The sequence below is a fragment of the Elaeis guineensis genome, chromosome 3 (genome assembly GCF_000442705.2).
Source record: "Elaeis guineensis isolate ETL-2024a chromosome 3, EG11, whole genome shotgun sequence".
NCBI lineage: Eukaryota > Viridiplantae > Streptophyta > Magnoliopsida > Arecales > Arecaceae > Elaeis > Elaeis guineensis.
In genome coordinates this window covers 94,452,025-94,503,132 of record NC_025995.2, presented here as the reverse complement: position 1 = coordinate 94,503,132, position 51,108 = coordinate 94,452,025, and the positions used below count along the sequence as shown (strand labels likewise).

Sequence of the window (51,108 nt, the reverse complement as noted above, 5' to 3'; positions counted from 1 at the left end):
TATAATAAAAAAAATCAAATATTTTTTTAATTATAAGATTGATGAATCGAATATTAAAAAGAAAAAAAAATTATTTTTATTTTTTTAAAATGAATATTTGAAAAGATGTGACAAAATCAGTAGTCTGTATCATGTTTGCCCGCCCGAAGCGATTTTTGGATCCATCCCCTCCTCTCCTCTCCTCTCCTCTCCTCTTATCTTGCGCATTTAATTCACATCGCCAACCCCAACCACCCTCTCGTACGACCCTCATAAATGGGGAGAAGCCCTTTACCCTCTCTTTCCTTCATCCCCCATTCATTCGCCTTCAGCGATTGTTTGAGAAGAAAACGCTTGTTTGTTTCTCCTTCGTTCCCCCTCTCCCTCGCTTGTAGAGAGGGCTTCAGCGAGTTTGTTTGAGGGAGAGATGATGGCGAAGAAAACGATGGTGGAGGAGGAGGGGAGGAAGACGGAGGGGGATCAGGGAGAGGAGGGTGGGGGGGATGGGGGAAGCGGTGTGAGGACGGCGGAGACGATGCTGAGGGTGGTGCCCATGGGGCTGTGCCTGGCGGCGCTGGTGCTCATGCTCAAGAATGCTCAGGTCAACGATTTCGGCTCCGTCTCCTATGCCGACCTCACCCCCTTCAGGCGAGTTTTAAAAATAATTGAGACTCCCTTTGGTTACTTTTGTCTTTTGCTTCTTTCGTTCTGTGGTGTCTCAACAATTGGAACTACATGTGGATGTAAAATAGGTATCTGGTTTATGCCAATGGCTTCTGTGCCGGCTACTCTCTGTTATCCGCCTCCTGCACGGCCCTGCCACGACCGAACACCTTGTCTCGCTCATGGCTCCTATTCTTCTTTGATCAGGCATCTCTCTCTCTCTCTCTCTCTCTGTGTGTGTTCGATTTTTGTTGTTTTCGGCGGTCCCTCATTTATTTATCAGTTTTTGTCCGAAATACGTATACCTGTTTTATAACATCTCTACCTTATTTTATAGCATCATTTATATGGATTAGGACTGAAAATAAAAGTAATGTATACCATGGTATAAGAAGGTTATACACAGACCTAAAAAATGAAAAAAGAAAACATTACAAAAATGAATGAAACCCACTTATTGCACAGCGGGTGCCAGTTCCAGTTCGGCACGGTTAGTCATTTACTTTCTTTACGTCAGTTTTGTGTTGCTTCATCACTTCTCAAAATAAAGTAGCCACCAAACCAGGATTTGGTCAATAATAAATTCTGAAATGGTGGTCAGCCAAAGGAGCGTCATAACATGTCCATCATTTGCATCATAATCAATCTTCTTCTCATCTCCTCCTACTAATTTTCTATTTTCTTCTTGGGTTTGGGCAGGTGTTCACGTATGTGATCCTCGCCGCCGGCACGGTGTCGGCAGAGCTGATGTACCTGGCTTACAATGGCGACGAGGCGGTGACATGGAGCAAGGAGTGCGGCGTCTTCGACAGCTTCTGCCAGAGGGCGACGGCTTCCATCGGCATCACCTTCGGTGCGGTAGCCTGCTACGCTCTGCTCTCCCTGCTCTCCTCCTATCGTCTCTTCAGCACCTACGAAGCCCCCCTCCCCTTCGTCGGCAAAACTGGCCTCGAGATCGCCGCCTTCCCCCGCTGACGTCATACACCTCCTCTCTCCTCTTGGCAACATGACATGTGAGCAGATGATGCCAGGATATTGTGTGTGTGTGTCTGTCTGTGTGTGTGTGTGTTTGGGGAAATTAAGACTCAAGTCGCAGCACAAGGATGCGGTGCTTTTGGATGATTCCAACCATGCACAACGAGGAGGGACTCTTGCTTCCTAAATAAAGTTGGATTGTCACTCTTGTAGCTATTGCTTTGTATTCCTATATATAAAGTCGTTCAGCTCAGCTGTACCAGTTCTTCGAACGCTATCAGGGGCTTTCACACTTTCTAAAGTTTAGCTGAGATATGAAAATTTAATAACTACATTAGAATGTGCTTGGACGGTCTTCTTATAATGCCGGGACATCTAAACTGCATCAGCAAAACCATTTCTTGGTCCAGAAAATGTTGAGGATTGCAAAGCTGTTAATGGGCTGATTGGAATTTTAGTTTCCAATTGGGCAATTCTGCTTGATGCACAGGCACTTCATGCCAAATTTGCCTAGCAAAGTACTTCAACCTATGATCACCCACCAATTTATTTGGCTTCCAACCATTTGGAATGTATGCTGATGCTCACTGAAGACCCTAGTCATGTGTCATTCTTTGAGGCGGTTGTGTTTGTAACCAGCTAGATGGTACTAATCCCACTAATGCCCAGTGTCTTTTTCCCCCCCCAGGATAGCGAAGTCCACTTCTTATAAAATTGCATATTTCCAACAATCACTGCTTGCTTGGAGCAACTTGGATAAAATTAACATGTCGCCCTTCTGCCTTAATTTGTTCGCAAGCATGAGTTTAAGATGGAAATCATCTGTTGCCATGAGGCAAATCATGAGTTTGGTATCCTTTTATTCATTTTTATCATGAGCATTTTCTTCATCCTATTGGAAGACCTTTTCCTCTGATATTCCAGCAAGGGTGAGTTTGCAAGCAATATTTTTCTATCTTGTTCCTTTCCCTTCGAGTTATGAATTTGCCTCCATATCACCACTTCTTGTTCCAAAATTATCATCTGAGCGTCCGAAAGAGACAGCCTTTTCCAAGGGCATATATTTTTAGTTTCCATTTATTTGAGCTATACATGTACCTTTGTCTGCCTCACCAGGTGAAGCTGCTTTTCCTATTTGCCATTTTGTGAAGATGCAACAGGAAGCCATTTTAAGGAAGTACGGTTCTTGCAACGGTGATCAAAAAAATTCTGAACTAAATACAGGAATAAGCAGAGAATTTAATGGCAGCTTTTGCCCTAAATTGGGTGGTGATTAAATTGAGTAATGTGCCATTTTTCTCCCAGAACTTGGATGTATGAGTATGTTTACTTGCATTCGGTCACTGTTAACAGAACACGGGTCGCCTGCTCCATTCTTCAATATCTTATCTTCCTAGATAACAGACACTTCTGTTGGAAAGCAGGCAAAAGATCAACTTCTAAGACAAACTATCAGGGACTATGAAATTTCCTCTAATATTGATAGAAACAACCAACATGTCAGATAACAATCATCAGAACTTGTAAGGCATTACTACCGTCAACGCCCGAATTTTCCATTCACGTTGATAGAAACAACCAGAACGTCTGATCACGGGCATCAACATGACAACAAATGGTATAATTCATGAAGTTTCAAATGCAAAGCTCCTTGAGGAAAGATCTGATCATGCCGTCAACGACTCTTTATCTTGCAGGCTTGTTTCACACAGATCCGTTCATCATCGATGCTTACAAATCTCAGGGGTTCAGAAGAATGGAGTCCGAGTCGCAGCAGACTCATTTCTGCCCATCATTCTGCTCTTCCAACTGGTTGAGACTGATGCAAGGGGAGAACCACGATGTGGTCGCATCTCCAGAAGCCTGCGAGCCGGAATCCCGCGAAGTCCGAGGCAACTGCGATAGCAGCCTAACAGCAGGTTTTCTGGCCGGCAACGCAGTCAGAGCCGCCACCCCCTTGAGCATCCTCATAGCCTTCCTCATTGTGGGCCGCCGCTTGGACTCGGGATGGGCGCAGCACAGCCCAACAACCAGCATCCTCCCCATTTCCTCCCTGCTGAACCTGCCCTCAAGCCGCGGATCCGCCGCATCCACCAGCCTCCGCCGCCCCCACAGCGACCAGACCCAGTCGACGAGCACAACACCCTTCTCCATTGGCTTTCGCCCTGTCGCCACTTCCAGCGCCAGAACTCCAAAACTGTACACATCCGACTTCTCGGTGGCCACACCGGAATGGACATACTCTGGCGCCAGATAGCCCATGGTACCTGCCGGCTTGGTCACCGGTGGAGTCCGGTTATGATCATTCAGCTCGGCGAGCCCGAAATCCCCGAGCTTCGCATTGAATTCGGCGTCGAGGAGTACATTGCAGGCCTTGACGTCCCGGTGGATGATCTTCTTCTCACACTCCTCGTGCAGGAAGACGATCGCGGATGCGACGCCCAGGACAATCTTCCAGCGCTGGTCCCAGGAGAGTGCGGGCGGCGGCCCCGCCACCATGGATTCAGAAGGAGCAGCGGCGTGGAGGATCTTGTCCAGGCTGCCATTGGGCATGTACTCATACACCAAGACCAGCTCGTCCTTCTCGCAGCACCACCCCTTGAGAGGGATCAGATTCCGGTGCCGGCATGAGCCGATGAGGGCCGCCAGCTCCGTGGCGAATGTGCGGGTGAACCGGTCCACCTGGCCGAATCTCTTGACGGCGACCTTGCAGCCAGAAGGCAGAACACCCTCATACACCATCGCCGAGCCGCCCTGGCCCAGGATCTTGCTGCAGTGGAATTCTTTGGTTGCCGATCTTATCTCATCCAGCGAAATCCTTGGGGGCATCCTCTGGAATTCGCATCCCACAGCGGTCTCCAGCGCGCTCCCTTCACTGCCCTCTTCCTCATTTCCCCGAAGACACGTGACGATAGCAGCGATCAACAACAACAAGCAGACGAAGACTATTACTACGCCCACGATGAGAACCACCCGAATATATCTTCTTGTCCTCGTAGCTAGACTCACCACGGGGTCACTACCAGGCTTGACGAAGTCGTCGTCCGTGTCGCCGCCTTTCTGACCTTCGGTCGAACAGTTGGCGCACCCACCACCGTCCGTGCCGTTTCCGGGTGGAGACGCCGAGGCGGCGGCGGCGGCGAACCCGAAGGTTCGGAAGCTCCACCGGGTGACGGCGTGGAGCGCGGCGCCATGGCCGTTGGAGGCGGAGAAGCCGACATACATGAACTCGCGGAAGAGGCCGGAGAGGTCGACGCCGGCGACGAGGAGGGGTTCGGGGGGCCGGAAGCGGGAGTAGCTGAGCCAAACCCGGACCGCCTTCTCGGTGCTGCTGTACTCGACCCAGGCCATCATGGGTATCCGGGCCTTGAGGTCGACCTCTACTTTGCCGGCGTCGGCGGCGGCGAAGGAGAAGATGCTGCCGACGTCGAGGGCGACGTGGTTGTCGTTGATGTCGCGGAGCGGGGCGTCGAGGTTGGTGTCGAACTCCACGGCGATGGTGACGACGTCGTCGGCCCTGGAGGAGTCGGCGGAGGCGAGGTCGGAGAAGAGGCCCAAGAAGCCGTTGGAGCTGCCGAGGAAGTGGGGGTCGGAGGTGAGGAGGAAGGCGAGGCCGTCGCCGGGGGAGGAGGGTGTGATGAAGAAGGCGAAGCGGGAGGAGAAGGAGGCCGGGGAGCGGGTGGTGGGTTCAAGAAAGCGGATGGGTTGGGAGTATAGGGCGCGGCCGGCGCTGGAGGCGGAGTTGCGTGTGAGGCTAATGGCGCCGTTCTTGAGGGAGGCGTCGCCGAGGAGGGTGATGTTGGTGTCCCAAGATATTCGCTCAGGGATTAGCTTTGTTCCGGCGGTGGTGATGGATATTTCCGGACGGCAGCGGACGGTGGTAGCAGGGAGGAGGAGGAGGAGAAGCAAAGCCCAATGTGGCCGGAAAGATGGGCTCAAAGATCTGGGAGTCATCTCTCTCGATGAAGAATGGCAGGAAAGAAGACGAAGGAAGAGAAAGAATGGAGAAAGGAGGAAAGCAGGGGAGGGATTGGAAGTCAGGACGAGGTGGTTACCCATCTGTTTACCGGTACTCGAGTTCCCTTTCCCTTCTCGGCGGTTTGGGCAAGTCAGGTCGTTAGTTTTCTGGCGGGAAGAAAGGGGAAATGATTTGAGAAATGAGACAAGTTTGTCAATTTGTAAGTGAACAGATAGCGCTCGCTGCAGGAGTCCATGTCAAAGAAGTATTTGTGAGTCGAAGTGGAACGTGGAAAACCTCCTCTTCCTTCGTTGAGTAGAATCTGCATGAAAAATTTCCTCTTTAATTGCCATCGAGCAGCAAAGTGGGGCTTTCCTGGCAGAGGAAGAGAAACAGGCTTCAACTTCTCTACTCGTCTTCATTAGTTCTTGGGCCTTGGGTTTTTTGATGAGAAGGATACGCGAGTAGGGCTTCTAATTGATTGGGGCCGAAACAGCATGTTGCTCATATATTGCAAGATTCTAAGATTGATGAAGCACGAGCAGATTAATAAACGAGACAGGTTGATCCTAGCTTATGGGCTTCCAAGTAATATCGAATCTGCGTTGCATGAATAAAATCAAACCCACACATGATTCCTGCCGACTAAAAGGTCTCTATTTCAAATAGAAATTTCCCGGAATTGTTGGCCCTGGAGGTAGAGATTGGATGCGGTGATGTCGAATAAATTGTGGAATTATCCTTGTCAGTTCTGCAGCTGGACAAGGTAATGTTAACCGATAATGGAGCAATCCTTGGGGTCACACAATCAAAAGTGTTACTTGATTATAACACTAAATATGCAGAAAATGTTGTTACATAGGACTGGCAATCCAATATCTGAACCAGACTAATGAGTTAACTCGAACCATTCCAGGCGCTCTACTTTTGTCGTCGAGAATAAATTTTGGAGCACCAACAATAAGAAAATTTCGGTGTAGAAGGTTTAGCTGGTCCGTGGTCCTTGAAGGCCCCGATTATTGGGTGGCCTTTTCAGCTCTTGGCCCAGCCCAGCTACAAGCGATTGGCCGTTCCCCATTGAAAAGTCTACTTGCATACGGCATAAAGCGAAATTCTTTGAGCGCCATCCGCAGTGTAGAAAATATGATGTGAAGTATACCACCACTGGTTAGACTACGTAGTTATTATTTTTTAATACATATTTAATATTGATAATTTTTTTATTTAAAATTTTAAATGATAAAAATATTTTTTTTAAATTATGACATCCCTATCGATATTATGACATCCTACACTAAAATTATAATTTTCTGTACAGGATGCTATAATTTTTTCTCAGTATATCATAAAGAAAAAAAGATATTTTCATTATTAAATTTTTTTTAATTTTTTAATGATAAGAATATTTTTATCAAAATTATGATATCCAAAGAAAAATTATAACATTCGGTGCAAGAAGTCATAAATTTAATGTAAGATGTCATAATTTTATTAGAAAGAGAGGAATATTTTTGTCATTCTAAATTTCAAATGAAAAAATAAAATTATGGACATTAAAATATACGTTAGAAAGTGATGACTACGTAATCCAATCGGATGATGCGATGCACTCCACGTTAGATTTTTTACACCGCAGACGATGTACAAAAAATTTCTCATGGCATAAATATACACGAGAATGTCTCACAAGCTTAAAAACATAGAACCTTTTGCTCAAATAGCGTGAGTGCAATTGCTGGACTGTTATCTCTGTCATAAAGTTTTTCTTCTCTTCTCTCTTTTTCTCTTATTTTTTTTTTTATTTTTTTCCAAATCCCTCCTCTCCAAGCCACTGCTGCTATGACCTTTTTTTTTTTTTTTTTTTTTTTTTTTTTTTTTTTTTTTTTTTTTTTTTTTTTTTTTTGGTTTTGTAAGAGCTATGACCTTTTTTTTTTTTTTTTTTTTTTATGTTGTTGCGGTGCCTTCTGTAGTTGGTACGATAAATTTGCCACTAAAATCTACAAACACTCTGCATATGCAGTGCACATGATCATGCATATGAGCCACACAAAATGGATAGTTTCTCATCGTCCAAGCCCCGGATAAGGTGCTTGGCAAAGAACTAAAAACTTGAAATTTTTAAAAATAGAGCTGTCTCCGTGGGAGTTGAAACTGGATAAGAAACATTGTAGAGTTAAATTTCAGAGTACACTCAAACCCAAAGTTTACATTATCAATAATATAAATATAGATTATTAATTTGAAGATTTACATTTATTTTGGATGTATTAAACGTATGCTTATAGCTAGTTGCCTCAAAGTTGTTTGAGATCATGATCAATAATGATATTGAATAATCGAATCTGAACATCGTCTACGATCGGAAGGAGGAGCATGGCAAAGCATGAGGAGTAATTCAACCCTCACTATCCATGAAATGGTGAAGCATGATGAGGAGAACAGCCCTCGTCTCCTCTTTTGCCGCTACCTTTGGGTACGTTGTCATAGAGCACATCGTCCTCTGCTCCATTGCTGGCATCATTGCTTGTTTTATCCAAGCCGTGATCTAGTAGTCTAGCACCTTTGATGCCATCGTCTATAATCGGACCGACACCAAGCTTCTCAATCTCGTCCAAGCGATGGAGCACCTCAACCTCCCACGAGGTTTCTTTAACACCTTTGATTCGACGAGATCGCTTTTTAGATCAAGCATAATAGTGTTTGTTCGATTTACGGAAGAGAACCCTTTTGCATGACCGATCCGCCACAAATCCATAAGGTCTAGGGTTTCATCGAGCTTCATGTAGATGGAGCAGAAGCTGCTATTCTAGCACGTGTCATGATGGCTACCATACTTTCTGGAGTCACATGAGAGGTCATGAAGAGAGGAGGAGGATAGTAGAGATGGGAAAGAAGGGAAGAAAGAGAGAGTTTCGTTCAGATAGGAATAGCAATTGATCGGATATGGATCGAGCTAACCATTACCCATACCCATTCAGTATTTTGCTCGGGTGAGACAAAATAGGTGAAGTCTTGGGGCAATGCAGGGTGGATAGAGTTAAACGAATGAAGTTGAATTTACCAAATTAGGTGAAGTTGCAAAAATAATTTTATTTGCACTCAATTTTTTTTAAAAAATTCTCAAAAAAAAAATTTATGATGTGTCATATATATCTAGATTTAGTTTGGGATGGATCTTTCAATTTTCTATATTTACTCCGGATCCGTTCCGGGTCGAGCAACATCCATCCTATTTAGATCAAATCAAATCAAATATTTGATCAGATCAAATAAATTACGGCCATCTTATGTTCGGCTAATGCGAGGGGACCATTTAGGTGGCCGAGATATTGATATAATATTTTATTAACTTAATATACTACATTGTTGGGATATAATTTCAGCGCTCCATGAGTTCAGTGACCGTCAAGGGCCATTTCCTTCAGAAAAATCTAATTATTAGATAGATCATATCTAGTAGATCAGTCCCATGGTCAGCATGTTGAATAGTTCCAATGGACCAGTCCAATCGCCACTCACCACATCACACCTTTCTATTTAAACAATTCAAGATGTCCCTATAGATGTGGCCTGGACCGGTCCACCGGCTATGGCGATAATTCCTCCGCCAGCATGCCATTTGTTTGAGAGACAGGCAGAGGTCGGTGACCGCATAAACTCATGGAATTTTTTAATTAAGCTTTCTAATCATTGTTTTTTCATATTATTACTTCGATTGATAAGACAATTATTTCCATAAAAAGGAAAACCGGTAAGAGAAGCAAAAGAGGATTTCCGGAGAAGAGATCAACGTTCCGAATTTAGATCCCACAGGCCAACACCGTCGGAGTCAATTCCGTCGCCTTCCACTTCTATCGTTCGCAAAGAAAAATACAATAGAGATAAGATGAAGAAGATTCCACAAACGCAAATGGCCCCCGGATGGACCGCACTCATGATGGCGATGCTTGCCTCCCCGCTACGATTCCCGTGCCCCAATTTCCAACCTTCAACCATTCCTTCCATCTCGCTCACGCTAACACCACCCACTGGCTGTCACTCCCGGTATATCTTGGAGCTCCAGGGTATATAATAATAAACAATAACTCCGTAAGAAATCCGGCGTATATAACAAACAGTAACTCCGTTACATTTCAATAAAACTTATTATCACGTACATATAACATATCTCCACCGTATTTACTTACACCCGAAAAAATCCAGCCCCTCCATCACAAGGACAAGCGGTATACCCAAAAGAAAAGGCCCAAGAAAACGGAGGAGAAGGAAAAAAGAGGGGGCAAAAAAAAAAATGAAGAGGAGGGAGATAGCGGCGGCCTACGACGGAGGGGCAAAGAGGAGGTCGTCTCCGAAGAGGTAGAGGAGTCGCTCGACGGCCCAGCTGGGCTCCGCCGCAGCCGGCGGGAAAGCGGCCGGCGGCCGGTACACCGACGTGAGGAGCGGCGCCCGGCAGAGGGGGCAGGTGAGGTGCTCGTCGTGGTCCAGCCAGCGGTCCAGGCACGCCTTGTGGAACACGTGGCAGCAGTTCCGCAGCTCCCACACCCGATCCTTCCCCCTCACCTCGCTCAGGCACACCGCGCACGTCGCCGCCGCCGCCGCCCCAGCTGCCCCCGCCACCTCCCCGTACGTCGCCACCTGGAGGCTCTCCCTCACCGCCTGCGCCGCCGCCAGCTGATTGTGCCGTCGGCGGTGCTGCTCCGCTCCGGCGTCATCGGCTTCCCTAATTTCTTCGTTGCCGGACCACCAGCAGTAGCAGGGAAGGAGGAGCCGTCTCACCACCAAGGACAGGAGGACCGCCACTTTTTGTAAGAAGCCGGCCACTACCCGGCTCGAGCAGTAGTACTCCATCGATATAGTCATCTTCTCTAGCTTATATAAACTCAAGTTATGCTACCTTATCTATATAAAAGAGAGAGAGAGAGAGAAGAACAAGAACAAGAAGAGGAAGGTGGGAAGGAGGAAGAAGGAAGGGGGAAAGGGGAGGTGGGATGAAGTAGGAGGGGGGATTTAAAGGGAAGGGAAAGAGGGGTCGCGGGGTGGGTAGGGGCTGCTTTTTTTCTTTTTTTTATTTTTTTATCTGTTTTGTGACTGTCTTTTGGAAAGAGAGAAAAGCGAAACCCTCTTCCATCCCTTGCACCGCAGTGGCCCGCCACCATATTCGTGTGGGCCCAGGGTGGGTGATGAGATCATGAAAATGAACGGTGGTGGCAGGAGAGGATCTAGAAAAGGGTTTCTTTCATCTGATGGGTAGTATAAGTCTAAATAATTGAATTTGGGTGGCTATAGTTTATGCTTGTGATAGCTGGCCGCCCACCTGTATCGCCAATTGTGGAAGTAGAATTGGAACCAGAAGTAGTTGCGTTATGTTGGCGCAGGAGACCATCACATGGTGCTGTTTAGTCACAGCAGACCACATCTCAGCACAATTAGTTGGAAGCAGTTGGTAGTGGTTATGCTCCGACTCTCTCCTCTCTTGCATATGGTGAGGGACATGAAGTTTATCTCCCTTTCAGAGGCAGTTTGGTTGCTTGAAATCGCTGGGCCGAAAGATGTAAATAGGAGGAACTCCGACTCAAATATAATTTCTTCGTTGCAAGTTATAAATTTACTTAAGCAATTAGCTGTTTCTTTAAGTGAGGTCCAAGAAGATGGAGCCTACTTGTGCTCCTACTCCCCCACTTTGGAATACTTGAATTGGATTTGAGATGTACCCAAATTAGACAAGGTGTAAAAGTTTCGCAAATGTCTAGTTCCCTGCTTCAATCTCCACTTACAATTGATATATTTCGGTGGCAAGCAATTGCAACCTCTCAACTTTTAAATTCTTCCTTGACCTATTATCATGCGTCTATTTAGAGCTACAAGGAAAGTACTTGCTTACATTAAAGTAGCGATGCATGATTGCAGTTATTGTATATAGAATTTTAGCATCAAACACACGCTAAAATGACATTCAACAAACTCACTTCTAATTAGACAATCCATCGATGCCTCCCAATCAAAAAACACTCTATCGGTATTGTTTGTTCATACTACAACTCTATTATCTATCAAAATAATTTTGAGAATTGCACCACTCCCTTCACACCATATCTTAAGATTGGGACCCATGGTAGGACTCAAAAAATTATCAAGAAAAAAAAAAAAAAAACAAAATACAGTAACCAAATAGACACTTGTCTACAAACCTCAAGCTTGTCCACTAATGTAAGGAAAGGCATTGAATCAGCTTTTTGTTAGATCTAGATGGGTCAAGCAATCTAACATGGGTCCTGGTATTGGGACCCATAAATCTAGATGGGTCGAGCACAAAAGTGTTGACCGAACCAAGACAATTTTGCACCAGGATTACACTTCATTTATTCTTATTTATCATGCACGGTTACCTAATTTGGTCAGGAAGGTCTAACTTGTGTTCTTCCGGTGGGCCACAGAGTGGGGCCGAACCAAGTCAGATGGGCATCAGATCCGAGTCGGATCCCACTAATACGGGAGTTGATGACATCATGAACGCTGTTGTTAAGATTTGACAGGATCCAGACCACAAGAACATGCACGATGGTTGTGACTGACATAGATTTCACGTGGATTGAGTTGTCCAAAGGCATGACACCACGTAGGACTGTAAACGTTGGTCCAAAACACTTTGGTTCATGCTCCCCCTTTTCGTCAACATCCATGAAATTGGACACTGTGCCGCCAGGACTCGCCTCAGGAGCGATTCTTTGTGCACCGCGCGCGGTGCAGAAATTCAGCACCGCGCGCGGTGATTGGTCACCGCGAAGTGTGGGGGTGAGTCGGGGAAAAAAAAATTTTTTTCGCGGAGGGGTGGTCTTTGCAATAAGAATTTCGCCCCGCCTCAAATAGCAATGGCTTCATTCACTTGGTGCTGAGTGTGAGTGGAGCTCCAAGTGAAATGGATTGATCCATGATCAAGCAAGAACAGATCGGGAAAAGATCTAGGTCTATGCCAAATTGATTTCATTTGGACTAGACTTGGATCAATCGAGGAAAAAAAAACAAAATTTTTTTTTTTTCTACTCAGCATAGATCTCCTTTCTTAGATGCTTAAAAATCTTTGGGTTGGACCTCACCAACATGGAGTGCATGTCGAGTCCCACTCATGGTTAAATAATGGATCAATTCTCCGTGAATTGAAGCACCCATCACCAAAAAGCATTGGAAAATATTTTAGGTGACATGGATGGCAACCTTTACAGGAGGGTGATGACTCACCTGGCAATTGGAAAGCTAAATACCAGTAGACTAGCCACACAAGATTGATTTTTCCTTTTTTTTTTTTTCCCCTCAACTAAGAATGAAGAACAAAGCTTGATCCCACATGCCTTGCACATGGCAGCAACTTAGCTACATTCAAATAGGATAAAATAGCAAGATAAAAATAGTTACCAAGAAAGAGGAAGCAGAGATTAAAAAAAAAAAAAAAAAGTAAAGAAAGTACAAGCAAGGAGGTTCACTCGTTGTCCCAACAGTTCTGAGAAAGCAAACTGATGGAAGGGCTTTTCAGTCCCCCTTCCCTCCTCCATGGAGATGTGGTCTACTTTACTCATACCTTCTCCTTTAATTAACAAAGTTGTGTGCATCTCATGATGCCTATGCTCGCACCCCTGAGCGAAATTAATCTCATTGATTCCAAGAAGGAATGGAAAAGATTAGAAGGCTAAAAGCCATCGGTTGATGATGGCTTCGTTTACTTTTCCAGGAATTGAACCAAAACAAGTCTATATCCAAAACCGCCCAACCAACCAGATTCCTTGTCCCTCACCTTTAGTCAATCTTTGCTCTTATCCCCAACCTTCTCTTGTCGGTAATGCCATGGACCACTACTTTGTTCTCAGCCTGGATAACCACCATCACTGTCCCGGAGAAGAAACAGAAGAAATGGATTGGGGGAATTTGGATTGAGCACAAAAGGATGGCTAACAATTTCCTTCTAACATTAGCTTGAACTGCTCTTGTGAACAGCTCAAGGACAGCAGCAGATTTAAAGTGAAAAGGGATACTTATGTAGTGGCCTCATGAAAAAGAGGAAGAGAAACACTGGTTAAAGCAAAAGAGAATTTTTCATCTCACCAGACCAGATGGAGGATTAACCAGTCATGAAGGACCTGAGAAAAGCACCTCATCTCTATAGATTGGAGGGTTGGACATGTCTTGTTGGTCTCGCATGATGCTTTTAACCTGATCATTGCAATATGTGATGCATGGCAAAATCTAGGATTTTATTAAGCTGGGACAGTTGGTTTCTTGATATGAGTCCTATGGAACAAGACATTCATCCGGTTGTCGGCAGCGGTTTACCTTTGCTTATGGACCTGATGCTCTGGTCTATTTCCCCAATGCCTAGAGCTAACTTAGTACTACTCTTGGCAGAAGAATGTTTGAAAGTTGCAAACCTTTGCAGTATGTTGTAATATATGACTCTGAAACTTGACATTTCGTCACTTACAACAAGCAATTATGTGAACTCATTAATAGTTATAAAAGAAATTATTCCAGAACTTGGAAAAGAAGAAATCAGAACAAGGCCTTAAAATCTCTTTGGCTTCATGTGTGATAAAGAGAGAACAACAGAGCAAGGTAAGGAGAAAGAGAAAAAAAGAAAATATGTTACCGACCGAGGCAAGCTCAGGGTCTTGAATTATCAAAAACATCGAGGAGAAAACCCATCTTTCTTAAGAAAATCCAAAAAAAAAAAGAACCCATCCCTGAAGGAGCAAGAGAACAATGGTTTCAATCCAAAACAATGGTTAACAAAACAGCACTGATACTTGAAGTCCATGAGCCCCATGGAGAGAAATGAGAGGATTGACCCTACATGTGGAAGCATGAAAACTTGAATAAATGTTGGTATACTTAGGATGAATTTTATGGTGAAGCTAAACCTATTTTGGAGGAAGAAAGCAAGCTACATTAGAGCTGATGACTCTGTTGCCAAGATGAAACCACCTGGCTGCCCATCTATGTACCTTTGATCTTGTTGCTGGTGTCTTATTCTATGTCATGGTGAAAGACTATCTAAGAAGACTTTCCATAACTACAATTCAGCGTGTTACTAGGAACAAGATCTAGAATTGTTACTGCTACTGTAAACAGATCACGCTTGCTTGATCTCAAAGAGCAATGTTGAAATGTAGAGATCAAGTGCATACAGGAATACCTGCCCCTCAATCCCCACAAAGGGCACCCAACAAAAATGGGGAAAAGAGATGAATGGAGAGGGTGACTTTGTAATGGACTATGATCAACAAGCCTTTTGAGTATATAATCAATAACCTGCAAGCCTGGAGATAGGAATAACAACCATCAAGCCTCTCCTTAACTAGTTGGGTCTGGTCTTATGCAAGTACTCCATAGCCAATCTTTTCTGTCAAGGGTAATCCTGATGTCTTATTGCAGGTTCATACAAATCCTTTTTCACAACTTCCATCCAAGATAACTAGATCTCCCCAAAATTTCAACAGTAAAAAGTCTGCTTCGCTTTTCATAAATTGTCCATAAGTATTTTATGGCTAAAATTTATATCTCTTCAATGCTTGAACTTAAACCTATAAATATTTTCATCTTGTTTTGGTTGCTAGTAGGTTCGTACTATGTAGATTGAATTTCCAAAGATGGAAATATTATAAGTTCTTTTTTTTTTTGGTACCTGGAAAAATGTTTCCATATATCTGCTTCATAATATTTCAAAAGTTACCAATAAGTACTTCCATCAATTAGTTACTATATAAAAAGAAACAATGCTTGCACTTTATCAGACTTCATCATACAACCCATATTCCTATCCCTTATCATGAACATGCATTAGCATTTTACCAATGTTACAATCTCAGACAAGCTAAAATTCACATATATTATATTATAAAAAAAAAAGAGATTCTAGGATATTGGATTTAGATTGTAAATTATGTGTCGTTAATGTTCCCTCTATTTATGTTTTTTTATTCTTACATATATCAGCGATATTCCTGAAATATGAAACATGATTCCTCTATAACAATAAACTTATTAATTCACTCTGAAGCCAATTCCTAAAGCTTATTATATGTCCATGGCCATCTTCAATTCTTTATTGCTCTGCCTTCACCAAGTAGCTTCATATTTTTACTGTGATAATCCAGTGATGGAACCTTGGATCTTGATTCAACTATAACCACAGACTCCTAAAGTTGGCATAGATTGATGTAATAAAAGTAATAAAACTAGATGGCATACTCCATCAGCAATCAGCAATCGTGATCACTCTCCACCATTCACCAATTTCCACCATTCTCCAGCAACAATTGTCCTTAAGTGCCCAAGCAACCTTATCTGATTCATTTCGTCCTCGGAAGCAATCCTAGTGTATGTTCAGACATCCATTTGTTTTTTAAGAAACCAGGTCATGCCTTCAATTTACAAACTCGATGCTACACAATCTTATCAAAATTCACTACAGTAATTAAATTGACTCCTGTCTGTACTCAGCTAAATTACTTTTATCTTTCTGTCCTTTCAATTAACATTTTCTTGGAACTTTATTCACAATTTCACATCACTTTGGCTCCTTGAATTATCTTCTCTCCTAAATCCTTCCGACATCATCGATGGTTTACCTTTACAAGATCCTTTCAGATATTTGTGCGGTGAGAAACAATACGAACCCTGTCGTTTTAGTATCTTTCACCTCTTGTTTTGAAGGTCCTTTAGGAAGTAAAGTGGAATTAGTGTAGTGGAAGAAAAGACTCTTTAGACTAGTTCTTAAAAAAATTTTGGTTTTTTCTTACTTTCTCTGTAACAAAATTGTGTCCCATGATATTTTCAGAGGTTGTCCATTGTCTTCCACATCCTCCTATTCTTTAAAGATATTTTCTTCTCAAGTAAGAATGATAGAGCGATACAGAAATCTCACACAAAAAGGTGGCACAACTGAAGTCCAACTTTCGATTGGTCCATTCACTGATATGTGCCTGACAAGGTACAGTTGCCAGTCGATGGAACAATTGGGAGATAATAAGTTAGCAGTTTGACTTGCGAGATTCTATGTTGCAAGAGATTTTCTCTTAGATAATTTTTCACCGAATGATTCTGTCAGCCTCCTTCCTTAAGCCCATTACCTCTGTTGATATCCTTTACTCCTTGTTGGTGGATCTCCTTTTTTTGTTTTGACTGGTTATTAGCACATTTGATATACTACAAGATTACAAATATTCTTGTTGTTGGCAACGCCATGGGAATGCAAAATTCTGAATCAGCAAACTGCTGTCCCTGCTAACTTGATATTCAATTAACTATAATGAAAGAGGCAATATTCCCATAACTTTATCGGCAACCTTTTATTCTTCCAGCACACTAATCCTTCTTACTTTGGCCTTCTTTAGACTTGCTTCATTATATTGACACTGCTATCATGGGAGTTAGACACTCAGTTTCCTTCCTTTTCCCTCCTGATAGTTCTTTATGCTCTGTCATCCATTAAAAATTCTACTATGCAAATGCAAATTTTTATTCGATGTATTGCGTTCACTTTTGACTCCACACTTAATTCCATTGTGCAAATGCGGAATATTTATTAGATTTATTGTTTTCACTTTTTGCACCATACTCCATTAACCAATTAGTGCATCAGATTTCACATTAACCCTTCTTATTTTTGACATTCTTTAGCCTTGCTTCATCATATTAAGCATGCTATTATGGGAGTAACATACTTAGTTACCTTCCATTCCCTACTGATAATCTTTATAGCTTGTCACCCATTAAAAATTCCACTATGCAAATGCAGAATTTCTATATGATATATCATTTTCACTTTATACTCCAACCTTAATTCCACTGTGCAAATGTGGAATTTTTATGCAATTTTTTGTTTGCTTTTTACTCCATTCTTCATTAACCGATTAGTGCATCATAGTTCTAAAAGTTCAATGTACCAAAGGACTTTGACAATCTTCTCAGTTCCTTAAAATTCATTGTCTTGACCAAACTCCATCCTGATATTTTTCATACTACTATTGCTAAACAACCACTAAATGCCCTGTTTCTTAATGGCAAGTTAGTGCACATACAAGGATATTTCAACTTTCTCCTTGCAATCTCTTGGCATATGATTTACCGTGTGTTTGAAAGATGAGTTATTAACCTATTTGATGTATGTTTCCTATTGCCGCTGGGGAGATGATTTGGCTTAAGCCGCTGAGATGGAGTCAAGAAGAAGAGAAGCGGTGGTCTTCAGAGGGCTGGTCGGGATCTCCGAGGTGCACGTTAATCGAGTGGTCCTAGATTGAGTCCTCGAGCCAGATCCTGCAAAACCACCAAACATAGAAAAGTCCTTACACCGGATGAAAGGTTTTCGATGGTGGATCTCCGATGTCTAAGTCAGTCTCCCACAGAAGTGAACAGAAGAGATCTGAACTTTCGAGTTGGATTTATGATGATTGAGATTAGGTATGAAGTAGAATAGAGACTACAGCAACATCCTCCACCATTCTTTTAGAAGTACCAGTGGAGTTTGCTGACTCCGTTTAGGATCATCAAGATCTTAACATCTTGGAGGTATTGGTCACCCCTGCCATAACCTCTGAGTAGTCCTAGCAGCTTTTGCTATAAGTTCAGGCACTCACCATCATGATGCAAGGCCTACAGCTGTTTCCTTTTTCTTATGGACCTGATGCTCTCGTCTGTTTCCCCAATGCCTAGAACTAACTTAGTACTGCTCTTGGCAGAAGAAATGTTTGAAACTAGTAAAAATTTGCAGTATATTGTAATATATGACTCCGAAACTTGGCACTTCATCACTTATAACAAGCAATTATGTGAACTTATTAATAGTTATAAAAAAAATTATTTCAGAACTTGAAAAAGAAGAAATCGAAATGACACCTTAGATCTCTTTTGCTTCATGTGTGATAAAGAGAGAACAACAGAACAAGGTAAGCAGAGAGACAAAAAATTTTTTTTTATCGACTGAGGCAAGCTCAGGGTCTTGAATTACCAAAAACATCAAGAAGAAAGCCCATCTTTCTCAAGAAAAATCAAAAAAAAGAAGGATTTTTTTGCGTATATACGCTCCTAAACATTCAAATTTGGATGAATATCTTTTTAAAATTGATATTTGTATGTATACGCTTATAAAATATTTATTTTGCATGTATATCCTTTTTTTTTTTAATTTTTTTGCATATGTACCCATATCATTTAATGTCGTTAAAAAATTAATGGTTTAAAATTTAAATGATTAAAATATCCTTATGGGTAGATATGTAAAAAAAAATTTATAAGGGTGTACATACAAATAGCAATTTCATAAGACTATTCATGCAAATTTGAATATTTAGAAGGATATACACGCAAAAAATTCTAATTTAATTTTTATCTATTTCATCTAGATGGATTTAGACCTTTTTACTCTATAATGTAGTAACATATTACATAATATAATAATACGATGACGATATTATATAATATTTTATATATTAGAATACTATATTATATTTTATTTTTATGCAAGATAGGATGATTATGTTCATGTTATAACAACATGATATACCTTATATACTTCACAAAGATATTTTTGATAAAAAATTTTAAAATAAAATATAATAAAATTATAAATTCTTATTATTACATGATGTACAAATCCATAAGTATGTACATTCTATGCAAATGTACAAACTATTCATCTAATATCAGATTTAGATACTTTTCTTAGAAACATATTATTATACATTAGAGGAAACATGGATGGTTATGATCTGTATATTTTTTTAAAAAAATAATTTTAATCTATCATTTGATAAAAAGATTATTTTATCTATATAAATTAATAAATTAAATAAATTTATTATTTTAGTTATATATATTAATTTTTTTCTGTTAGAATAAGGAAAGAATTACAAATTAAGAGAAGTGTATCTATGTTAAGGATTTTTTGCGTGTATACCTTCTAAATATTCAAATTTATGTGAATATCCTCATAAAATTGCTATTTACATATATATCCTTATAATTTTTTTTTGCACATCTATCCATAAGAATATTTTAATCATTTTAATTTTAAACCACTAATTTTTAACAGTCTTAGATGATATAAATAAGTACGCAAAAAAAATATATTTTATGACGGTATATAGGTAGATATTAATTTTGAAAGAATATTTATATAATTTAAATGTTTATGAAGATATACATGTAAAAAATTCAAAAAAAAAAAAAATATCTGCAGGAGCCTTGCTTAAGAATGAAAACCCATCCCTAAAGGAGAAAGAGAACATTGGTTTCATCCAAAACTACGGTCAACCAACCCTGAAACAGAACCGATACATGAAGATCATAAGCCCCATGGAGAGAAATAAGAGGAATGGCCCGACATGCGGAAGCATGAAAACTCGAATAAAAGTTTGTATATTTAGGATGAATTGATCAATCTATGGTGACGCTAAACCTAAACCTATTTTGGAGGAAGAAAGCAAGCTACACTGGAGCTAATGGCGCGGTTGCCAAGATGAAACCACCAGGCTGCCCATTCTATGTACCTTTAATCTTGTTGCTGGTGTCTTGTTCTATGTCACGGTGAAAGACAATCTTGAAGATTTTCCATAACTGCAACTCGGTGTGTTACTAGGAACAAGATCTAAAATTGTTAGTGCTACTGTAAACAGATCACGCTTTCTTGAACTCAAAGAGCAAAGTTGAAATGTAGAGATCAAGTGGATGCAGGACTGCCCCTCAATCCCCACAAAAGACACCCCAAAAAAAAAGGGGAAAAGAGTGTTGTGCCATCAGAATCCAATACCACACGATGCAGCAGGAAGAAAAAAAAAATAAAATAAAAAACACAATACAAATACGTAGATTGGCCTCAAACCTATCTCCATGGGACCTGCAAGCTTCACTATGAGAGAATAAAATAAAATTAATACAAGAAGAACTCATCACTCAACTTTTTTACAAGAGTCTCTCAAGAAAAAATCTCAAAACCCTTACAGCTCTTTGAAACATCTGCTGAAGCCTTTCTGCACCTCCAGGACGTCACCATCTCTTCGATGCAACAAACGGTTTGTCAATCGAACCTATATTAGGCTTTAGAATCTCAAAAATAACGTTTCAGTAAGAATATAGAGTTCCAATAAAGTCTAGAACCATCCATGACCATCCGATCGTGATCGGCTCGCACTAGAGCCGTCCGATCGTGCAAAATACCTTCTGATCACGCTCGAATTCACTCTCGACCATCCGATCATGATCGGCTGAGATTTGGACCCTCTGATCGTGCAAAAACTGCCCTTGACCACGCATGGACCGCGACTTCAATCCACGCGGCTTCCATGGATTGCCAGCACCCCGCAGTCCACAGTGGCCTGTGCGACTGCTGGCCCCCCCCCCGCTCGTGCTGGGCCGGCCCACACGTGTGTGTGCTTGGGCTGCACAGCCCGCGCACGCACTCGCACGCTCGTAGCCTAGTCGCACGCTGCCGCATGCAGCCGCACCACCGCCGCCTCCGACGGCCTGCCGCCGGCCTCCGTCGCTCTGAATTTCATGCCATCTTCAATCGAGCGTATCTCCTTCATTTGAACTCCAATTGGCTGTTCTTGAGCTCGTTAGACTCCATTTTTCATCCTAGACCTCGCTGTGAGCTCAATATGGATCGAATCTCGAGATATATTTTCTAACAATCTCCACCTCGACTCGATATTCGACCTCCATCTGTCTCTGAGAGTCTGTGATCCATCTCACCCCCACGCCATGATGTCACGGGGTGAGTGTTTTCTTACCCAAACACCCGTGCGGCGCCCCAGCATGCCACACACCAAGGCCAGCCCTCTCGAGTCCTTTCCTCGGACATACCAATAAGCACGCAGCAGTCCAGCCACATAGCCAAGCTTGTACCTCTATGCCCCTGCCTGGCAACACTATTGTACTGAACACAGATGACACCCTCATGTGCCCATAAGCAATCCGACCCCTCGAATCAACTGCAATGCTCATGCGCACCTCCGTGCCATAACATAGACTCTTCCCAAGAGTGCTCCACAGCTCAACACCTCTGTGTCAACTCTAAGGCTTTGCCCCTCAAGCCAAGCACTGCTCATCCCAAATATCTTGATCCTCAACATACCCTCGTGCCAAGACATAACCACTGTGTCACTGATCCGCAACCCACTAAGCTGTCCTTCAGTACTACACACATCAAATCCACATAGCACGACCATGCAACGCCACCACTATGCATGAGGCCCGGGCAAACCCATCTTCAATGCAGCTCAGCTAAACGACCAAGCTGACATGACCTGTAGCTCCCCCAAGCTACAGATGATCGTACACATCTGAGTCCTCTGGGGTTCAACTATCCAAGCTTCCCCCACAAACTCTTGTGCCACGATCCCGGTCTTGCATCCTTGATATGCCTTTCCATCCCTGGTCATATCGCTTTACAATATTCATGGCCTGCTCGCCCATCACTGTGCATTACCATGATCCTGGGGATACATTACCGCACCACCCAATATCTTAGGTCCACAGCCTACTCACACATTGAGCACTGCCACGATATCGGCATCCAAGTCTGCCCCATCAAGTAAATATCTTCGACCGGATGATAAATGCATCAAGCCGTCCTCTCCTTGGCATGACCCTCTTGGCCATCCATGATCCTTGGCCCAGCTCCAAGGCACATATACCGATCGATATACCATAAGCCTTCCTTGTTCTCCACGACCGACCGGTTCCCGTGGATCCCGGTGAGACATCACCTTGCGATGCTCACAAGACTTGCCTGTTTGGGTAGGCCACACCCTTGCCCGACTAGCCCTCTATCGCCTCTTCGCTCCACTACAGAGATCAAGAACGCATAGAGTAGTCTAGACAAACCCCTCAAGGATAAAACCTCGAGATATCCCCTTCCCACACAATGTGGCCAGCTCGTCCAACCAACATTGCCCCGAATACCTCCACATGAGATCATTCGGGCGTGGCACCACCATTGCCCACACAACTGTGCCACGGCGGACCCGTCTCCTATGGGTCTGGGGGAGTCGGGTACACGACCAAAGCTCCGCGCCCCTCCTCAAACCAAGAGGAATCCTTGAGTATCCACATATATCATGGCGGACCACCACCATTCTAAATATCATGCGTCCCGAGCCCCCCCCCGATATCATGCCACGGCCATGCCGCTCCCTGGCGAACCATTGCTCCCTCACTACCCCAGCAAGGCATCCACCTAAATCTCACCCTGGGGGTTCCAAATGATCGAGTAGCATTGCAAATTTTTGCCAAGCCAAATCCTTCGCAGCACCGTGCCACGCCCATGCCGGCACCCCCTGCGACATGCCTGCGGATAAGTCCCTGACAATTCTCCCCCACTCAAGCTGTCGACATCCTCGTCGACGTCCAAGCTACTACTTGACCATTAGTCACCACAGCCAAATTTCCACTGCAGTAACTAAAAATATGGTTCCTCAAGTCAGAGACCCACGGTTTTGATGTCCTTGATCCTTTCTCCACCACTGAGAATCCATCATCCACACCACACTGACTCCTCCACAGAACCAAACTGCTACAAAATCCAGCACCAACCTCTGCTTTTGTCCTCCTTCAATGGTCTTTTAACCTTCAATTACATGGCATTCCTCAGACTCCTCCAAGGCTTAACTCTCGATTGCCCCAATCTAAGAGCGGCCACTGCATTCTCTAAGCTTGCTGCAGTCCTCTGACCATCAACATAACTGAAAACTTTGTGGCACTCCTCGAACTCTTTCGAGGCTTTACTCTCGACTTTCTCAATCTAAGAGCTGCCATTGCCTCCGTCAATGCAAAGATCCATTGTCAGAAACACAAAATGTCACTCCTTGAACTGTGTCCAAGGCTTATCTCCTACCCACCAGTCTCGAAGTGGCCCATCACATGAGTCCCCTCTGGCAACTCCCCTCCAAATGCCTGGTCTTGCAATATACCCACCTTGCAGTCTTGTGGTTATTCCGACCTTTTCCATTCAACACCAAGACTTCGGACCCTACCACACTGCACTGATGCCAAGTACTCACAAGTCGCCTCCATAACTCTGCACTGTCCCATACCAACACAGATCCATGGCTGCTTCCAAGCGAAATCCTGATATCCGATCAAAGCCACTTTCCACTTTGCTCAAGTGCCTAGACAATCCAGTCTTCACTCTGAGCACCAGTTGTCTGTCTCTACAGAATCATTTATCCATGCTGTTTCCTACGATCCCCAACTCGACTGCTTCTGTGTCTTGACTCTGAGTCTGTAATGCCAATGCAAGGCTACCTCTCTTGCCTGCCTCACTCTTACGACTCCAGTGCATCGACACCCATTTGCCTCGACATTAGGGCCTTGTAATACCTCACAGCATGATCACCACATGGCCAACCCAGCCAACATTAAACAACCTTCGTGCCTCATCTCCTACACCCTGACATCACATGCCTGTGTAGCAAGAAGACACCTTCAGCCAAATATCTGCCTCTAGTACTTCGGCTTACCAACGCCTTCACCCTGAGAGCAGTTCCATTAAGTTCAATTGATATCTCATACCATTCAAGTGCTTCAGCTTCACAATCATCCACACAAGAGATGGCTCTTTCCAATGTTCCCATATCTTGTGCAACTGAGTCCCATGACTTTCCAAGTTCTCGTCTCAGCTTGCACTTTTAAAATGAGTGCTACATCATTCCCTGCACTAAAGATAACCCAAGTACCTCAGTCTATTTGCCCAGCTCTGCCTCTTTGGAGATTCTAGTCCCTCGAGATGCTCTGCCTTGCAACTTTTGCATGCAGCCCAAGTGCTTTAGCATTCATGAGCACTCTTCACCCTGAATTCCTTTTCCTCAGCCATGAACTGGTAGACCTTTACATTCACGGGCCTCCATCCACTAGTGCCATTGATGAGCAATCTTTTCATTCAGCACTGAGCACATTGTCCTACAACATGCTCCCCCACTCTGAGTCATTGACACCCACAACAAACTCAGACATCCAGTTCCTCTGAACTTAGACTTCAAATTTACATCGCTTTGGATACCCCTGTATCTGCAACCAAAACATGCAACTTGATACCACACGTATCAGAAGCTAACATCAAGCACAACGTCGACCATCGACTTAGCAAACCTGGCTCTGATACCACTTGTCACGGGGTGAGTGTTTTCTTACCCAAACACCCGTGCGGCGCCCCAGCATGCCACACACCAAGGCCAGCCCTCTCGAGTCCTTTCCTCGGACATACCAATAAGCACGCAGCAGTCCAGCCACATAGCCAAGCTTGTACCTCTATGCCCCTGCCTGGCAACACTATTGTACTGAACACAGATGACACCCTCATGTGCCCATAAGCAATCCGACCCCTCGAATCAACTGCAATGCTCATGCGCACCTCCGTGCCATAACATAGACTCTTCCCAAGAGTGCTCCACAGCTCAACACCTCTGTGTCAACTCTAAGGCTTTGCCCCTCAAGCCAAGCACTGCTCATCCCAAATATCTTGATCCTCAACATACCCTCGTGCCAAGACATAACCACTGTGTCACTGATCCGCAACCCACTAAGCTGCCCTTCAGTACTACACACATCAAATCCACATAGCACGACCATGCAACGCCACCACTATGCATGAGGCCCGGGCAAACCCATCTTCAATGCAGCTCAGCTAAACGACCAAGCTGACATGACCTGTAGCTCCCCCAAGCTACAGATGATCGTACACATCTGAGTCCTCTGGGGTTCAACTATCCAAGCTTCCCCCACAAACTCTTGTGCCACGATCCCGATCTTGCATCCTTGATATGCCTTTCCATCCCTGGTCATATCGCTTTACAATATTCATGGCCTGCTCGCCCATCACTGTGCATTACCATGATCCTGGGGATACATTACCGCACCACCCAATATCTTAGGTCCACAGCCTACTCACACATTGAGCACTGCCACGATATCGGCATCCAAGTCTGCCCCATCAAGTAAATATCTTCGACCGGATGATAAATGCATCAAGCCGTCCTCTCCTTGGCATGACCCTCTTGGCCATCCATGATCCTTGGCCCAGCTCCAAGGCACATATACCGATCGATATACCATAAGCCTTCCTTGTTCTCCACGACCGACCGGTTCCCGTGGATCCCGGTGAGACATCACCTTGCGATGCTCACAAGACTTGCCTGTTTGGGTAGGCCACACCCTTGCCCGACTAGCCCTCTATCGCCTCTTCGCTCCACTACAGAGATCAAGAACGCATAGAGTAGTCTAGACAAACCCCTCAAGGATAAAACCTCGAGATATCCCCTTCCCACACAATGTGGCCAGCTCGTCCAACCAACATTGCCCCGAATACCTCCACATGAGATCATTCGAGCGTGGCACCACCATTGCCCACACAACTGTGCCACGGCGGACCCGTCTCCTATGGGTCTGGGGGAGTCGGGTACACGGCCAAAGCTCCGTGCCCCTCCTCAAACCAAGAGGAATCCTTGAGTATCCACATATATCATGGCGGACCACCACCATTCTAAATATCATGCGTCCCGAGCCCCCCCGATATCATGCCACGGCCATGCCGCTCCCTGGCGAACCATTGCTCCCTCACTACCCCAGCAAGGCATCCACCTAAATATCACCCTGGGGGTTCCAAATGATCGAGTAGCATTGCAAATTTTTGCCAAGCCAAATCCTTCGCAGCACCGTGCCACACCCATGCCGGCACCCCCTGCGACATGCCTGTGGATAAGTCCCTGACAATGAGGCATGCCTGCTGTCTCATGGATCGACAAACGTGGGAGTCAAACCAGGCCGCTCGATTTCATCTCCGTCATGGGCTGTGTCCACTCTAACCAAAGACCTACTCGGAAAAGTCTCCTGCGGTAATAAAAATCTCACCTTGCGATGTCACCTCTCGTCCTCCCGAATCTCGCATCTCGTGCCTGATCCATCTCTACCTAGAGCTCCACCTCGCTCTGAACTCCTCCTGGCTCTTGAAGCTCCACCTCGCACTGGGCTTCCTGTCAGGTAGTAATATCCTCTCGTCCTCTTTTTCTCTTCCAGAATAACACTATCGCCGTGCAACACCTTCAGGATTCCTCTACCAACTACCATCCTGTAGCCTTTCGAATCCAGTCTGCTCAGTGAGATAAGATTCTGTTTGACATCGGGTATGCATCGAACCTCTTCCAATCTCCTCACTGCACCATCATGTATCCTTCAGCTGACCATCTCGATGCCTTTGATCGCATAACTCGATCCATTCAACATATAAACAGTGCCCTCACTGCTCTCCAAAGAGTCAAACTGCTCCTCTCTGTAACATACATGATAGGTGCATGCAGAATCTAAAATCCACTGCTAGGAAGAAGTAGATGTTGGAAAATATGTCTCAAAGTCAATCATTAGCCTGTTGACAGTTGTGCTATTTGATGTAATTATATATGAATTAATTAATAAATTATTTATTTAATAAATTTCATCATCAGCTTGTATATCTTCTATATCGAACTTCTATGTTATGATGAAAGTCTTTAGGACTATTTTAAATCGATAAAGAAGAATTTATCATTTAGTCCTTAAATGAGTTCGCGATCAAATGATATGCTATTACTAGGACGACAGATATATCAAGTGTAGGTCGTTGTGTGCCGTATAGGTCGGTTGTCCTCTTAACAAAGGAGCGTAGAGGCGCTGGTATGGCATGCAAGAAAAATGTAGGAATACATTTCACTGAACGTGATCAACTCCAAAGCATTCTGTTATCACGAGTCACTCCAAAGGGATATAGGTATAAATATCATTCCGACCTGAGATCACTATGGTGACTTGCAAGCAACTCACTATGCTTTGGTGCCGAACTACCTAAATTTTTAATTCAGGATTAGAAGATTTCTGAGTATAGTCAAGTACTTTTGAAGTCGATGCATGAATCAAGATGGAATTGACCACTCCCAAGGATTGGAAAAAATTCTTTGTATTTCAATTTAGTAAGACCTTGACCAAGACAATCCTTATGAAGAGTCACAGGATTTATTAGGTTGAGACACATAATGGATGTACTATTAAGAGTTGACAATTTAAACTCTAAGTCATCCTAGCATCAAGGGTCAAAGGAATGAATTATACGGTAACTATATTCAAATAGGTTCTTGAGTGTTGCTTTGCATACATTCGGCTTATCCGGACATTGGATACCATTGCTAGATGGTTATTCTGATTGGTACAGAAATCTATTCCTATGCTATCGGATTATGTTCGAACTTATGGGATCACATACATTAAAAGTTTCTCTCTGATCACATGGCTAATCTGAAGAGTCTCAGTGGATGGAGACTCTGGTGAAGAGTCCCACTAGACGGAGACTCTGGTGAAGAGTCCCACTGGATTTGGACTCTATCATTAATAGAAGATTAATTAATGATTAGATCACTAATTAGCTCAATTTAATTGAGCATTAAAGTCTAGATCAAGTTTGATAGAATTGGATTTAATCAGGTCAAATCTAATTAGGTTATGAGATGACCTAATCGATAAGGGAGAAATGATCCTGATTTGATCGGATCTATGGCTCAATTAATTTGCTAATTTGATCAGATTTAATTATGATTATTAGAGTTTAATTACATTAGGTTCATCATATTTTATTTAGATCTAATTGAATTATGTTTGAAAGAAATCTATTTGGTTAAACCCTAGAGTCCCAGATGAATGGGACTCTCTCCCTTGTGCCACCCAAAAAGTCTCACACCTTTTTTAACCGCATAAAATTAGTTTGTGCATGAGAAAATTAGAAGCTAACACTTCTTTTGTTGCCCATTAAGGATAAGTTTTGGTTGGTTTTGAATTGAATTCAAAATGGTTTGAATTTCTACCTAAAACCCTATCCCTATCCTTCCACACGATGGCTTCTTGTGAGTGTGCGAGAAAAAGAAGTGTTCCTAATTATTTTCTATGCCCAAATTTTTTTGGTAAGTCTCTCTTTAGGCTATATAAGGGTGAAAAAAGTTAGAGTTAAATTGAAATTCAAAATGATTTGAATTGCAACAAACTCCAGCTCTTATCCTATCTAACTTGTTTTGTGCGACAACAATAAAAAGGTTACTTTTTTGTGCACCAAAAAGAGAGTGCTTTTCACTGTGAGATACTAGAGAAAAAGAAGAGCCAAAAATTTTCTTTGGGGTGTGAGGTTTGGGTAGGCTTCTATCTTCTTTGGCGTGAACAAAGGAGGAGACCGATCTCTTCTCGGGTGAGAGACCTAGAACTATTCTAGGATTTCTAAGTGAGAAAAAAATCAAAGAGAAGAGAGACTTCATCAAATTTTTCTCCACCATCCAATATCCTCCTCTGATCTATCTTCAATATTAAAAAGATTCGAAGTGATTCAAGAAGAAAATCAAATCAGATCTGCCATCAGAAGTTGACTGCACGAGCTAGTACTCCCATGGAGGGTTGATCGGTCCGAGGACTTCATGTGGACCATCCGTAGAGGTCGGATACTTGTACGGCTGTGAGCGACCAGATAGAACTTCTAAATCTATATTCTTGATCATAAAATTTAACTATCCATGCTCAAGTATTGAGTTCAGAATCTTAAAAATAGTAGATTAGATCAATTACTAAATGCTGTTTTTGATTCATATGCTTATCATTTTAGATTTAGATTTTTATGCATATAAATTCATGTCATAGATCTATTTATAAAAATTTTAAGATTAGATCTTATGTATGTATTTATAGATTAAATAGTTTAATCTAATGTTCTTCTGCTAAAAAATTTTTAAAATACATCCATGAAACCCCTGCGCATCCCAACAGTGGTATCAAAGCCACGGTTCGATATGATATGATATTATATGTATTTAGATCTATAATTTAATTTAGATTAGATTTGATATATGATATTTAGATCTAAAATTAGCTATAGATCTTGTTGGGTATAAAATACCCACAGCCGAAGTCCTCAGCAGAATCAGCAACAGGGGGACTGGTGTTGGGTATAAAATACCCACAGCCGAAGTCCTCAGCAGAATCAGCTCCAGGGGGACTCCGCCCGGACTCCTACGGGAGCCGGACTTCGCCTTTGACTTTAATTGCAGGAAGACTCCGTCCGGACTCCTACGGGAGCCGGGCTTCGTCCTCGACTCCAACGGTTGCAGACAGACTCCGTCCGGACTCCTACGGGAGCCGGACTCCGCCGACAACTTCAACCGCCAGTAGACTCCGCCCGGACTCCTACGGGAGCCGGGCTCCGTCCTCAACATCAACTGCCGGTAAGCTCCGCCCGGACTCCTACGGGAGTCGGACTTCGCCTTTGACTTTAATTGCAGGAAGACTCCGCCCGGACTCCTACGGGAGTCGGGCTTCGTCCTCGACTCCAACGGCTGCAGACAGACTCCGTCCGGACTCCTACGGGAGCCGGACTCCGCTGACAACTTCAACCGCCAGTAGACTCCGCCCGGACTCCTATGGGAGCCGGGCTCCGTCCTCAACATCAACTATCGGTAAGCCTTGTCCGGACTCCTACGGGAGCCGGATTTCGCCTTTGACTTTAATTGCAGGAAGACTCCGCCCGGACTCCTACGGGAGCCGGGCTTCGTCCTCGACTCCAACGGCTGCGGACAGACTTCGTCCGGACTCCTACGGGAGCCGAACTCCGCCGACAACTCCTACCGCAAGGAGACTCCGCCCGGACTCCTACGGGAGCCGGGCTCCGTCCTCAACATCAACTGCCGATAAGCCTTGTCCGGACTCCTACGGGAGTCGGACTTCGCCTTTGACTTTAATTGCAGGAAGACTCCGCCCGGACTCCTACGGGAGCCGGGCTTCGTCCTCGACTCCAACGGCTGCGGACAGACTTCGTCCGGACTCCTACGGGAGCCGGACTCCGCCGACAACTTCAACCGCCAGTAGACTCTGCCCGGACTTCTACGGGAGCCGGGCTCCGTCCTCAACATCAACTGTCGGTAAGCCTTGTCCGGACTCCTACGGGAGCCGGACTTCGCCTTTGACTTTAATTGCAGGAAGACTCCGCCCGGACTCCTACGGGAGTCGGGCTTCGTCCTTGACTCCAACGGCTGCAGATAGACTCCGTCCGGACTCCTACGGGAGCCGGACTCCGCCGACAACTTCAACCGCCAGTAGACTCCGCCCGGACTCCTATGGGAGCCGGGCTCCGTCCTCAACATCAACTGCTGGTAAGCCTTGTCCAGACTCCTACGGGAGCCGGACTTCGCCTTTGACTTTAATTGCAGGAAGACTCCGCACGGACTCATACGGGAGCCGGGCTTCGTCCTTGACTCCAATGGCTGTAGGCAGACTTCGTCCGGACTCCCACGGGAGCCGGACTCCGCCGACAACTCCAACCGCAAGGAGGACTCCGCCGACAACTCCAACCGCAAGGAGGACTCCGCCCGGACTCCTACGGGAGCCAGACTCCGTCATCAGCCCCGACCGCTGCCGAACTTCAGCCGACGGATCTGCACTCCCCGGCAGGCCACAATAACGGCCACGATCCTGCTCCACTTCCTGCGACAGATTCCGCGCAGCTCCATCACTCCCTGACAGGCCACAGTAACGGTCACAGCACTGCTCCACTTCCTACGACGGATCTCGTGCAGCTCCACTACTCCCTGGCAGGCCACAATAACGGCCACGATCCTGCTCCACTTCCTGCGACGGATACCGTGCGATTCTTCTATCCGCTGGCAAGTCGCGACAACAGACGCCGCTCCACTCCCTGCGGCAGACTCCACGTGGCACACCCCGATGATAGCCACGGGTCCACTCCACTATTCTTTGTAGCAAACTCCGCCTGACCCTGGGCAACCCACTGCCAGACGGTTACAGGCGTCGCTATCAATTTGTTGCCTCCTCCATCTATAAAAGGGAAACCCCAGATACGTTATTCTATAAGCTCTCATCTTTCATCTAAAAACTCTGCTAAATTCTCTGTTCGAGCACTCCATTCTTGTTGAGGCAGAGAACTGACTTGAGCGTCGGAGGGTCTTGCCGGAGCAACCCCACCTCCGGTTTAGACTTCTTTTGCAGGTCCCGGCGGCGACCGCGACTTCCTCGACCCCAGCTTCTCCGGCGCGAGCAGATTTTTGCACCAACAGGATTGGCGCTAGAGGAAGGGCCCTGTGTCTTCGCAGTACCCTTGTTTTTGAAGGAGCGCTCAACGGAACCGCCTCCGATCGTTTCCTCCGGCACCCACTCCCTGTCTCCCCCTCGGGATCCTTACTCGATGCCTCCCCGCAAGGCGTCCACGCGATGGTCCACGGCCTCCGCGGCCAGATCTCAGGCTCCGGCCTCCCTTCCTGTTTCTCAACCTCCTCCTCCTCCTCCGACGATGACGGTCGACGCGGAGCAGTTTGACCTGCTGGCGCAGCAGGTCAAAGGCCTCACAGAAGCCTTGCAGGCTATGCAGCAGCAGCAGCCGCAGGCATCAGCACGCCTGGAAATAGTGTCCCCGGAACACCAGGACCCTGCGACAGGGTGCGCCACCTGGGCCAGTCACCCCGTCCTTCCTGGGAAAGCAAACCCGAGGGTGGAGAGCCCTCAATCGGACCACGACTCCACCCCTGGAAGATCCCTGCCCCCGTTCTGCCAGAGGACCCTCGAGACTCGAAGTCGAGAGGATTTCCTGGACCGGAGGCTCCAGGAGATGAACCGGCGGATCGAAGAACTCTGCCATGCGCCCTCCGCTTATGGTGAGGATATTTGTACTGACCCTCCCTTCTCCCAAATGATCATGCAGGAACCGATCCCGCCAAACTTCAAGCTTTCCCAGTTCGAAAACTACGACGGGACTTCGGACCCGGTTGATCATCTGGAGGCCTTCCGAATGATGATGCTGCTTCACGGTGCTCCTGATGCCATTTTATGCCGGGCCTTCCCGTCCACCTTGAAGGGAGCGGCGAGGAACTGGTACTCGACTTTGAAACTGGGTACCATCTTTTCCTTCGATCAAATGAGCCACCAATTTGTGGCCCATTTTGTCAGCAGCCGGCGCCCCCGGAAGGGTTCGGAGTCCCTCATCAACATCAAGCAAAGGGAAGGAGAGTCCATTCGGGCCTACATCAACCGCTTCAACATCGCGGTGCTGGAGGTCCGAAACTTGGACCAATTAGTCGCAATGGCCGCCCTGAAGGGTGGCCTTCAGAAGAATGATCTTTTGTTCTCCCTGGAGAAGAAGTATCCCAGAGATTTTGCTGATTTGCTGGCCCGGGCCGAAGGCTACGCCCGAGCGGAAGAAGCCTTCAAAATGAAGGATGAAGAGACGGCGAGGGAGCAGCAAGCGGGAGACTCGAGTAAGCCCGCAATTGAAAAAAGGCCAAAGGAAGCCCGGCTGCATTCTCGATCCCCTCCTGGGCATAGGCGCGCCCATACTCCACCCCGGGTGCGCAGGCAGAGAAGCCCGGATCGCGGGGTTCGGCGGGGTTCCCCACCAGGGAGATTCCGCAATTACACCCCCCTCAACGCCTCGAAGGCCCAGGTATTGATGGAGGTCAGGGAGCAGCTCCCTAGGCCGGAGAGGATGCGCACACACCCCGGAAAGCGCAACCCCAACAAGTTCTGCCTCTACCACCGCGACCACGGCCACGACACAGAGGAATGCATCTAGCTCCAGGACGAGATCGAGGAGCTCATTCGGCGAGGTCGACTCGACAGGTTCATCCGACGCAGGCCCGAGGGTAGAGGAGATCGGCCAAGAGCCCTTCCGCAGCCTGAACCGCCAAGAAGGGAGGAGCCACCCAGGGACCGACCTCCCATCGGGACCATCGACTCCATCACCGGAGGGCCTCAAGGAGGAGTGGACCACCCACGACCGTGGAACTCAGAAAATATGTAAATGTATCACTTACTGTTGGGTATAAAATACCCACAGCCGAAGTCCTCAGCAGAATCAGCTCCAGGGGAACTCCGCCCGGACTCCTACGGGAGCCGGACTTCGCCTTTGACTTTAATTGCAGGAAGACTCCGTCCGGACTCCTACGGGAGCCGGACTTCGTCCTCGACTCCAACGGCTGCAGACAGACTCCGTCCGGACTCCTACGGGAGCCGGACTCCGCCGACAACTTCAACTGCCAGTAGACTCCGCCCGGACTCCTACGGGAGCCGGGCTCCATCCTCAACATCAACTGTCGGTAAGCTCCGCCCGGACTTCTACGGGAGCCGGACTTCGCCTTTGACTTTAATTGCAGGAAGACTCCGCCCGGACTCCTACGGGAGTCGGACTTCGTCCTCGACTCCAACGGCTGCAGACAGACTCCGTCCGGACTCCTACGGGAGCCGGACTCCGCCGACAACTTCAACCGCCAGTAGACTCCGCCCGGATTCCTACGGGAGCCGGGCTCTGTCCTCAACATCAACTGCCGGTAAGCCTTGTCCGGACTCCTACGGGAGCCGGACTTCGCCTTTGACTTTAATTGCAGGAAGACTCCACCCGGACTCCAACGGGAGCCGGGCTTCGTCCTCGACTCCAAAGGTTGCGGACAGACTTCGTCCGGACTCATACGGGAGCCGGACTCCGCCGACAACTCCAACCGCAAGGAGACTCGCCCGGACTCCTACGGGAGCCGGGCTCCGTCCTCAACATCAACTGCCGGTAAGCCTTGTCCGGACTCCTACGGGAGCCGGACTTCGCCTTTGACTTTAATTGCAGGAAGACTCCGCCCGGACTCCTACGGGAGCCGGGCTTCGTCCTCGACTCCAATGGCTGCGGACAGACTTCGTCCGGACTCCTACGGGAGCCGGACTCTGCCGACAACTTCAACCGCCAGTAGACTCCGCCCGGACTTCTACGGAAACCGGGCTCCGTCCTCAACATCAACTGTCGGTAAGCCTTGTCCGGACTCCTACGGGAGCCGGACTTCGCCTTTGACTTTAATTGCAGGAAGACTCCGCCCGGACTCCTACGGGAGCCGGGCTTCGTCCTTGACTCCAACGGCTGCAGACAGACTCCGTCCGGACTCCTACGGGAGCCGGACTCCGCCGACAACTTCAACCGCCAGTAGACTCCGCCCGGACTCCTACGGGAGCCGGGCTCCATCCTCAACATCAACTGCTGGTAAGCCTTGTCCGGACTCCTACGGGAGCCGGACTTTGCCTTTGACTTTAATTGCAGGAAGACTCCGCACGGACTCATACGGGAGCCGGGCTTCGTCCTTGACTCCAACGGCTGCAGGCAGACTCCGCCCGGACTCCCACGGGAGCCGGACTCCGCCGACAACTCCAACCGCAAGGAGGACTCCGCCCGGACTCCTAGGGGAGCCAGACTCCGTCATCAGCCCCGACCGCTGCCGAACTTCAGCCGACAGATCTGCACTCCCCGACAGGCCACAATAACGGCCACGATCCTGCTTCACTTCCTGCGACAGATTCCGTGCAGCTCCATCACTCCCTGACAGGCCACAGTAACGGTCACAGCACTGCTCCACTTCCTACGATGGATCTCGCGCATCTCCACTACTCCTTGACAGGCCACAATAACGGCCACGATCCTGCTCCACTTCCTGCGATGGATACCGCGCGATTCTCCCATCCGCTGGCAAGTCGCGACCACAGACGCTGCTCCACTCCCCACGGCAGACTCCATGTGGCACACCCCGATGATAGCCACGGGTCCACTCTACTACTCTTCGCAGCAAACTCCGCCTGACCCTGGGCAACCCACTGCCAGACGGTTACAGGCATCGCTATCAATTTGTTGCCCCCTCCATCTATAAAAGGGGAACCCCAGATACGTTATTCTATAAGCTCTCATCTTTCATCTAAAAACTCTGCTAAATTCTCCGTTCGAGCACTCCATTCTTGTTGAGGCAGAGAACTGACTTGAGCGTCGGAGGGTCTTGCCGGAGCAACCCCACCTCCGGTTTAGACTTCTTTTGCAGGTCCCGGTGGCGACCGCGATTTCCTCGACCCCAGCTTCTCCGACGCGAGCGGATTTTTGCACCAACAGATCTAATTGCATAAACTGATATAAGGTTATCCTACTATAAGATTTACCTCTTACAGTGCAAAGGTTGTGCTAGTTTATGCTGATTCTTATAGAATCTGATTTTAAATTGAAGCATGTGAAATTTATTTATGATGATTATTATTTAATTTTGATATGATAAACATATAATAATCAGATCTAAAATAATTTAGATTAGATCTAAATTATTTTGATTAGATGATCTGAGTAGCGAAGTAATCGGATCGGGTTTGTCACCAGGCCATCCGGTCATAGGAGGTAATAGAGATTAGATCTCTCTTTTTTTTATTCAATTAGGTCCTTTTATGATGTGTAGGGGTGCCATTGTTACTATATCCCATGAAGATGAATGAGAAAAAAAAAATTTACTTTTCTCAAAATCTTAAGATTGTGTATATGATACATTGTATGAAAAGCAGTTGCATCTAATCTTTGCAAATAAAATCTAGAATCATGAACATATTTAGAATAGTTCTAAAATAATTTATGATTGATTTTATTGCTATTTATGTAGAATTATTTTGATCTGAAATTAATACAATTGCTGTAGTTCGCCTGTTGAGTCGACTCAATATTGTTTGGGTCGACTCAAGATCCTGGTTAGTCAGCTTAATTTCTGTTGAGCTGACTCAATGTAACAGACTAAAAATTATGATTAATAGTTCATCATCAATGAGTCAACTAAGTCTCAGAACTTAATCGACCCATTATGATGAGTTGACTTAATCCAAGGATGAGCCGATTCAAGTTTCAGATCTAAATGACTGTGCATAAAAGTAATTATAAAAATATTTTATAAAATTTAAAATTATTTTCAAATACTGAACCCCTACCCACGTCTCAAACTTAATTGAGAATTAAGTTGAACCTATTAGATCTAGAATTATGAATTAAAGATCTAATGTCATTCGCATAAAACGTAAGTGATAGGTTAATGGTTTAGCTTGATCAGGTCCTCCTAATTGGGTTAGACCTAGGATTAGAATCAAAGATCAAATGGACTAAAAAGAAAAATTAGATTAAATCAAAATTTTTTAAAAATCAATACAATAGTTGTAGTTGGTCGAGTCCATATCTTTGATTAGATCCAAATGAATTTTGATCTTGCGCTCAGTGATCGAACCCAAATCCATAAGTAGATCCAATTGAAACTGATTAACCTGTTGGTATCTAAGATAAGTTTGGCAGTCTTGACTGATGATTTTTAATTGGGAGCTACTCACATAGATTGAGTCTATGATGAGTTAATGGTATATCCCTCCTACTGATCTTACTTATTTGGCCAATATGGTGAATCAAATTTTGATCAGATCGCTTAATGATCAGGGTTGACCCATGCTTACTAAGAAATCAGTTCGACTGATTTAGGTGCTCCTAGTTCGACTTATCTTTTTCTTCAGTAATGACTTGATGAAGTCAGTGGGAGGATTGATGACTTGTCAGTTGGACTGATTTGTTTCTAGTCCACCCTAATCTGACTTGGTGAAGTCAGTGGGAAGATTGAGATTAGTTGGTCTATATATTTAATTATGTTAAATTTTATTAGTCAAATTTTTTAAATTATTAGATCCATAAAATGAGCTAGTTATGGTGATAACTAGATCATAGCCTCTCATTAAGATGAATGAAAATGGGTCCATTATTTCTGATTGACATTGCAGGTGCCATCCGTCTGGTGTTTCTCTGAATGATAAAATTATTATTCATCATATGATGACTCTGTTGTACTATTTGATGAATGGTTGGGTTGGCTGAGCCATACTCGAGCCCGATTATTCATTAGTTAGAATCATTGATTAGGTTCATGTTAATGTTGGACCTAACCAAGACTTTCAGTGAATGCCCATCGCCTACTGAAATGAAACTTAGAAAAAAATTAATTATTAAAAATTATTTAAAAAAATAATTGGTTAAGAACCTACCCATAGATGCATATGGATTGATCGAGCCATACTCGGACCTGTATGCAGTCTGTGCGGATTCTAGTACCCACTAAAAAATTAAGGTAATTCTTCGAATTGGAAGTAGAGGCTATCAATTCGTATAAAATAGTAGGAGAACCTTTAGACTAAATTTTATATCTTTGGCTTGATTAATTCATATACTAATTAGGTCTATATTTTTTTTTCAGAAATGGCTAATAATTTATCGCTCCACTCACTATTTGACAGTGATGAGCTTATTGGATCCAACTTCAATAGTCAGTATCAGAAGTTGAACATTGGTCTTGAGCCCAATCTAGCTAAGAAGTTTAGGACTAAATTAAGTCAAGCAGACTATGACCCAAATAGACTAAAGAGAAATGAGTAATTAGTTGCTGGTCAAAGTGCTTATATGATAACACCTTGTAATTTCTCTATATGTGACACTACTACTTGGGTATTGGATATCGAAAATTCAATTTACATATGTAATTCATTGCAAGGACTTCAAGTTAATAGAAAATTTGAGAACGACGAGAGATTCCTAAATATGAGAGATGGAAGTCAAGTTCCAATCCAGACTTTAAGAGTCGTCAAGCTCATTTTCAAGTCTAATAGTATCATTTTAAGTGATTGTCACTATTGTCCATCTTTCTTGATGAATATAATCTCTGTTGGCCTTTTGGCCAAAGATGCTTATAGTTTATCAATAATGATTATTGTGATATCATTAGGAATGATGTTACAATAATACGAGGATAATTAAGAAATGGCATCTATATTTTATCACAGCCTGTGAGTGTAATGTACACTTCAAATAAATATCCAAAGTTAGATAATATCATAAATGCCTATCTTTGGCATTGCAAGCTCGGTCATATTAACAAAAGTAGGATAAATAGGTTAGCACAAGAGGATATCCTTAGTATCAATGATTGTAAATCATTGCCGACCTATGAGTCTTGTCTTTTTGGAAAAATGACTAAGTCATCTTTTATTGAAAAAGATGAACGAGCTAGTGAAGTTCTAGATCTAATACATAGTGATGTTTGTGGACCTATAAACATTAGTGTCAGAGGAAGGTATAGCTATTTTATTATATTCATAGACGATCTATCTAGGTATGGGTATGTCTACTTGATGAAACACAAGTCCGAATCATTTGAAATATTCAAATGATTTCATAATGAAGTAGAAAAATAAATTAAAAAAATATTAAAACTCTTCGATCTGATAGAGAGGGTGAATATCTTTTCAGTGAATTTCTGACATATCTTGAGGAGAATAAAATTCTCTCACAATAAACTCCTCTAGAGACACCACAGCATAATAGTATCTCAGAAAGGAGGAATCAAAACTTGTTGGACATGGTTCGGTCTATGATGGGGTTTGCAAGTCTGTCGATCTTCTTTGGGGGATATATACTTGAGATAGCCTATTTTGTGCTTAATAATATTTCAAGCAAGTCAGTTAGTAAAATACCATATGAGATATGATCAGGACGTAGGCCGAACTTCACTTACCTTAAGGTCTGGGGGTTCCGGCTTATGTCAAATGATTACAAACCGACAAGATTGGACCTAGGTCTGATAAGTATAATTTTGTAGGGTACCCCAAAGAAATAAGGAGATATTGCTTTTACCTCCCTGTTGAATAAAAGATATTTGTCAGCAGTAAGGCATACTTTTTGAAAAAAAAGTTCCTTAGTGAAGGAATAAGTGTATCTAAAGACGAGCTTGACGAAGTTTGATAGGTAAAAGAACCAACATCAGTGACTGAATCAGATTTGATAAGATCAAACTTGGAGCCCAATATACAAACATCCTTAAGACGATCTGGTAGAGTACTACGTCATCCGGACAGATATCTAGATTTCTTGATCCGAGATGGAGATCCTATAGAGTTTGATGAGAACAACAAGGATCCAGTCACCTATATGGATACAATGCAGAGGTCCGACTCTGAGAAATGGCTAGAGCCATAAAATTCAAAAGGGAGTCCATGAAGATCAACAATGTGTGGATATTATTGATCCATCTAAAGGGATAAAATCTATAAGGTGTAAGTGGATCTTCAAAAAGAAAAGGGGCACAGACGAAAAAGTGGAGACCTATAAAGTCCGTCTGGTGGCTAAGGGGTATCATCAACATTATGGTGTTGACTATGACGAGACATTCTCTCTTGTGGCAATGCTCAAATCTATTCGGATCATACTCGTAATAGCGACATACCTGGACTATGAAGTCTGGCAAATGGATGTGAAGACAGCTTTCATTAATAGAGAGCTGAATGAAGAAGTGTATATAATACAATCTGAAGGATTCACATCCACAGACGAATCCAAGGTGTGCAAGCTTCAGAGACCTATTTACGGATTGAAGTAAGTGACTCGGAGTTGAAACATACATTGTGATAAGGTGATTAGAATGTATGGCTTTGTTAAGAACAGAGAGGAATCCTATATATATAAGCGAACTAATGGTTCAGTAATTGTATTTCTTATTTTGTATGTGGACGAGAATGATGTCTCTGTATTGCAGGGAATAAAATAGACCTGTCAATGGGTCGGGTTCGGGTCAGAACCTAGATATCCAGATCCAGATCCGATTTTAGTTACTGGTACCGGATCCGAATTTGAAAACCCGATGGGTCTAGCCTTGAAGTACCGGACCAAAATTCTAATGGATCTCAGATATCCGGACCTGATTTTGGGACCGAAAACTCATATTCAAACTCATATTCAATGGAGAGGAGAGGAGGGATGGTCGGCGGCGTCAGAGGGACAGCGAGAGATTGAGAGATAGAGAGAGGGAAAGAGGGAGACTAAAAGATAGAGAGAGGGAGAGAGATTAAGACCCTAAAATATTAAACCCCTTACCCCCATCGGCCGACATGGGTCCGAGTCCGGCCACCGGTGCGGTGGAGATGGAGAAGCAGTGCATCTAGAGATGGAGAGGCCGGAGGAGCGCGAGAGGAGCCGAGGAGGGGAGGGAGAGGCTAGAGGAGCGCGACTGCACGAGAGGAGCGAAGGAGGGGAAGGAGAGGCCGGAGGAGGGAAGGGAGAGGTCGGGGGAGCGACTGCGCAAGAGGTCGGAGGAGAGGAGAGAGAGGTCGAAGGAGCGACTGCGTGAGAGGTCGGAGGAGGGGAGGGAGAGGCCAGAGCGATGGCACCGTCGAGATGGGAGATCAAGAGATAGAGAAAGAGGGAGAGAGATTGAGAGGGACGGGCGACCGACGGGGTATCTGGCAAGGGGTTTACCTAGGGTTTCAAAAGTTTTAGAAATCCTAAACCATTGGATCTCTGATCTAATGATTCAAAATAATTATATATATAATATTATATTTATATATATATATATATATCAGATCTCGGGTCTATCGGGTCTGGATATTAAATATCCAGACCCTATCCGTTTATGCAAAGGTTAATCGGGTCTGGATCCAGATCTGGATAAATGGATCCAGTACTAATATCAGACCCGGATCCATCGGATAAATACCCATGGATCTCGAGTCTGGATTCGATCCGTTGACAGCTCTAGAATAAAAGTGTGACTGTCGTCACAATTCTCCATAAAGAATTTGAGAGAAGTAGCCTACATCCTAGGGATGAAGATCTATAAGGATAGATCTAAGAGGCTGCTCAAACTCTCCCAATCTACGTACATAGATACCATGCTAAAATAGTTTAATATGGAGAATTCTAAGAAAGACTATCTTCCGATAGGTCATAAAATTTTTCTCTCGAAGAATGATTATCTGATAATCCCTCAAGAGAGAGAACGTATGAGTAGAATTTCATATGTCTCGGCAATGAGTTCTATAATATACATCATGACATGTATGAGACCGGATGTGACATACTCACTAGGAGTAGTGAGCAGATACCAATTAGATCCAGGTGAGAACCATTGAAAAGTTACAAAAATCATCCTTAAGTATTTGAGAAATACTAAGGACCAGTGATTCGTTTATAGAGAATCTGATATGAAACTTATGGGATATAGTGATTTCAATTTTTAGTCAGATCGTGATGATAGCAAGAGCATGTTGGGATACATTTTTATCCTAAATGGTGGAGTTGTTTGCTGAAAAAATTTCAAACAGCACACCATAGTCGATTCAGTTTGTGAGGTAGAATACATCGCGACATCTGATGTTGCAAAGAAAGTTGCATGGCTAAAGAAGTTCATTACCGAGCTTGGATTGGCACCTGTTGGATTGGTGCCTTAGAAGCCAATTGTTAGCTGACATATTATGTATTTTTAGGGCCTAAATTTATACTTATAATATTTTTATTATAAATAAAGGGATTTTTCTTTCTAATCATGCTTATCTATCCATGATTTATCCTAGAAATTAACAAAGATAATTTTTGTATATTTTTAAAAGTTAAAAATTTGAGAATACATTAATTAGTGGTTAATTTCTAAATACTCCCGATCAAGGGATCATCACGAAGGACAGTGATCAATCCATTAGAGATCGATGCACGATTCACCTCTTTGGTGGACAGATGAGTCTCAGGTCTACAGTGTAGAGATATTAAGGTGAAGGTGTAGGTGGTTGTTAGAGAACAACTTGCATTGAGCATGACCAATATGAGAACCACATGGATGTCTACTCACTCGTCAGTGATTTTTTCGATGCTACAGTGGTATGAGTGATCCTTTGATCTGCAGTGATATTGGCTATTCGCAACGAGTCTACTGAGTTTGACTGTACATTTTCTTGATCTCTAGCCATTCAGATCCTTGCTGTGTGTGTTGGCTTTAGTAGGTTCAGGTTCGTTGTTTGGAGTAGGATGCATCTAGATGAAATTTATCGATCTTGGTAGAAAAGAAGAAGTCCTATGTGATTTGCGAGATTGAGTTCAGAAAGTCTTTAGCCAAAGCAAGTATGAATACTGAAAAAGAGTTTTCATGAGATTCACAAATGAACTCGAGTCGAGCCAATCTTACATAAGACTGACGATAGGGTTTGATGAGTTCTCTATGACCTCCATCAAGTCGGGACTCACGATAGAAGGACTAAATCATACGATAACTGCACCAGTGGTTCGTATTTTTATTCTACTGGATCGTCACTACATACTGCTAGGTGTCACTGGTAGATTGTGAGACTCATCGGGCGTCATCTTGATGATCGATGATCTTCGAAGGGTAGAATTAGAAATATTCCAATCCATCGAAAAAAATTTCGATGATATTGTGATAGAGATTATAATATATCTCACTACCAAATAGAATAAAACCTATGGGATCACAGATTAAGAGATTTAATCTTGAATTTATCAATTGGGCTTATGAAGTTCCAGTTGGGTTAAGGTCTATTTGAAACTCTATTCGATTTATCAAAATCATACTAGCACATGGTTAAACCTAATCCTTCTCGAAACTTTGAGTTAATCAAGTCCATAGCCTTGAACCTAACCTAAATTCATTTGGATTTAATTGGACTCTTAATTATAAGTCCAAGAAGATTTAATTAAGTCAATTAGTTGACATAATTATCCTAACATTATCTCTTCCATATCTCCTAATTATCTCTAAGTATGCATGTGGAATAGATAGAAGAATGGGTGGCATAATTTTTTTTTTTAATTATTGAGCGCTATATCCTAGAGGGGCCCACCCCTTCTTATGTGTCATGGCCTGAAGGAGAGAGGGTGGGGTCCCTGCCCCATCTCTTATGGCTGGAGATCCCTTTGTGGGGCACCAAGAGTTGGCGTCCTAACCATCTGACATGTATTCCATGGATGGCTATTGTACATGCTTAAAAAGATTGATTAATTACCTTTTATATCTGATTTTATTTGACATAAATTATATTTAAAAGGTAGAGGATTCTTATGAGATAAGGATCTATCTTTTTAAGATGATAAGATTCCTAATATGTATCAGGGCTTATGTCTATTTAAAGAGAGATCTCTAAGGTTTCTTAGTATTGATTTTTCATCAAGAAAACCTTCCCTCTCTCCATCTCCATGTCTCCTCTCTCTCATATTCTTCCTTTCCATGTCAAAAGGTTGGGTGTTCTCTTTTCTACACGCCTAGAAGGAGTTCTGGTAACTTAGAGATCAAGGATCGAGGAAGAGAAGAAGAAGGCTGCAGATCAAGGAGTTGATCTCTCAGTTAAGATCAAAAGAGTTGATCAGAGTCCTTAAGATCAAGATTCTTCTTGAGAAGAAGAATCTTCTAGGAGAAAAAAAGTTTGAGATTGATCCCGATGGATATCCGTAGAGGTCGGACACGTGTGCGGCTCCATCTTCTACGAATCTAAGATCATCTGAAGCGGTGATTTATATCCATATAAAGGTAATGAGATATGATCTCATATTTTTTTTAAATTTTAGATTAATTATATGTGTTTTCTTCTGGACTTGGATAGGTTTAGATCTGATATCTTGCATGTGGGGTTAAAGGGTTTAACCTGATTTATTTTTCGCTATATGTTTTCAATATTTTAAAATCTACACATACTGCCTATCCTATATTCTATCAGTAGTATCAGGGCCAGATTATTTGAAAACACATATGATCTAGTTTTTAGATTAGATCTGAAAGTTTTAATGATTTAAAATCAATTTTGTACTGATATTAGGTTGTCCTGGTATAGAGTTTACCCCCTATACTACAATGGTTGTCTTAGTATGAGATTGATTGGTTTTAAAAACTATTTTTGAAATAATTAAATCAAATCTTTTAGATCTAAAAATTAACATATATGATATGTTTATTTTTGATTTAGATCTGAAATTAGAATGATTAAAAGTTCACATCAAACTGGTATAAAGTTGTCCTGATATAGGGTTTACCCCCTATATTGTAAATATTATCCTAGTTTGATGTGAATCAATTTTTGAAAAGATGCTTTCAAAATAATTTAATTATTATTTTAGATCTGATTTTATACATATTTGATATGTATAAATTTATTTTTAGATATAAAATTAATATATTTGTGATGCATATTTAATTTAGATCTAAAACTACATATACTCGATATATGAAACTAGGTTTAGATCTGAAACAGTTTCGAGATCATAAGTCATTAATAACATGCAATGAAATATAATCTAAAATTATTTTTAGATCTAAAATTAAGTTGTTGCATATGGGTATGGGTTGAACAAATTAGGTTTAAGTGATCAAACTACAATTAGGGTCTAATTGATTAGATCAGGCTAAAACTTATTTTTTGATTTTGAGCAGTTGATTGAACTTAATCGATGGATGATTGAGATTAGATCAAAGGGGTTTAAAATCAACTTTAGTTGTAGTTGGTTGCATCGATTCACATTTTGATATGAGTTGATTGACTCAAGACTAAAATTTGGCTCAGTGACTCGGGTCTGTTTCAATAGATTAATATAATCGATTCTAATCGACCAATTTGATGTCTAAGGCAAGTATTTAGATGGTGATTATTTAATTAATTTTATTGTCTGATCTGATCAATTTTGATTGGTGTCTAAGGAAAGCAACATGGGGACCTCTATGCATCTTAACTTACCTGGCCATATTGGAAGATTTAGTTTCGTATTAGGTTACTTGTTGACTCGAGTTCACCCATGCTAGCTAGGCTGGTTAGACATATTGATGTGCTATTCTAATTTAATCAGTCGGATGTTAGATTTGCTGATTTAGAAGAGACCTAAATCCAAATCTTCTCATTAAATATTAAGTCTAGAGATCTTTCATCATTGTAGAGATGCAGGTGCCTTCCTGGTGTTGATCATTCTCGGCTAGTTACAGTGATTCGGTTGCATTGGGAAGGTATAACCACTCTATTGACATATGATATCTCGAGGTAGAGATGGGGTTGGACTCAATAATTGTTAGGTGAGGATTCCAATGATGGCTTTGCACCCGCTGATAAATGATGAGTTTGACTTAACTAAAAAATATGCTAATAACTGTTAGGTAAGGCCACAGGACTTAGAGACTTAGCCCGCTGCATCTGGCTTAGTGAAATAATGGATAAAGTGTTGTCCACTCATCAGTCTGTACTCATCAATAACTATTAAGTGAGATGTGTATAGATTAATAAGACCACAGTACTCACTTGAAATCGATCGCATATAGATTTTCATTTCTCCACCTGAGGAGTGTGGGAGATTCAAAAAAATAGTGAGAGTTTTTTGTTTGTTTTTAAAGTCTCTAAAGTAAATAATATTATAAGTATAAAATCTAATTAAAAACTATTCTCTTTGCAAATAACCATGTCGAGTTCAAATCCTTTAGCCTGAATCCTCGATACAAATAGGTTGACCGGCACTAATTACAAAGACTGGCTCCAGAATTTGAGAATCGTTCTCAATTTTGAAAAGCTCACCCATATCTTCGATCAGGAAGCATCTGAGTTATCTGCTCGTCCATCAGCTGATCAACGAGCTACACTTGAGAAGTGGATGGACGAAGATAACAAAGCAAAGTGCTACATCTGAGCATCCATGTCCAATGATCTTCAGCAACAGCACGAAGACATGAGGACTGCCAAAAAAATATTAGTTCACCTGCAAGAGTTGTATGGTGAACAGAGTCACACAGCTCATTTTGAAGTCTCCTGGAGATTTTTCAAAGCAAAGATGCATGATGGACAGGCTGTCAGTGATCATTGTTTGACAATGATCAAGGACATAGAGGAGCTTCAGAAGCTCGGAATGAACATGGACAAGGAACTGTAGGTGGATCTGATCCTTCAGTCTCTTCCTGACTCATATGGATAGTTCATTATAAACTACCATATAAATAAGATTGATGCTACTTTGCTAGAGTTATTGAATATGTTGGTGACTGCAGACGGCAACTTGAAAAGTTTAAGGGGCATAATTTTGGCTGTAGAGCAGGCTTCCTCCAAAAGAAAGTCTTCTTTCAAGAAGAAGAAAAAGCCCGCAAAGAAGTAAAAGAACGAGGCCAAGCCCAAGAAATAGGTTTCGAAGAAGACCGACGATAAAGAAAAATATTTTCATTGCAATGTCAAAGGCCACTGGAGAAGGAACTGTCTGGCCTACCTGGCAACTGTCAAGAACAGGAATAAGGATGGGCCTTCTGAAGGTACATCTAAGTTGCTTGTTATAGAAACTAACCTAACGATTTTCTCTTCTTCTAGTTGGGTTCTTGATTCTGGTTCAAGTGCTCATTTGTGTACCTCAATGCAGGGTCTTGAAGAAGTTAGGAGGCTGAGGGAAGGCGAGATCACTCTTCGAGTTGGCAATGGAGCAAGGGTTGCTGCTGTGGCCGTTGGAACCTATCCTCTGCAACTACCGTTAGGATTTAGTTTATTTTTGAAGGACTATTACTTTGTACCTGTAGCCAGTAGAAATTTGATTTCTATCTCTGTGCTGGCACAGAAAAATTATAATTTTTATTTCAATAAAGACATGTGTTCTATTTATTTTGAAAATAAACTTGTGGCACGTGCTTTCTTGATTGACAGTCTTTACTATTTGCATACTGATGCAAGTGTAAACATTAACGAGCAAATTATGAATGCCATGGGGTCTAAGAGATCTAGAGATAGGATCAGCCAAAAGGATCTGTGGCACCTTAGGCTAGGCCATATTGGAGAGGACAGACTCAACAAACTTAAAAAAGATGATCTTCTTGGATCATTGATTTTCGAGTCTTATCTAGTCTGTGAATCATGTCTTTAAGAAAAAATGGCCAAGCTGCTTTTTATGGGACAAGAAGAAAGAGCCACTGAGATATTAGCCCTAGTACACACTGATGTGTGTAGTCCATTTGATGTAAAAATCAGGGGTGGCTATATCTACTTCATAACCTTTACTGACGATTATTCACGGTATGATTTTGTATATCTGATGCACCGAAAGTCTGAAGCCTTTGAAAAGTTCATAGAATTCAGATATGAAATAGAAAAATAGACCGAAAAAATTATAAAGGTTCTTCGATCAGATCGAGGAGGGGAATGCCTTAGTGAAAAATTTTGGATCTATCTCAAGAAAAATGGCATAGTCTCATAATGGATACCTCCAGCGACACCTCAACTCAATGGGGTATTCAAGAGGAGGAATCGAATCCTATTAGATATGGTTCGATCCATGATGAGCTTCACAGATCTTTCTGATTTTTTTTAGAGATATATTTTGCTGTCTCCAATTCATCTCTTGAATCGGGTTCCCTTTAAATCTGTTCCTATCACACCATATGAATTATGGCATAGTAAGAAATCAACTCTTGGATACCTCAAAATTTGAAGATATCCGGCCCATGTCAAGAGACAACAGGCGGACAAGTTAGAGGTTAGGTCCTTTAGGACTCGTTTTATAGGGTATCCTAAAGAAATCATGAGATACTACTTCTATATTCCTGAGGATCACAATGTGATTATGAGCCGTTATGCCATATTTCTGAAAAAAGAGTTTATCCAAGATGGAGGCAGTGGGAAAAAGATTGAGCTCGAAAACAAAGTCTCTAAAGAGCATCGAGTCCGAGAACCTAAACCCAGTAACGAGCCAGTAGATGTGATACCTCCTCCACCTCGTAGATCAAGTAGGATCTTCTGTCCTACTGAAAGATACTTGGTATTCTTACAGAGAATTTAGAGGAAGCGTTCCTTATGGGAGATAGGGACATTAGGAATGATCCCAAAACCTACAATGAGGTAATATTAGATGTAGACTTCGAGAAATGGATGGAAGCAATGAAGTCAAAAATTGACTCCATGCATTCCAACCAGGTTTGGTCCTTAGTAGATTCACCTGAAGGTATTGTACCTATTGGGTGTAAATGGATTTACAAAAGGAAGATTTAGTCGGATGGTAAGGTAGAGACCTATAAGGCAAGGCTAGTTGCGAAAGGTTATAGTCAACGCGAAGGCATCGACTATCATGAAATATTTTCTCCCATAGCCATGCTGAAATCTATCTGTACTCTGCTTGCTATAGCAGCATTTCATGCTTATAAAATTTGGCAGATGGATGTGAAAACTACTTTCCTAAATAGATATCTTGAGAAAAATATCTATGTAGAGTAGCCTCTGAGTTTCATGTTCAGTGATAGTGATCACAAGGTCTGCAAGCTGCAAAGGTCCATATATGGACTCAAGCAAGCATCTCGAAGTTGGAACACTCACTTCAATGATGTGATCAAAATGTTTGATTTTATCAAAAATGAGGAGGAGCCATATGTGTATAAAAGATCAATGAGAGCGCTGTCACATTCCTCGTATTGTACATGGATGACATTCTCCTGATTGGGAATGATATTCCCATACTGACATCGATCAAAGTATAGTTATCGAAAGAGTTCGCCATGAAAGATCTAGGAGAAGCTTCCTATATTCTTGGTATAAAAGTCTATAGAGATATATCTAAGAAAATGATAGGACTCTCACAGCATATGTATATAGAGGAGGTGCTGAAGAGATTTAGCATGAAAAATACCAAGAGAGGTCTTTTGCCCTTTAGACATGGCATTCATCTCTCCAAAAAGATGTATCTAGATACACCTGAGGAGATCCAGTGCATGAGCAAGATTCCTTATGCTTCGGCAATAGGGAGCCTCATGTATGCCATGTTATGTACACATCCTAATATAGCACTTGTCATGAGTGTCACGAGCATATATCAGGCAAATCTAGATGAAGAACACTGAATTGCTATTAAAAACATCCTTAAGTACTTGAGAAGGACTAAGGATTTAATATTGATCTTTGGTGGAGGATCGGAGCTGAAAGTTGAGGAATACATCGATTCAGACTTTATGATTGATGTCGATGATAAAAAGTCTACATCGGGGTGTATCTTCTTGTGTAATGGTGGTGCGGTTAGCTGGAAGAGTTTTAAGTAGCCAATCATTATAGATCGTCACCTCTGAAGCTGCTAAGGAAACTTTTTGGTTCAAAAAGTTCGTTGCAGAGCTGGGTGTGATGCCATCAGATGCCATTGCACTGCACTGTGACAACAATGACGCCATAGCCCTTGCTAAGGAGTCCAGGTCTCACCAGAAGTCCAAACACATAGAGCAGCGATTTCACATCATATGTGAATACCTCGAGAAGAAATTCGTTGAGGTGCAGAGAGTTGACTCCGTGCTAAATGTAGCGGACCCGCTAACCGAGCCTCTCAACCAACAGAAGATCGAAGCTCACCTTGAGAAGATGAGTTTAGGTATATGGCCAATTGGCTTTAGGTCAAGTGAGAGTTTGTTGGATTTGTGTTCTAGAAGTCAATTGTTGGCTAACACATTATGTATTTTCAGGACCTAAATTTGTACTTGTAATACTTTCATTATAAATAAAGAACTTTTTCTTTTCAATCATGCTTAGGTGTCCATGATTTGTCCTAGAAATTAATAAAGATGATTTTTGTATATTCTTAAAGAGTAAAAAATTTTAGACATAAATTAATTAGTGATTAATTTCTAAATACTCCCGATCAAGAGATCATCACGGAGGACAGTGATCAATCCATTTAAGATCGGTGCACGGTTCACCTCTTTTGTGGGCAGATGAGTCTAAGGTATGCAGTGTAGAAATACTTGGGTTAAGTGCGGGTGGTTGTTAGAGAACAACTTGCACTGAGCGTGACTAACACAAGAACCATATGGATATCTACTTACTCGTCAGTGATCTTCTCGATGCTGCAGTAGTATGAGTGGTCTTTTGACCTGTAGTAATATTGGCTATTCGCAGCGAGACTAATGAGTTTGACTGCACATTTTTTTGATCCCCAGCCATTTGGATCCTTGCTGTGTATATTGGCTTTAGTAGGTTCAGGTTCGCTATTTGGAGTAGGATGCACCTAGATAGAATTTATTGACCTTGATAGAAAAAGAGAAGTCCTATGTGATTTGCGAGATTGAGTTCAGAAAGTCTTTGGCCAAAGCAAGTATTAATACTGAAAAAAATTTCATGGGATTCACAAATGAACTCGAGTCGAGCCAATCTATATAAGACTGATGATGGGTTGACGAGTTCTCCATGACCTCCGTCAAGTCGGAACTCACGATAGAAAACTAAATCATACGATAACTGCAGCTAGGGGTTCGTATTTTATTTTACTGGATCGCCACTACATACTACTAGGTTCACTGGTGGATTGTGAGACTCATCGGACGTCATCTTGATGATCGATGGCCCTCGAAGGGTAGAATTGAAAATGTTTCAATCCATCGAAAAGAGTTTCAATGATATTGTGATAGAGATCACGATATATCTCACTACCAAATAGAATAGAACTATGGGGTCACACATTAGGATTTAATCTCGAATTTGTCAATTGGGCTTATGAAGTTCGAATTAGGTTAAGGTTTATTTGAAATTCTATTAGGTTTATGAGAATCATGCTAGCACTAGTTAAACTAATTCTTCTGAAAATTTGAGTTGATCAAGTCCATAGCCTTGAACCTAATAATAATTCATTTGGATTTAATTAGACTCTTAATTATAAGCCAAGAGGATTTAATTAAGTCAATTAGTTGGCTAAATTATCCTAACATTATCTCTTTCATATCTCCAATTTTTAAGTATGCATGTGGAATAGATGGAAGAATGGGTGGCGTATTTTTTTTTTTAATTATTGAGTGCCATATCCTAGAGGGGCCCACCCCCTCTTATGTGTCATGGCAATGAACGGAGAGGGTGGGGTTCATGCCTATCTCTTATGGCTGGAG

General features: G+C 43.1%; 3 protein-coding genes across 3 annotated transcripts; 1 reads left to right on the top strand and 2 right to left on the bottom strand.

Moving 5' to 3' along the window:
• Positions 1–260: 260 nt before the first annotated feature.
• On the top strand, positions 261–1,894 carry LOC105041948 (CASP-like protein 2A1). Its single transcript, XM_010919023.4, has 3 exons — positions 261–627; positions 732–849; positions 1,342–1,894. The coding sequence occupies exons 1-3, from the start codon at positions 407–409 to the stop codon at positions 1,615–1,617; spliced, it is 615 nt and encodes a 204-aa protein (XP_010917325.1). The 5' UTR covers positions 261–406; the 3' UTR covers positions 1,618–1,894.
• A 992-nt stretch (positions 1,895–2,886) lies between these two features.
• LOC105041949 (L-type lectin-domain containing receptor kinase S.7) lies at positions 2,887–6,714 on the bottom strand. The gene has a single exon (XM_010919024.3). It carries the CDS (start codon positions 5,674–5,676, stop codon positions 3,397–3,399), a length of 2,280 nt encoding a protein of 759 aa, XP_010917326.3. The 5' UTR covers positions 5,677–6,714; the 3' UTR covers positions 2,887–3,396.
• Positions 6,715–9,681: 2,967 nt separating this feature from the next.
• On the bottom strand, positions 9,682–10,567 carry LOC105041951 (E3 ubiquitin-protein ligase ATL9). Its single transcript, XM_010919025.3, has one exon. The coding sequence runs from the start codon at positions 10,433–10,435 to the stop codon at positions 9,893–9,895; it is 543 nt and encodes a 180-aa protein (XP_010917327.1). The 5' UTR covers positions 10,436–10,567; the 3' UTR covers positions 9,682–9,892.
• Positions 10,568–51,108: the final 40,541 nt, after the last annotated feature.

Coding starts and splice junctions, on each gene's coding strand:
- LOC105041948 (XM_010919023.4), top strand. CDS start 407: ATGATGGCGAAGAAAACGATGGTGGAGGAGGAGGGGAGGAAGACGGAG. Junction 628..731: donor GCCGACCTCACCCCCTTCAG/GCGAGTTTTAAA, acceptor GATGTAAAATAG/GTATCTGGTTTATGCCAATG. Junction 850..1,341: donor TCCTATTCTTCTTTGATCAG/GCATCTCTCTCT, acceptor GGGTTTGGGCAG/GTGTTCACGTATGTGATCCT.
- LOC105041949 (XM_010919024.3), bottom strand. CDS start 5,676: ATGGGTAACCACCTCGTCCTGACTTCCAATCCCTCCCCTGCTTTCCTC.
- LOC105041951 (XM_010919025.3), bottom strand. CDS start 10,435: ATGACTATATCGATGGAGTACTACTGCTCGAGCCGGGTAGTGGCCGGC.